General features: G+C 38.5%; 1 protein-coding gene across 1 annotated transcript; it reads left to right on the top strand.

Annotated features, from left to right (window-relative positions):
- The first annotated feature begins 23895 nt into the window (after positions 1-23895).
- On the top strand, positions 23896-25168 carry POM121L12 (POM121 transmembrane nucleoporin like 12). The gene has a single exon (XM_043585844.1). It carries the CDS (start codon positions 23995-23997, stop codon positions 24748-24750), a length of 756 nt encoding a protein of 251 aa, XP_043441779.1. The 5' UTR covers positions 23896-23994; the 3' UTR covers positions 24751-25168.
- The last annotated feature ends 46921 nt before the right edge of the window (positions 25169-72089 follow it).

Raw genomic sequence — 72089 nt, forward strand, 5'->3', positions numbered from 1 at the left:
AAACTAACTGCAATTGGCTTAGAGACCCAAATTTAAAACATAAAACTATAAACTTCTAGTAGATAACACAGGAGAGCATCGAAGTGACCTTGGGCATGGTGATATAAGTACAACACAAAAAGTGTGATTTATGAAAGAAACACTGTTAAGCTGGACACTATTAAAATTAAACACTTCTGCTTCTAAAAGACACTGTTAAGGGAATGAAAAGACAAGTCACAGGCTTGGACAAAATAGGTATACAACATGCATATGTGATAAAAGATTTGAATACAAAATGTAGAAAGGACTCCTAAAATTCAAAGAACTTAATTTCAAAATGAGCAAAATATTTGAACAGATACCTCACCAAAGAAGATATACAGATGATAAGTAAGCATATGAAATGTTCAACATTGTACAACACTAGGGAATTGCAAATTAAACAAACAAACAAAATACCGCCACATGTCTATAAGAATGGACAAAATCCAAAACACTAACAAATACCAAATACACAAAGTTCCGGAATGTAGAGCAAGAGGAATGCTCAGCCATTGCTGGTATCTGTACAAAATAGAACAGCTACTTTGAACGATAGGTTGGCAATTTCTCACAAAGTTAAACATTTTCTTACATTCCAGCAATTGTGTTCTTTGGCATTCACACAAATGAGTTGAAATTGACGTTCACACAAAACTTGTACATGAATGTTTATAGTGACTTAATTCATCATTGCCAAAAATTGAAGGAAACAAAGATAATCTTTAATAGGTAATTGAATAAGCAAACTATGGCATATCTGTACCAAGGGATATTATTCAGTGTTAAAAAGAAATTATTAAGTCATGAAAAGATGTTGAGAAACCTTAATTGCATATTGCTAAACAGCCTTAAAAGGTTATATATTATATGAATCCAGCTATGTAACACTCTAGATGAATAAAAAATACTGTAAAACAGTAGAAAGGTAAACTTTGTCCGGTTTGGAAATGAGGGAGGAATAAACAGGTGGAGCTCAAGGAGATTTTAGGGAGTGGAACTATTCTGTATGATATGGAAATGGTGGATACATGTCATTTGAAAAAACCCATTGAATGTACAACAGACACTATGAATTATAATATATTCTAGGGCCTTTGGTTAATAATTATGTATCAATATGGGTTCATCAACTGTCACAAATGTAAGATATTAATAATAAGAGAAACTGTGTGCAGATGGAGAGAGGGCATATGGAAACTCGTTGTCGTTCCTGCACAGCATTTATATAAATCTAAAATTGTACTGGGCGAGGCAATTCAAAATAGTGGGGTCGAAAGATCCTGAACTCACTTCCTCCCACAGACACGATAAATCTACAGCTACATATGGAACAATTTTCTCTGAAAAAGACCATGAAAACTAGCTGGACAGTTCCACACAACAAAGGATAAAAGGGTCACTTTATGATGGGGAGAAGAGGAAGATATATGTTTTTTCTAGACTCTTCCTGGCATGGCAACCCACAATTAGGAGAGATCTCACAAAAAAGGAGCTTCTCCCTGAGGAGAGGGATTTGTGCATCGCATCAGGCATTCCGATCCTTGGGACCTATACCAAAGTGACAAGCCCCCAAATTGTCTGACTTTGAAAAACAATGGGATTTACATCCAGGAGAACCACAGAGCAGTGGAGACTTGAGATTCTGTTCTTAAAAGGCTCACACATAGACTCACCTGCCCAGAACCCAGAGCAAAAGCATCACTTTGAAAAGCACCTAGGCCATATGTGAAAGATTCATTACTAATATTCAAGTGTCTGCTGGAGGGCAGGAACGTGGTGGGCATCTCTCTGAGGGTGGAGGGGTTGGTGGGCATCATCTTTGCATTCTCTTTCTACTTGGTTAGTTTCAGTATTGGTTGGTGGGCATGAGTTTTGCAAGTTTTCTCTAACCGGCTCCACCCCAGCTCTACTCATGCAGCCCCACTGAGGCTGGCAGGCAAACACCCTGCCCCTGCACCTCCAGCCCCCCTGAAGCTGGAGGGTGAGTGCCTACCCCCTCGTTCCTCCCGCAGCCTGCCCAAGGCTGGTGGATAAGTGCCCTGCTCCTGTGTCTGTCCTGTCATCGCATCAAAGCCCGTGGGTAGCTGCAGCCCGCATAGGGTGCTCCCACTGAGTGTCTGGCTCTGGCTAACGGGGGAAGGAGGTTCTGAACCCTACAGGTCTGAGACAATCGGAGAGACGGTTTGGGGCTGGTTATCACACCACCCGTTCCCTAGGGAATTTCACAGACAGCAGACAGAAACGCTCCTCCAGCTTTTCTGGGAAAAAGTTCTGTTTACTTTTTGTCCTGGAAATTCAGCCTGAGGAGAGTACTACAGAGGTACTCTCAGGGAACGTAGGCTTCTTTGTGCTCTACCTTGGCCTCACCTCTGAAAGAAGCTTATACACTTGTCTGACCACAGTGGTGTGAAATTAGAAATCGATGGCAAGAAAAATAACACCAGAAAAAAATCAAAATATGTGAGGATTACACAGCATGCCACTGAACAAACAAAGGATTGATGGAGGAAAAGAAAAACACAACAACCTTGAGACAAATGAAAATGGAAATGTGGCACCCCAAGAATGATGGAATGTAGCAAAAGCATTTTGAAGAAGGAATTTTATAGTGATAAAGGCTGACCTCAAGAAACTAGTAAAATCTCAAAGACGTTACTAACTTTACTCTTAAAAGAACTAGAAAAAGAACAGAAGAAAACCCAAAGTTAGTAGGAAGAAAAAAGTAATAAGGAATAAAGATCATACCAGAAATAAATATATTAGATATTAAAAAGATAACAGAAAAGATCAATAAAACTAAGGACTGGTTCTTTGCAATTATGTTGACATATCTTTGCTAGACTTACCAAGAGAAAAAGGAGAGAAAGCCTAAAAAAAACAAAAATGGAAGAGGAGAAATTAGGACTAATACATACACACACACACACGCACACACACACACACAGGATCATAAGAGACTATTATGAACATTTTTTTTCACCAATTACCGAGACACATTACCGAGACACACCAAAAAACATAGAAGAAATAGATATATTCCCACAAACATACATTCTTCCAAGACTGAATCACGAAGAAAATACAAAAGTGATAGACCGATTACTAGTAGAGAGATTGAATCAATAATCAAAAACCTCCCAGCAAACAAAAGTCCAGGACCAGGCAGCATTGTTTGTGAATTCTACCAAAAATTCATAGATTTAATGCATGTGCTTCTCATACTCTTCCAAAAACTACAGAGGAGGAAAGTCGTCCAAATTCATTTTACAAGGCCAGCATTACCCTGATAGCAAAACCAGATAAGAACACCAAAAACAAATAAATAAATAAAAATTTTTAAAAAAGAAAAGAAAATTATAGGCCAACACCGTATCTCTGATGAAAATAGAAGCAAATATCTTCAGGAAAATATTAACAAACCAAATTCAACAATACATGTAAAGAATCATTAGAGCATGATCAAATGAGATGTATAACAGAGTTGCAAAGTTAGCTCAGAAATTCTAAAGATAAAAATCATATGATTATGTCAAAAGACAGAGAAAGCATTTGACAAATTTCAACAATGCTGTATGATAAAAACATGCAACAAACTGAATACAGCAGAAACATACCTCAGCATAATAAATGTCAAATGGGACAAGCCCATGGCTTACTTCATACTCCATGGGGAAGAACTGAAAGATTTTCTTTTAATATCAGAAGCAAGACAAGGATACTCATTCTTACCACTCTTATTCAGCATTGTATTGGAAGTTCTAGTCCCAGCAATTAGGCAGGAAAAGTAAATAAAAGCATCTATCCAAATTGGGAATGAAGATGTAAAACTCTCACTGTATGTGAACAAGATAATTTTATATAGAGAAAACCCTATAGAAGCCAAAAAAAGAAAAAACCAAAACAAAAACCTATTAAATCTAATGAACAAACTCAATAAAGTTGTAGATTATAAAATCAGCATACAAAAATCTGTTGTATTTTTATATATTAACATTGAGCTATCAGAAAGCAAAATTAGCAAAGTAATTATATTTATAACTGTATCAACAACAATAAAATACCTTTGGATAAATTTACCAAGGATGTGAAAGAGTTATGCACTGAAAACTATCAGACATTGGTTAAGAAATTGAAGACACAAATGAAAACATTCTGAACATCAGACAACACTAAAATATTTATGAAACCTCAAAAGACACAGAGGAGCAAAAACATTATTGAGAAAAAAAAACAAAGCTACAACATCACACCCTGATTTCAAATTATATTACAAAGCAGTAGTAATCAAAACAGTATGATTTTGGTACAAAAACAGATACATGGAGTGGGGCACCTGGGTGGCTCAGTTGGTTAAGGGTCTGATTCTTGATTTCTGCTCAGGTATTGGTCTCAGTGCTCATGAGACTGAGTCCCAAGTTGGCTCCACACTGGGTTTGAAGCCTGCCTGGGATTCTCTCCCTCCCTCTCTCCCTGCCCCTCCCCTGCTCTCTATCTCTCTTTGTAAAACAAAACAAAACAAAAAAACCAAAACAAAACAGATACATAGATCAATGGAACAAAATAGAGATCACATAAATAAACCCACACGTATATGGTGAATTAGTTTATGACAAAGAAGGCAAGGATATGTAATGAAGAAAGAACCATCTTTTCAATAAGAGGTACTGGGAATACTGGACTGTCACCTGAAAAATAATGAAGCTGGACCACTTTCTTATACCATACACAAAATTAACTCCAAATGGATTAAAGACTTAAATGTAAGACCTGAAAAGCCATAAAGCCCTTAGAAGAAAACTAGGTGGTAAGTTTCTTGACATCAGTCCTGCATTGATCTTTTGGATCTGACACCAAAAGCAAGTACAACAATATCAAAAATTAAAAAAAAAAAAAATGGGACTACATTAAACTAAAAATCTTCTGCATAGCAAAGGAAACTGTCAACAAAATTAAAAGGTGACCTAGTGAATGTAAAAAAACAAACAAAAAATATTTGCAAATCATACATCCAATAAACGGTTAACATCCAAAACATATAAAAGATTTATGCAACTAAATAACAACGACAAAACAACAACAAAGAAACAAAAATAATACAATTTAAAAATGGGCATAAGTGGGGTGCCTGGGTAGCTCAGTTGGTTAAACATCTGACTTTGGCTCAGGTCATGATCTCATGGTCTGTGAGTTTGAGCCCCAAATTGGGCTCTGTTCTGACAACTCAAAGCCTGAGCCTGCTTAGGATTCTGTGTCCCCACTGTCTCTCTGCCCCTTCCCTCCTCATGCTCTGTCTTCCTCTTTCTCCCAAAAATAAATAAAAACTAAAAAACAAAAAACAAAAAACAAAACTGCTATGACCCAGCAATTCCACTTCTGGGTATTTATCTGCAGAATAAAAACACTAATCACTAATTTAAAAAGATATATGCATGATATGCAGATATCCATGTTTATTAAAGCATTATTTTAAAGTAGCTATGAGAGTAGATCTTGAAAATTATCATCATAAGAAAAAAGAATATGTAACTACGTGTGATGATGGATGGTAACTAGACTTATTTGCGTACAAATATTTGTGCAATATATACAAATATCAAATTATTATGTTGCATTTTTCAAACGAATGCAAGGTCATAGATCAAAAATACAATAAATAAGTAAATAAATAAACAAATAAGTAAATACATGTAAAGAGATCAATTTGTGCCTTTGAAAGAAAGTCTCAGGTTGAGGAAGAAAATGCAGCTAAACTCTAAGAGACATAGAGAAAACAAAAGGAAATTGTGTGCCAAAGTATAGAAAAGTAAATTACATTAGGCATACGCTGGCAAGAAGAAAATTTTTAGGCGAAATAGATGTAAAGTTAAGAACTGTGTTAAGGATAAATACAGCCATTAAAAATTATAAAAAAGGAAATTTATCAGCAGTACATAAGTATCTCATTTAAGTATATACTATTTAAAATTAATAAATCAGCACTGAAGGAAATACAAGGAGACAGACAAGTTGTCCATCATTGTGGAGATTCTAAACCAGAATTAGCAATTTTAATATAATGGGGAATATATATACATAAAAATGTTTACCAAAAAATTACCAACTGAAAAGCTGCAAATTAAGTCTCTGAAGTACAAAAAAAAAAAATGAAATTGCAGAACATGTTTCCAAAAATGCAGTAAATTTAGAAATCAATAAAATGGGACAACGAACTAAAGTTTAACGAACTTTTAAAGTTTGTTAGTCATTTTTGAGAAAACAAAAATTTTGAGTAGTAACCTTGAGAAATAAAATTATATTAAGTTGTGGGTGTTTAGATAAAATTTTATATAAGGAAATATATACATTAAAATGCATATATTAAAGCACTGAGCAATGTATATTAATTACACTTCAATAAAAAAAGAAAAAAATACATATGTTAGAACAGTAGAAATAAATTGGTTGTCAATTCAACTATAAAAGTTAAGAATGTAATTAAGCCAACACAGTGTTGAATCTAAGAATTAAAAAATTATGAAATGGGTGAAATAGATGATGGGGTTAAACCTTTAAAAAGGGAAAAATGACAAAATTAATAAAATAGAAAATAAAAGATTAAAACCAAATGCTAAACTTTGGATAACACCATAAAAATTATTTTAAAAAATTTTTAATGTTCATTAATTTTTGAAAGAGAGACAGAGCGTGAGCACCGGAGGGCAGAGGGAGAGGGAGACAGAATCTGAAGCAGGCTCCAGGCTCTGAGCTGTCAGCACAGAGCCTGATGGGGGGGAGGGGGGGGGCTTGATCTCACAAACTGTGAGATCATTACCTGAGCCAAAGTTAGATGCTTAACCAACTGAGCCACTCAGGAGTCCCCAAAATTAATTTAATCTTAGTCAAGACCACAGAAGAAAAATAAAGCATAAAATAACAATACAGAGAATGAAAAACATATTTAATGCAATTTTTAGATACTACAGATGAGTAGATAATGTTCTACAAAGGTATAAATGCATAAAGTGATTCATACAGAAATAAAAGGCAGGAATGGGACTATCTATACTTATTTTTTTGAATTTGATTCACGTTTCCATAGCTTTCATAAAAGATGTTTCAGACAATAGAAAAAAGAATGAAAGTTCTATGATTATTATGCTAGTATAACTTTGACACCAAAACTTTCAAGAATGATACAAAAAAAAAACACCCCTAAGTCAACTTTTACTTATAAATTTATATACAAATATTTTATTTATTATGTTTTAAAATTTTTTCAAGTTTTATTTATTTATTTTGAGAGAGACAGAGACAGTGTGAATGCGGAAGGGGCAGAGAGAGAAGGAGAGAGAGAATTCCCAAGCAGGATCCATGCTGACTGCACAGAGCCCAATGCAGGGCTTGAACTCAAAAAACCATGAGATCATGACCTGAACCCAATCACAAGTCCTATGCTTAACCGACTAGGCCCGGATTTACAAATATTTTAGATGAAATATCTTTATGATAATGAATTAATAAATAAATAAAATCCATTGATGAAATTGTTTTTAACACCAGAATGTAAAGATGATTTAACATAGCAGATCAACATAATTACTACTCAGTGTTGAAGAAATACATAAATGTATTATGAGGTATGCAAACAATATTTATAAAATTCAGTGCACATTCACACAAATACTCCTAGAAAACTAGGAACATTATTAATGTGATACGAGTATTCCAAGCTACAACAAATATCACTTAACAATAAATCTTTAGAATTTATTTTTTGTTAGAAACAATAAAATTATGCTTGTTTTCAATGCAGTAGTCAGTTCTCTCCTAGAAGTAAGAGAGAACAAATACTATAAGAAAATAGAAATATGTGGAATATAGACTGAATAGAAATAAAAACAATTTTCATTAGTGGGAGGTCGTTTGTGAATGTAGAAAACAGATTCCACAGGCTAATGATTAGAGCTCGGGTGTTCATTAACATTGCTGAATACAAGGTCTTAATATAAAAGTCAATAGTATAGACGATCCATGACTTAAGTGGGTTCCACCTACAATTTTTTATCTGTAGGATGGTGTGAAAGCAATACTCATTCAGTAAAAACAGTACTTCAGATTTTGAATTTGGTTCTTTGTGAAGCTATCAATGTACAATATAATCCTCTCCAGTGATAATTGGGCGGGGGCAGGGAGCCATGGTTCCCAGTCAGCCATGTCTTCATGGCTGTCAATACCAACACACTGACAGCCATCCTGTTTTTTTCACTTTCAGTGCGGTATTTAAAAAATTACATGAACTAGTCAACACTTTATTATTAAATAGGATTTCTGTTAGAAGATTTTGCCCAACTCGACTAACATTAAGTGTCGTGAACATATTTTTTTTTCAAATGTTTTTTATTTATTTCTGAGACAGAGAGAGACAGACAGAGCATGAGCAGGGGAGGGGCAGGGAGAGAGAGGGAGACACAGAATCCGAAGCAGGCTCCAGGCTCCGAGCCGTCAGCACAGAGCCCGACGCGGGGCTCAAACTCACGGACTGTGAGATCATGACCTGAGCTGAAGTCAGATGGTTAACCGACTGAGCCACCCAGGCACCCCTCGTGAACATATTTAAAGTAGGCTAGGGGCGCCTGGGTGGCACAGTCGGTTAAGCGTTGGACTTCAGCTCAGGTCACGATCTCGCGGTCCGTGAGTTCGAGCCCCGCGTCGGGCTCTGGGCTGACGGCTCGGAGCCTGGAGCCTGCTTCGGATTCTGTGTCTCCCTCTCTCTCTGCCCCTCCCCCGTTCATGCTCTGTCTCTCTCTGTCCCAAAAATAAATAAAAACGTTGAAAAAAAAATTTTTTTAAGTAGGCTGGGCTGACCTATGATGTTGGAAGGTGATACACTTTGTACATAGAGTGTTTCCAATTTACAGTGGCTTTATCAGGAGGTAAATCATAAAACATAAATCAAGGCAGACCTGCACTCCTGTATACCAGGACATTCTGGCAAAAATACTTTTTATTTTTAATAATGCCATTCACAATAGAAGCCAATTACAAGGCATGGAAATAAATCTAACACAAGGTATGAAAGACTTTCATAAATTGAACATTGAAGGGCTATAAGGAAGAATCACATTACGTGGACTGCTCTGACTGTCGCCCTTAGAAAAGGCAGTATCACAAGTATCAATATTCCATTGACTTTTCTAATTTTTTTAATGTTTATTTTATTTTGAGAGAGAGAGAGACAAAGACAAAGCATGAGCAAGGGAGGGGCCGAGAGAGAGAGAGAGAGAGAGGAAGACACAGAATCCCAAGCAGGCTTCAGGCTCTGAGCTGTCAGCACAGAGCCCGACTCAGGGCTCAAACTTATGAACCGTGAGATCATGACCTGAGCCAAAGTCGGACACCTGACCCACAGAGTCACCCAGGGGCCCCTCCCACTATTTTTTTAATTTTAATCCTTATTTTGGCAAAATGACGTGGCAGTAATTACCGATGAACAAATGGTCAAGAATATCCAAGACAGAGTTGAGGGAGAATAATGATGATGAACTCACATTGGGAAAAATACAAACAAGGGTATAAGGTAATGGCAATTGAAAGAGCAAGTCCATGCTAGGGTCAACATAAGACAACTCAAGACAATAGCTTGCCTAGAAACACACACAGGGATAAATGTATTTGAAACTACAGTGGCATTAAAACCAGTGGAAGAAAAGACAGATTTAATAAATGAGGCTGCACTTGGCTTTTTGCATGGATAAATAAGTATGAGATTAGAATCCTATAACACAATCTATTCTTACCAAAATTGCAGATGAATTAAAACCTACAAAATAGGGAAACATCGTTTTGACTCCAGAAACAGAAAAAAAAAACATAAAGGAAATATGGATCAATTTCACTTCATTACAGAGGAAGATCATCGATTTAGAATGAGAAAAACACCATAAAATAAAAAGAAGATATCTGCAACAAAACACTGTCTTCATTGAAGCACTGGTAGATTTTAATATAAAACCTGTAATATTGAGCTTCTCTTGCAATTCAGATGCCTTGTATCACTTTGACCCCATTTTATATGTCAACCTTGGATGGGATCAGATGACAATTATCATTTTAGGTGGGGTGTATAATCTCGATGCTGAGGAATTGTCAGGTGCAATTTTCCTTCTAATTGCATTGTCATGTTTCGTAATTGTAGAGAACAAAGTGAAACATTTTTGTACATGTGATTTACACACACACACACACACACACACACACACACACACACCACTTTTTATCTCCATCTTTCTGGTCTTTGGAGATACTGGTGTTATGTCCCCTGCATAAAAGTTCCTGTGTGGAATATAATTTATCTTATTATGATACTTTGCTTAAACTCTACTAAAGACACATTAAAATATATGCACCCTCCCCTCTAGAGGTGGAATACTTTTATGAGGTAAAGTAAGCAGACTGGGCAGCATAGGTGTGTAGGTTTGAAGAAGCAGGGCCATTGCAGGCACGAAACCTGGATACTCATCAAGATAATTTGGCTAGGACCTACAACTTATCCTGCAGAGTTCATCATGACTATCCTGATTCTCCATCTGTAAAACACCAGTCTGCCTTATTTCCATGTAACAGACTTTAGCTCAGCATTTATCTATGACAATTTTTGTTGGGTATGCAAATGTTATAAATTTCCACTAGTCTTCTGCAAACTTTCTGTGTCATTGTTGTCTCTTTCAATATGGCCTGTACTATTGCCTTTTGTTCTCATGAATTACAAGTGTTCTGCTTCACCAATATCAATAAAGATCAAGTAAGGCCTTGGAGCCCATCAGTTTCTGCCATATATTAGGATTCTCGATTCCTTCTTTTTTTTTTTTTTGAAAGAATTTTTTATTTATTTTGAGAGAGAGAGAGATCAGAGGAGGGGCAGAGAAAGAGGGAGAGATAATTTGGTTATGAACACAGAGTCCGATGTGGGGCTTTATGTCACAAATCCTGAGACCATGACCTGAGCTGAAATCAAGAGTTGGACGCTTAACCACCTGAGCTACCCAAGTGCCCCAGGATTCTTGGCTCCTTCTTACATCACCATAGCCATTTGAGAAAAATTATTAACTGCATGGCCTGAACTGCTTTTGTTTGATTGTTTTGTTTGTCTTCAATATTTAGATTTGTGTCTAACGCATAGACTTAATTTCATTAAAATACAAATTTTTTAAAGTTATGTTGCCTTTGAGGTATAAAGAACTTGTTTCAAGTTTCTTGTCAGATGCCCTTCTCAATTCCAGACATAAATGTCTACTGCTTCTCTTTTAGCTATTATGCTATGACTTCTGTGAAATTTACATTGGCATGTCTTCTGTCAGTAAACCAAAGTTGTTTTCTGCTAATATTTATTTTTACTTACTTATTCATAAAATCAACAAAAATAAACCCACCATCTTTTATAGCAGTGAACATTTTTGCTATCTTGAATATTGGATCTATTTTTTTTTTCTCAGACTACATCATCCACCATCACTCCTATTTTGCAGAATTCCTGAAATCTCATTCAAGGTGCTCAATAATCTAATTAGTCACGTAATATCTTTAGGAGAAAAGAAATAAGCTTTTTCAAGGTTTGATTTTAAAATGTAATGAATCAAAGTATTAATGAAGTTATGCATAATTAACATAATATGAAATATATTAATTCCAATAATCATACCATTAAGATAGAAATAATTTGATAATAATTCATTAGTTAATAATTAATAAGAATTAATCCTTGTGATATGTTAATTTATACTTCTTGGTAGATTTTCTTAAAATGTGTATATTGTAAGGCTGATTTTAATTCATGCAAACCATATGGTCATAATTTGGTTGAAATTCATTATCTTAACTAAAAAAAACAAGTTCATGTATGTTTGAGTAATAATGTAGAACCAAATGGGTTCATGGAAATCATAATTTTAGGTTATGGCTATAATTTCATAATTTTTATATTGGATCAGGAATCAGGGACCTTAACTACATAGCTTCCAAAACTTACCAAATGTCTCTCTACGACCTTGAAAATGAATTCAAGCTAAACATACTGCTGTGTTGAGATAGTAGAAAAAAAAAAATTAATTCACAAAAATAATTTAAGTAATTGATCCACAGATCAGACTAGTGAGGTGGTGGGCACAATAATGAGTTTGAAAGAAACACTGGTCACATGGATTTGAATGCTGAGTGAAACTCCTTTTCCAAGTGAATCTGATTTGGTGAACAAAGCTTGATCAATCAGCTTCCCCACAAATGAAGTAATCCTGAGATTGCTGAATGAGTTGTGTTCAGCCAAGAATACAATATTCAGTATTTTGGCATTCACAATAACCTGTGGCAAAGTAAATCAATATAACCAGTGCCTGAACATCAATCATTTAGTTGATAACTTTTATAGGGTTTATAACCATAAATCCCTAAACTTGGGCATATATTCATTCTGCTTTTGTTTTTGCCGTCCTTACCCTGAAGATAACAACACACCGTATGCCAGGAATTATTGAACCTTTACCTTTTGGACATCATTTAATGTATTAGCTTGTACTATTTTTTTCACGAGTGTGACTCTGTTGATATAACAGTTAAGTGTGATCAAGGCAAAGCCCGTGGTGGCTGCTCAGTGGGACGGTTTCTCTCATTCATTCATTTTCTTTTATTTATTTTATAGCAAATGAGCCACTCATGAGGATGCTTATGGGTAGTCAAGTCAACAAGAAACATGCATGCTTTTCTGATGCTTAATCTTTCTTGACTTCCATTATTTTTAATACATGTTAGGATTATTTTTCAATTTCAGGTGAGCCCAAGACTATCAGAAATGTTCCTAAGAAAAGAGGATTTGACTGCCAAAGAGCATGCACTATAATGCCTACACCTGTGGTGTTCATCTTTCTTAAAAGCTACAAAAATACGCTTCCTACTGTGACATCTGATATTCCAAAGAGCCGGCTCTAGAAATCACCCCTTCATTATGTCTCCGTAATTATTGTTTTCTGTCTGATGAATCTTATGCAAGCTGTGATACTTTGAATTATGGATCTGGGAGAGTTACGAGGACAAAACTAGCTGCAATTCATGCTGCTGTGGGCACCAATCCTGGCTTCCCAAGCAGACCCTGTCATTGCTATCCGCTCTGTCATCTGGGCTCATTTTTGGTGAGTGGATCAAAATTCTAACTTATAGGACCTTGGGGTGAATTTTTCATCTAACAAGTGTTGGGAATACATGGCAGGTGAGATATTGTATACAGCAGCACTCAAGAGACATAATTTGGGGCCTTAAAACTTTCATTTTCAGGAAGAAATTGCTCAGCATAAAATGCCACCTCTATTTTCATTTTATGGCCTGAAAGTTTTGATTATAGAATCATATCCGAACGGGACATTAAAAGGCACACATTTTATTCCATATGTATTTAACAAACTATTGGATACATAACAGGAGATCATTCCAAAAAGAATGCAATGTCATGACATGATGTTCTGAAACCTTCCCAAAGTGTACATCTTAAAAGGAATCCTTTTTTTATATATACAAAGCAAATACATGAATGGAAGGTAAAAGTTGAACCTTTCCAAATGCAGGAAATAATCTTTCTTTTTTTAAATGTTTATTTATTTTTGAGAGAGAGAGACAGACTGTGAGCAGGGGAAAGGCAGAGAGAGAGGGAGACACAGAATCTGAAGCAGGCTCCAGGCTCTGAGCTGCCAACACAGAGCCCCACGCTGGGCTCAAACCCACGAACCATGAAATCATGACCTAAGTCGAGGTTGGACACTTAACCGATTGAGCCACCCAGGCACTCCATAAATGCAGGAAATAATCTTTCAACGTGCATTTATTAAGTGCCAATGCAAGTGCCAGCTACTAAGCTTAGTGATGGCTTTATAGTTCTGGTAATATGGACTCAGTGCACGAACTATCTTACCTTCTGAGATTTACTCATATACATAGTAAGGGAGCAGACATGTTATTTTCTTTATCAACGGTTACACCTGTATATGAATGAATGCGACTTTCTAATAGAGGAAAAACTTGGGCAGGTGTACATGCAGCAAAATGGAAGGAAGAAGTTGCACCATCAGGAACGTCAACTAAATCAATGTGGACAAACAAGTGGGATGTCAGAGTCCACAGCGGGCCATGGTCCCCACCCCAAGACCAGCCATTCTGGACCATAGCTGACAACCGGATTCAATGGGAGGACTTTGAAAATAGGCCTTATATATTCACAGATCTTCTCTAGACCATTTGAAACAAAGTAGCAGAGCAAGGGGTTTTGCACATCAGTCTAATGTGCAACTGGGGGTTGAGAACTTTGCATCTAGACACGGGTGTCCCAAAGTTTAAAATGAACATGTCCAAATGCTGAAATTATTTAACCATTGAGGACGGTGCCTGGGGCCCTACTGTCTAACAAACACCCAGGGTATGACCAAGATTACCAGTGCTTGGACAGCTTGTGACCTGCTAGAAATGTAGAAGTTGAGACCACACCTTATTGAATCAAAACCTACGTTTTAACATCACCCAATGATTTTAACAAACATTAAATTTTGAGAAACGCTCCTAAAAAACAGACACTTTTTCCCAGTGAGGAAAACAATACTTAGTATAATTTAGATATCACATGATAGTCTCCTTTCTCTTTAGTAACTAACTTAAATTAGTATAATGAAATAAATTCTAGATCCTGAAACCACATACGTACACAGTTAAGTCTATAGCAGCCATTCTCAAAGTGTGACCCCAGGGTAGTTGTCCTTTCATCAGCTGGAAAGATGTTAGAAATGTGTCTATCCAGGTAGGAGCCAAGATGGTGGAACAGCATGGAAGCTCTTTGTGTGTCTCACGTCCGTGAAATACAGCCAGACCAACACTAAACCATCCTACACATCTAGAAAACTGACTGGAGGCTTAACACAACAATCTGCACAAGCTGAACCACAGAATTCAGCAGGTACACGGCGCAGAGAAGTGATCTCGGGGAGCGAGAGGCGCAGGAAGGGAGGTGCTTTTGCGAGCGGAGAGAGGACAGAGACTGGGAGGGGGAGAGAATACGGGAAAAGCACCCCGTCCCCAAAAGCAGCTGGAGAAAAAGTGGAAAACTGGAAACAGCTGCAGGGACTAAACTAAAAAGGGAAAAAGGAGAGGTTTTCAATTCCATTAAGACTGTAAACAAGGGGACCGCAAAGGCTGCAACCCCGCAGCTCCATACCTGGTGGTGCTCTGGTAGGAAGGGCGAATCCCCAGGAACAGAGTGGGGTCCGGGAGGTTCTCGGGCCACACGGGGAAAAGCGGTTCCACTGCTGGAAGCCCATTTGGTGACTGTTGAGGCCACCTGGTCCTGGCAGACCCCAGAGGGTGGCCACACTCGCTGGTGCTGGAACAAGGTCATTAAGGGTGAAGCCTGGTGCCAGATGTGTGTTGTCATTTTCCATAATCCCTGAAACGCTGCTGCTACACCATGTCGCGAACGTTTTCTGGGACGGGCTGGCACCTGGCCACAGTCTCATGGCACCGGGGGCAGCAGCAGGGTTCAGCAAACGTTCCTGGGTGTAGCCAGCATTTGGCCATTGCTCATTTGGCCAGTGCTTGGTGAGACCCTCCCGCAGAGGGGCGGAACGGGTCAAAGCAACAGTCCTTCAGAAGTAAGGGGCCGGGGAAAAAGCCGCATCTGAGACAAAACTCAGGAGAGAGGTACTTCCCGGGGCCTGGTCATGGAGAGCAAAAGAGCGGGGAATGGACGAAAGCCGAAGACAGAGGACAGGTGCGCGATTGCTGATCCTCCGGAGAAGAGACCGGACAGCTGGGTGGTGCCATTTTAACCGCTCCTGCGCATGTGCATACGCACCTACAAGCGGGCAACCATCCACCCCAGTAGGCTAGCAGCGCCATCTAGTGGAGAACAGAGCCGTTACACTGAGCCCCACACAACAGGGCCAACTTCGCTCTTCAAAAACACAAGTCTCACCGCCGGCTTAGTTTATGGACTAGAAAGCGCTACATAGACTGACTTCTAGGGAAATACGAAGTAATTTCAGTCCTACTTCAGTCTGTTAGCGGGTCCATCTATTCAATTTTCTTGCATTTTTTTCTCTCTTTTACACTTCTTTTTCTTGAATACAGAAAGAGAAAAAATTCATTTTTATTTTCAATTTTTATTAAAAATATTTTTCTTTAATTTTTATTACTATATTTTTTACTTTTGTGTAATTTTTTTCAAATTCTATTTTATTTCCATCGTTTTATTTTAGCCTATTTCAGTGTATTCACCTTTTCAAGTTTTCAAACAATTGCCTTTTTTCTTTTTCTTTTTTTCCTCCTTTTCGTTTCTTTCCTTTTTCTTGAATGCAGAAAGAGAAAAACTTGATTTTTACCTTCAATTTCTATTAAAATATTTTTCTTTAATTTTTTTACTATATTTTTTGCTTTTATGTAAAGTTTTTCAAATTCTATTTTACTTACATCATTTTATTTCAGTCTACCACAATGTATTCACTTTTTCAAAGTTTCAAATGATTTCCTTTTTTCCTCTTTTTTTCTATTTTCTATTTTCTGTTTTCTCTTTTTTCTCCTTTTCATTTCTTTTCTTTTACTTGAATATAGAAAAAGAAAAAATTCATTTTGATCTTTGATTTTTAATAAAAATATTTTTATGTTTTTCTACTATATTCTTTATCTGTGTATATTTTTTTCAAATCCTATTTTACCTCCATCATCTCATTTTAGTCTACTTCAGTGTATTCATTTTTTCAAAGTCTCAAACAATTTCCTTTCCCCTCCCCCATTTTTTTTCTCTAATCTGCCAAACCACTTTCAACACCCAGACCAAAACACACCTAGGATCTAGCATCGTTTATTCGATTTGTGTGTGTGTGTGTGTTTTAATTTTTTAATTTTAATATTTTTTTAAATTTTATTTTTTTTAATTTTAATTTTTCTACCTCATTAATTCCTTTTCTTCCTTCAAAATGACAAAACGAAGGAATTCACCCCAAAAGAAAGAGCATGAAGAAACGACAGCCAGGGATTTAACCAACACAGATAAAAGCAAGATGTCTGAACATTTAGAATCACAATAATAAGAACACAAGCTGGAGTCGAAAATAGATTAGAATCCCTTTCTGCAGAGATAAAAGAAATAAAAAAATAACCAGAATGAAATTAAAAATGCTATAACTGAGCTGCAGTCACGGATGGATGCTGTGGCGGCAAGGATGGATGAGGCAGAACAGAGAATCAGCAATATAGAGGACAAACTTATAGAGAATAATGAAGCAGAAAAAAAGAGGGAGATTAAGGAAAAAGAGCACGATTTAAGAATTAGAGAAATCAGTGACTCATTAAAAAGGAACAACATCAGAATCATAGGGGTCCCAGAAGAGGAAGAGAGAGAAATAGGGGTAGAAGGGTGATGTGAGCAAATCATAGCAGAAAACTTTCCTAACCTGGGGAGAGACACAGAAAAATCCAGGAAGCACAGAGGACCCCATTAGATTCAACAAAAATCGACCATCAACAAGGCATATCATAGTCAAATTCACAAAATACTCAAGGCAAAGAGAGAATCATGAAAGCAGCAAGGGGAAAAAAGTCCTTAACCTACAAGGGAAGACAGATCAGGTCTATCTAGGATCAGACCTATCTACAGAAACTTGGCAGGCTAGAAAGGAGTGGCAGGATATATTCAAAATGCTGAATCAGAAAAATATGCAGCCAAGAATTCTTTATCCAGCAAGGCTGTCATTCAAAATAGGAGAGATCAAAAGTTTCCTAGACAAACAAAAATTGAAGGAGTTTGTGACCACTAAACCAGCCCTGCAAGAAATTTTAAGGACTCTCAGAGGGGAGAAAAGATGAAAGAATATGTGTATATATATATATATATATATATATATATATATATATATAAAGTAACAAAGATTAGAAAGGACCAGAGAACATCACCAGAAACTCCAACTCTACAAGCATCATAATGGCAATAAATTCATATCTTTCCGTACTTGCTCTAAACATCAATGGATTCAATGCTCCAATCAAAAGACATAGGATAACAGAATGGATAAGAAAACAAGATCCATCTATACACTCCTTACAAGAGACCCACTTTAGACCTAAATACACCTTCAGATTGAAAATAAGGGGATGGAGAACCATCTATCATGATAATGGTCAACAAAAGAAAGCCGGAGTAGCCATACTTATATCAGACAATCTAGACTTTAAAATAAAGACTGTATCAAGAGATGCAGAAGGGCATTATATCACAATCAAGGGGTCTACCCACCAAGAAGAGCTAACAATTGTAAATATTTATGTGCCAAATGTGATAGCACCCAAATATATAAATTAATTAATCACATACATAAAGAAACTCATTGATAGTAATACCATAATAGTAGGAGACTTCAACACCCCACTCACAGCAATGGACAGATCATCTAACCAAAAAAATCAACAAGGAAACAATGGCTTTGAATGACACACTAGACCAGATGGACTTAAGAGATATATCCAGAACAATTCATCCTAAGGCAGCAGAATATACATTTTTCTCCAGTGCGCATGGAACATTCTCCAGAATAGACCATATACCGGGACACAAATCAGCACTAAGTGAGTACAAAAAGGTCAAGATCATACCGTGCATATTTTCAGACCACAACACTATGAAACTTGAAATCAACCACAAGAAAAAATTTGGAAAGGTAACAATATTTGGAGGCTAAAGAACATCCTACTAAAGAATGAATGGGCTAACAAAGCAGTTAAAGAGGAATTTAAAAAGTATATGGAAGTCAATGAAAATGATACCACCACAACCCAAAACCCCTGGGACACAGCAAAGGTGGTCATACGAGGAAAGTATATAGCAATCCAGGACTTCCTAAAGAAGGAAGAAAGATCTCAGGTACACAATCTAACCTCATGCCTTAAGGAGCTGGAAAAAGAATAGCAAATAAAACCCAAAACCAGCAGAAGACAGGAAATAATAAAGATTAGAGCAGAAATTAATGCTATCAAAACCAAAAAACCAAAAAACAAAAAACGAAAAAACAGCAGAACAGACCAATGAAACCAGAAGCTGGTTCTTCGAAAGAATTAACAAAATTGATAAACCACTAGCCAATTTGATCAAAAAGAAAAAGGAAAGGACCCAAATAAATAAAATCAAGAATGAAAGAGGAGAGATCACAACTAACACAGCAGAAATAAAAGCAATAATAAGAGAATATTATGAGCAATTATATGCCAATAAAATGGGCAATATGGAAGAAATGGAAAAATTCCTAGAAACATATACACTACCAAAACTGAAACAGGAAGAAATAGAAAATTTGAACTGACCCATAACCAGTAAGGAAATCGAATTAGTAATCGAAAATCTGCCAAAAAACAAGAGTCCAGGGCCAGAAGGCTTTCCAGAGGAATTGTACCAAACGTTTAAGGAAGAGTTACCACCTATTCTCTTGAAGCTGTTCCAAAAAATAGAAACAGAAGGAAAACTTCCAAACTATTTCTATGAAGATAGCATTACCTTGATTCCAAAACCAGAGACCCCACTAAAAAAGGAAAACTATAGACCAATTTCCCTGATGAACATGGATGCAAAAATCCTCAACAAGATATTAGCCAACCGACTCCAACAATACATTAAAAAAATTATTCACCATGATCAAGTGGGATTTATACCTGGGATGCAGGGCTGGTTCAATATCCACAAAACAATTGACGTGGTTCATGACATCAATAAAAGAAAGGACAAGAACCATATGATCCTCTCAATAGATGCAGAGAAAGGATTTGACAAAATACAGCATCCTTTCTTGATAAAAACCCTCAAGAAAGTAGAGATAGAAGGAGCATACCTCAAGATCATAAGAGCCATATATGAACGACCCAACACTAATATACTCAACAAGCAAAAACTGAGAGCTTTCCCCCTAATGTCAGGAACAAGACAGGGATGTCCATTCTCACCACTGTTATTCAATATAGTATTGGAAATCTTAGCCTCTGCAATCAGACAACACAAAGAAATAAAAGGCATCCAAATCAGCCAGGAGCAGGTCAAACTTTCACTCTTCGCAGATGACATGATACTCTATATGGAAAACCCAAAAGATTCCACCAAAAATCTGCTAGAATTGGTTCATGAATTCAGCAAAGTTGCAGGATATAAAATCAATGCACAGAAATTGGTTGCATTCCTATACACCAACAATGAAGCAACAGAAAGAGAAATCAAGGAATTGATCCCATTTACAGTTGCACCAAAAACCATAAAATACCTAGGAATAAATCTAATCAAAGAGGTGAAAAATCTATACACTGAAAACTATAGAAAGCTTATGAAAGAAACTGAAGAAGACACCAAAACATGGAAAAAGATTCCATGCTCCTGGATAGAAAGAACAAATATTGTTAAAATGTCGATACTACCCAAAGCAATCTACATATTCAATGCAATCCTTATTAAAATAAACCAGCCTTCTTCACAGAACTAGGACAAAAAATACTAAAATTTGTATGGAACCAGAAAAGACCCCAAATAGCCAAAGCAATCTTGAACAAGAAAACCAAAGCAGGAGGCATCACAATCCCGGACTTCAAGCTGTACTACAAAGCTGTAATCATCAAGACAGTATGGTACTGGCACAAGAACAGACACTCATATCAATGGAACAGAATAGAGAACCCAGAAATGGACCCACAAACGTATGGCCAACTAATCTTTGACAAAGCAGGAAAGAATATCCAATGGAATAAAGACAGTCTTTTCAGCAAGTGGTGCTGGGAAACTGGACAGCGACATGCAGAAGAATGACCCTGGACCACTTTCTTACACTATACACAAAAATACACTCAAAATGGATGAAAGACCTAAATGTAAGACAGGGAGCCATCAAAATCCTTGAGGAGAAAGCAGGCAAAAACCTCTTTGATCTTGGCTGCAGCAACTTCTTACTCAACACGTCTCTGGAGGCAAGGGAAACAAAAGCAAAAATGAACTATTGAGACCTCATCAAAATAAAAACCTTCTGCACAGTGAAGGAAATAATCAGCAAAACTAAAAGGCAACCAATGAATGGGAGAAGATATTTGCAAATGACATATCAGATAAAGGGTTAGTATCCAAAATCTATAAAGAACTTATCAAATTCAATACCTAAAAAACAAGTAATCCAGTGAAGAAATGGGCAAAAGACACGAATAGACACTTCTCCAAAGAAGTGTATTATATATCTATAGGTATCCATAGAGCTATATATTTCTATCTACCTGTCAATCGATGGGTCTACATTCATGACCTTGGATTTGACTGAAAAAAAATCGTTCCTGAAAAAGAAAAGGAACAATTGGTAAAATTCAAATAGAAAATGGAGTTTGTTTTGTAGCATTGAACTGAAGTTAATTTCATAGTTTGTGAAACTTACCATAGTTACATAACTTAATAACATTAAGATAAGGAAGATAAGGGAACTATATACACGGCAGAGTTTATCAGTCCCTGCAGTACTGACTTCTATGGTGAGATCACTCTTTGCTGTCTTGTGCACCGTAAGATGTTTGACGACATTCCTGGCCTTTACTCCTTAGATGTAAGTAACATCCCCAGCCTACTTTTTCTAATGTCCCTGGGATAGGAGTGGGAAGCAGGAGAGTTGCTTCTAATTGGCAACCAATGACTCACATTAATTTCTAATGTCAACTAACCAAAATAAATCTGTTATCTCTTCATGTGTGAGAAAGAGAAGAAGCAGACATATTCATTGTCAATGGAAATAACTTGTAACTAATCAACATGTTGATTTGCAGGTGAAGATCTATTTACAAGGGATTAACTTATGTGCCTCACCAGTAGAGAGATCGTGGTTTTTCAAAGAGTATTTAACCACAAACCAAAATGGCGCTCATAGGACTGTACTGCAAATAGGATGTGGGAAACCCTGTAGATACTGGGCATTGAAATACATTTTAAGAAATCTATATTAAATTGCATTGACAGTCCACTCTGGTGACAATGATATTACTGTCTTAAGAGGCTTCTTAGCTATAGAGTCATTGCTATCATTATCAGGAAATGTCTTGTTAAGAAGAAAATTATAGCATAGGAATTTCTTGTTTTCAAAATCATATCCTGAGGGATTGTCACCAAATAAGGAATGTGGAAGAAATGAACAGGAATTGGTGAGTGGAAAGTGTTACAGATCTCATCCTCCAGTACCCCTTGGCTGATAGCACACCTACCTCTCCAACAAGCGGATTCCTTCCCAACTGCAGAAGCCTCATGGAGCCTTCTCAGTAGGCTCCTTCTAATGTCCTCAACATTTACCTGTTTGCCTCTCAGATCCAAAATGCACCTGCGGCTTGCTCTTGGATTTGGTACTTACTTCATCAGCTTCCACTTTTCTGTACCTTTACTGGCTCGTTCTGCAGGCACGTGCTTTTGAGGAAAACGTTCTGGGGAACAGTTAGTTTCACACCACCCTCAGCCTCCCTCACAATATATGTATTCTAGTCTTCAAACGCTGGTTTTGTTGTCAGATGCTTTTCACTGTTCATCGGAAATGCGAACCACTGCTGTTGTAGACGTGGATTACCAGTAACGATGGAAAAAAGAGAAATGGCATTAACGTTCAAAGAGAATAAAATCCACCCGCGAATGTATGAATGTAGGAAAGCTTAAATTACAGGGGAGTCTTCATAAAACCCACATTGTTGGGGCTAAAACGTAAATCGTGGTCTGCTGTCACCATTTCCTTAAGAAGCAAATTGCAGAAAGTAACACTAACAACCATTCTAGAAGAATAAAACATGTATCATGTTTACTGAAACAAAAACCGGTTATTTATTTTTCCTTAAAAGGGCATTCAAATGAATTATGTTTAGCTTTTACGATAATGAAAGAGAGTGGCCGTCTGTCAATACTGGATCTGTAATTTTTATGAACTGCAGGAATTATTATACCTTCTTCCTCTAAAGTCGAGTACCAAAATAGAGACAATCCTTCTGGGGGAGATGTAAACCAGCACAGACCCTATGCAGAACAGTTTGGTAATTTCTCAAGAGCTTAAACAGTTACCATAGGACCTAGCAATTCTGCCCTAGCTACACACCAAGAGAAATGAAAACACTTGTCCATGTAAAATTTTATACATGAATGTTCATGACAACATTATTCATAATATCAGATGACTGGAAACAACCCAAATGCCCATTTACTGGCCACAGATAAACAAAATGTGGTCTCTCCATACAATGGAATGATGCTGGACCATAACAACAGTGAAATGCTGCTGCATGGAAGGACCTGGAAAAGCATAGGCTAAGCAAAAGAGGCCAGTCACAAACCACTACATATTACGTGACCCCATTTATATGAAAACTCACAAATAGGAAAATCTGTATCTAGAGAGAAAATGAATTAGTGAATGTTTTGTGGCTCCGAAAAGGTAGGGGGTGGATGGGATAGCTATTGAGTACAGGATTTGCTTTTGAAGCAATGAAAATGTTTTCAGGTTGACCATGGTGATGAGTGCACATATCTGTGAAAGTACCACAAGTCATAGAAATGTAACCTTTGGGTGAATTGTATGATATGTGGATGATATCACAATAAAAATGCTGGGAGGTGGGGGTGGGAGTGGAGATCGTGAGCGCTTAGGCCTCCATCCACAGCCAAACTCCTGCTACCAGCAGCGAGGGGAACGGAGGCTGGAGGCTGTGAGCCCCGCGGGCTGCCGCTGCGCCAGCAATCAGCTCCCGCGTCCCCGCTGCGGGCCCCACGCGCCTGCCAGGTTGAGGACGGTTACGACGCCCAGGCTCGTGCGCTTTCCCGGCGCCCAGACGCCAACGGTCATCTGAGCCCCGGACACTTCGCCGGCAGCCGGGTCCTGCGACTTTGGGAACTTCTGGAAGCCGAATCCCCACCGGAAGGCCCCCGCCCCGCCGTGGGTTCCCATGGGCAGCAACGTGAGCCCGCCCAGGCCCGCGCAGCCACCCCTCGGCGCAGGGCACCCGAAACCCCGGCCCCCGCCTGCCTCGACCCAGGACGGCGGGCGCCGAGTCCGCACCGGCCCCCTCCCCCGGACGCCGCCCAACTGGGACCCCTCCAGCCCGCGGAGGGTGGTCACCGAGGCCTGGAGGCGCTTTCCTGCCAAGGCGCCCCCGGAGACCGTCCTGGGGCCGGACCTGTCCAGCGCCTGGGAGAGTTACATGAAGCGGTGGGTTTGGAGTGCCCGCCACCCGAGACGGACCTGGAGCCCCGTGACCGTCAAGATCGCGCCGCCTGAGCGCAGGGGGAGCCCCTGGGCGTCTGCGGCGCAAGGGCGCGGCGCCTGCTCTGCTGGGCTTCCGCTCTCCCAGGAGCGCCCGGACCCGTGTGCCAAGGAGACCGTGCTGAGGGCCCTCAGCCAGTGCCCTAAGGGCAACCGTAGGTTTGACGGGCCCCTGTGGTTTGAGATCCCGGAGGGCGCGAGCCGGAGGCCCAACCCAGAGCCCAGGCCTTCCGCCTTTAAGCCCCTGATCAGAAATGGAGAGGTCCCTTCCTTCGTGCCCAGGCCAGGGCCGCTGGTCAGAAGCCTTCACTGCTGGAGCTGCAGTGTGTCGAAGGAGGACGCGGACCTCGGGCCCGATGCCCAGCCCCCACCGTCTGCTGACCACCCTGCAGCAGGGACACTGTCAGCCCAGGACACAGATCCTCAGCTGCAGAGCTGAGAAAAGAGGCCGCACTCCTGGGGCCTCACACCTACCTCCAGTACCTAAGAGCAGCGCCTGGGGCTCTCCTCCACCCCGAGGTTACCCAGCCCTCAGGCTCCTTTGATTCCTGAGTCAGAGCCCCCTTACCTGCCTCCTGAGACTCACCATTGTGTATTTATTCTCAGCCCGCTGACCCCTTGCTTATCTCTGCGTGGGACCCTGACACAGGACTGCGGCGGCCCCCAGACCCGCCTGTCCTTCCTGCGTAGATCCCGCGCTGAAAATTGTTGATAAGCCCCCTGCCTCCCCCGGCCTCCCCCTGCGTGCCTTTTTCGCTTCATTTTCTGGAAAATAGTTTTTCTTCCCCACCTTCCCTCTTTGCCCGGCTTGTATAAATATTTGATCGCATTAAAAAATAATATTAATACTTTAAAAAGGTCTTGTTAATGTCACGCTAAAGGGCACGTGGGTTCCCGATTGCAAACGCAAAGGCGAAGCGCCTGCACGGGTAATAATAACTTGTGTTTATTTGAGGCCCTAATTGAAGTCCAGCCCAGCTAGAAAGCGGCGAGAGACCGGATAGGCTGAGGAGGCGTGGCATGAGGCCGTATACAGTACGGAAGTGTGTGAGTTTTATTCTGGGAACCACCGTTTTAGGCAGAGGAGAGGATAACCAAGTTGATAGGTTGGCAGCTTGATCGCTCTGGCTGTCGTGTGGAGAGTGTGTTATCCAAAGGCAGGGATTGAAACAGAAACGAGGGGTGCCCGCTGCTGAGAGGGAAGCAATGCAGGTGAAAAGTGCACATGAATTTGGAGTGTGTCTCGAGGGTGGATGTTTTGGGGCTCGCGAATGCGACGGATGATAGCATTAGGCGAGTGGAAGAATCCAGGTCTCGGCTTATTGGTTCCGGAAACCGCCTGTGACAGTGCCCTTTGTTGAGGTGGGAAATGGCAGTGGGGACCATACCTGTTGAGGGTTCTGAGCTGGGCATGGTTGCTCGATACACACATTTGTTACTCCGGTGAAACGGTCATCTGTGCCTTTGAACACATCAGCCTGGAACTCAGCGGAGGGTTTGAAGGCAGGGAAATAAATGCAGAAGTCGTGAGCACATAAACCCACTTATATACATGGTGTTTAAGGCCAGGGACTGCATGGGATCGCCTCTGCAGAAAATGCATGGTGATGAACCCTGTCCTGCTTCCATGTTTAAAAGGTGAAAGAAAGGAGAGAGAAACCTAAGAAAACCACGGAGGTGGGAGAAAAGTCAGAAGCAGCAGGGACACCAAAAGAACTCTAGAAAGTGGGATTTGTCATCCATGTTGGCTGTGGAGGCGAAGTTAAGAGATATTCCGTCACTGACTTTGAAAGAGGAATTGTTTCAGAGTGTAGGAGGTCAAGGCTGAATTAATTTGGAAGACGTTGGGAGGGACGGATGTGGAGGCAGGGTCTGGAGGAGCCATTTGGTAGATATTGAGTCGTGAGGTATAGCAGGCAAGTGGGAATGTTGGGGGCAGTTTTAGCTTATTTGGAAATTGTATTTTAAGAAAGAATAGGGAGGGGTGCCTGGTAGCTCAGTCGGTTAAGTCTTGGACTCTTCATTTCAGCTCAGGTCATGATCTCACGGTTCATGGGTTCAAGGCCCATGATGGGCTCTGTCTGCACTGACAACATGGAACCTGCTTGGGATTCTCTCTCTCTCTCTCTCTTCTCTCTCTTTTCCCCTTCCCCTGCTTGCATGTGCACTTTCTGTTTCTCTCTCTCTCAAAAATACTCTTAAAAAAAGGATTGGGAATATAATATGTAATATGTTCAGCCCATAAGTGATCATTGGCAAGATATGGAAGGATGACCAGTTAGGTGCCGGTGGAGGGTGGGCTGGTACTTGATCCTCAATCACAGCAGGGGCTGGGGGCTGTAGTGTGGAGCCACAGAGGTGGATCTGGGCCCCAGGGTGACTTACTTCTCTGTCTCCTGCTCTACCAGGAAATCACAAAGCAAGATGAGGTGAGAGAGAGCAGGAGGGACATATTTGAGGCTTGACAAAAGAGCTGAGCATGTGAAACAGAATTCTCTGAGTGGGACAGAAAAAAGAGTGGGAGAACGTAGCGGAATTACGAGAAAAAAAATGTTGAGTGTTCATTGTGGGGTTGGGTTCTTCAAATCAAGTGGGAAACCCGGAAAAATGATTCATTAGTCTTCTTTAGATTTTATTGTAGCTGAACTAGTATAAATGAGGATTGAGTCCATCATGGGTTTTAACCGTTATATTTTAACCAGTCTCACATTAACTGTTATAGTCCAAAATAATTTAATAAGGAGGAAGTAAGCAAAGGAAGTAAGATGTGTACTAGACAGGGTTCTCCTGAGAATCAGAACCAGTGTGAGAGTGTGTGTGTTCTTGGGTTCACCCGTGGGGGGTGGGGAGAGAGAGAGAGAGAGAGAGAGAGAGAGAGAGAGAGAGAGAGAATCTCAGAGGCTCTATACTCAACATAGAGTCTTATGTGGGGCTCAATCTCAGGTTGGCAAGATCATGACCTGAGCTGAGATTAAGAGTCAGACTCAACCCACTGTGCCAACTAGGCACCTCTAACAGGGTGTTTTTAAAGAAGTAATTTTAATTTGGATTATGGATTCAAACTGGTTAAGAAAGAAACTGATAAGGGAGGGAGACTGAATCCTATGGGAAAAACTATCAGAAGTCTTAATGACAGACCTCGGAGGTGTGAGAATGAGGAGAGGGGACAGAAATCTGTCAGTGTCATAGACATGGTCAAGAAACTCGGTGGATGGGGGTACGATGAATAGTGACCAGAGGAGGACTAAGGGTGAAGATGAGGGGGGAGGAATTCAAAGGTTTATGACTGCAGGGAAGGCAGCACATGGTTGCCAGCATGATTTCAAAGTAGTGGGAAGTTTTGAAAGAGTAAAGAGACATAATAGTCTGGAAGGAGCCAACGTGAGCCAGAAGTGCGCCTGCTGTCTGGTCCACACCACGAGCATCTTGAAATGTGGGGGGAAGAGCATCTCTGCTTCCAGCTGACGCTGACGGGCAGTGTGTACATGATAAATAAGGGCAGGAGGTTGAAAAGAACCATGAGGGCTTTCAGCTGTGTGGGGATTTTCTAATCATGAGTCTCATGATGAGTTTCCAAGGGCTTGCAAGGCTTGGGCACACAGGATGGGAGTGACCTGGGAGCTTGTGAGCTTGGGAAGAGATTCCCGATGGGGTTATTCACAGCAGTGCCTCGGAACAATGTGATCCACCAGTCACGTTATAGGACAGAATATTAACCTGGAATATACAAAAGAATTGACCAAGAGCACAGGGAATCTTATTCTGGCGAACCAGCCTTACAGGGACCTAGGAGAGTGTGCCTGCACGGCCAGACAACACCAAGTGAGGCCTCCGCCCTTGTGTCACAGAGGTCCAGCAATATGGGACATGCAGAGACAAATGAGTCCCTGGGGCAGACCAGAGATTCCTAAAGTAGAATTTAATATATGATAATGCTAACATTTAAAATCTGTGTGAAAGGGGCACCTGGGTGGCTCAGTCGGTTGGGCGTCCGACTTCGGCTCAGGTCATGATCTCGCTGTCCATGAGTTTGAGCCCCGCGTTGGGCTCTGTGCTGACAGCTTGGAACCTGGAGCCTGCTTCAGATTCTGGGTCTCCCTCTCTCTCTGCCCCTCCCCTGCTCTTTCTCTTTCTCAAAAATAAGTGAACATTAAAAAAAATTAAAAATAAAATCTGTGTAAAATAACTAACTACTAAAAACCTTGAATTGAAATTATTAGCTTCTTCATTAGGAAATAGAACACAGCCTTCTATCTCTTATATGAAACACACATGTAAACATCAAAACTACAAAACAGTTGAAAATTCAAAGAAAATATTTTATTTCCTAGGAGTAAATTACTTAAAGTTTAATTACACACATGATACATTTTGAAAATTTAAGCTTTACAGATAATGTTAAAAACCCTCCACCAATCTCCTCCTTTGGCATTCTTAAGGAGACTAAAACCCCAAAACCATACAAGCAAAGTTTGTAACAGCTAATATTTTGAAAACCTAACCTGGAATAGAACAAAGACTTCAAAAGCAAGTGACAAGGTTGGATGCGACACTTGTAACCCAGATAGCAGATCATAGATTGCTATGCCACAAATACAAGGAACCACCACATATCAATAGAAAGACAGAAAGAAAAGAAAAGAAAGGAAAAGAAAAGAAGAGAAAAGAAAAGAAAAGAAAAGAAAAGAAAGAGGAATTCATAAAAATGTAGCTATACGTATAAGAAAGAAATTGAATTGTTAATAAATATATATAAAATATTCAATGTGTCTTAATTATTCAGAGAAATTTATTTATTTCTATCTATATGTATATCTGTGTCTATTCACGCATGGATTTTACAGCCATCATTGCCAAAAAACAAGGTATCCATCCTTGGCAAGATTCTAAGAGAAATAATCTTGTGTTAATTTAGTAAATTAACAAGAATGAATGTCTGGAACTTTGTGTGTAACGTTGTAGTTTTTCTTTTATTTTGGCATTGTTATTTAATTTTAACAAATGACGAAATCTGCAGTAAAGACATGAACCATGTAATAGGTAATAGCATAGCATTGAAATACATTCACAAGAACAAACAAGGAAGAAAAAGGAGCAAAGAAGTAAAGCTTTTATTAGAGTAGGCACTTTTATAACTTAAGCATTGGCACAAAAATGTATAAAATGGAACATAAATGCTCAAAGTCGATAGGAAGATTGTAATTTTAAAGAACTTGATTCAGTAACCCATATGCGAATCCCAAGGACTTGTTTTCTCCCACTGTCGATTTCCGGGTCCTCTGTTTTTTCCAAAGATCACATCCTAACTTTAGCGTTAATCTGTGATGGTCCAGGCAAAGAAAAGGACCAAATAAAGGCACAGAAGGAAAAAGGCAGAGCCAGGAGACCTTCCTTGACCTAAATATCTAATTCTATTATTACTAAACTTCCCTCCCTCAGTGATGGGAATATTCCTATCTGGACATCAAAGATTAAGGGGTTTCCTTTCAAATGAGAAGAGGAACAGCATATTGTACTGTAGTCTAGCTAAAATTTCATAAAGTATTATTCAAAACAATGCATCTTGGTATGTGTGTATGTATACCTATACATCATCTATAACATACACACATGTAGGTCTGTGTACATGTGTATCTATGTTATGTAAAGCACACATATGTGCCTCTGTATGTGTATGTTTGTGTTTATACACATATACGTATCAAATTCTGAATATACATAAAGGCACGCAATTTTGCTATGTGTTGCTCTAAGTGTTTTGGTCAGACTGGAAAGCGCTTAGAGGAATCACAAAAGTAACATATTGTTTAAACTTCTAATGTATATACCTATTTTTAATTTTTTTTTTAATGTTTTAAAGAGAGGAAGCACAAGCAGGGGAGGGGCAGGAGGGAGAAAGAGAGAATCCTAAGCAGGCTCCCCACTATGAGCACAGAGCAGGACTCAGGGCTTGATCCCACGACGTTGGGGATTATGACCTAAGCGGGAAATCAAGAATTGGAAGCTCACCACACTGAGCCACCCAGGCGCCCCTATTTTTATTGAGCAATGTAGGTTCTTTCTTTACGCAACAATATGCTAATAGGACTTCTGCATAAATCATGCCTACATGTCAACATTGTTCTTTTCTATTCCAATTTATTTAAAGTGAAGCCAGAATTTAGGTATCTGCAAACAGTATGAGTGACAATATGAGTGCACATTATTTGTAGATTTCGCCGGGTGTGTTGCAGATAACTTGCTCATGCCTTATTCATAAGAATTGTTTTGGACAACTCTACTAAGTCTTTCCAAATTATTAGTTAGACTTAAAGAAACAGCTCTCCTTCTGCACTTATACTTCATTCTTTTATGAAATGGTGAATTATGTAAGTGTAAAGTTAGTTATAGGCTGATTTAGTAACATTCAGATGAATTCACGGTAAAAGTGTAATTAAACTGGCAGAAATATAAATGTACTGGAGAAATATATAAAGTGAGTATATAGCAAAGGAGAATTGAGCACTAGTAATGTTCCTATATTCTTATGTACACGTGTAAATACATTGTGATATTTATATGTGTATACAGTATATGTGCATTCAGGTAGATAGCATGCTTTTGAAATGCATCTATACTCAAATATATGTAAATTCAGTGTGTTCTTGATATAGGTATGTACAAGCCTATTATACATAGCAATATGTATTATAAACATACATACATATACATGTCTTCTAGATATAAATATAGACTGCAAGTTAGTTAACATGTTAGAGTAATAACAATTTCAGTTCATCAGGAAACGAATGGGAAGTCCAAGTACAGAATGAAATTACCTCATGAAGAAAGGAAGGAAGGAAGGAAGGAAGGAAGGAAGGAAAGAAGGAAGGAAGGAAGGAAGGAAGGGAGGAGGCTTATACAGAGGAGTAAGGTATGATGTGATCAGGAAAAAAAAATAATAAAAAAAAAAGTCAATATAGACAAAATAAGGTTCCAGTGATTATTTATAGTTCTGGCAAAGAATGAATAACAACATTTCATAAAGAAAATTTAACATGCAAACCTTAAAATTTATTTTGAATTTTCTTTGCATTTCCTGTGTTTGCTAGGACCAAATAGTGCTCAAATATTTAGTATTATAGAGACAATTACATTGAAATCAATGAAAACAGCAAAACAGTTTCTCCTCATAATGTTTTATTATGGTGTTAACTCTGAATTAGCTTAATTGTCAGTTTTTGAGTATATCTATCTCAAATGATAAGATGATGGTATCCTTTATGTTTTTATTAGCATACTCAAACATTCCATCAGTGACCATAGAGCAAACGTCAATATTACTTACATCCTAAATAGGCACACTTTTATGCTGGTATTTTGTTCCAGAAAAGCACCAGTCTTTCTTTTTTGGGGGGAGAATTTTCCAGTTTTATCCTTCTCTAGAAAAACACTAAAAAAATCTCATTAATATACTTTAGAAAAATGTAAACATGGTTCATATCAGGGATGATGTTTTTCACATGTACTTAAAATGTGATGCTCCTACTGAAACATATGACCTTTTGTAAGAGATTGTGAAAGTATTATGTTGAATAAAGCAAAAGTAGTAAAAATCACGTAAGCAATTATAACCTTCAACATTTCCTGATTTGGGAAAATAATGATTATGATAATAGCTCACATGTCAGGCTTACCATCTTCTGCTATAATCAATTAAATATCTTTTCTTAAACTTTCAAAAGAGGGATATTTTAAAGTAATATGGTAAAATGTTTGGAATGTGTTATTTTTGAAGACATAATTTCATTGAACTCAATAGTCTTTTTATAGAATAGTACCTTGCTTTCCTGGAGTTTCTGTCTTTTTTTATCCCTTTCTTCAAAACAGCAGTCCTGCACTACTGTTAATTGATAAACACAAGTAAAAGTGGACAGGGGTCCAGCCTAACATCGTCAACCCGAGAGAGCTCAACAGTAAAGTCTGTTTCTCTTTGCATGCTGTCATCTCAAGATTCACACAGGATCAACGTGAAACGTCCTTGAAATAGAGACATCTATCAGATGATCAACTTATAAAACCTACATAAAAGGAATCAGGGAAGAGTAGGGAAAAGCAGAAATCTTCCCTTTTAAGGGGATGCATTTGTCCTCCAGAATAGCAGGTTAAGTCCTCCCCAGAGGGACATTGATATAAGCAAATCTTACCCAGGAAACGGCTTCAAATTTTGCTTCTTGGGGCAGGTCTGATTACTTGTTCTTGAGGTTTGGGGTCCATATTCTCCCATACATTCTCCTGGTTGGGCTATTGAGTGTCCCTCGTTTTGCCTCTTGGTGAGTGCTCTCTTGTTACACTAACTCTGCTTCCCTGGTGCACATCAGTGCTCATCTCCCCCCTCTTCTGACCTAGGTCACTAGGAAGGTTTCCACTCTGTCTTTCTTTATCTAGTGCAGCTCACCTCGTGTCCAGCCCTGTAATTTGGCCTGTGGTGGCAGTCCATAACTTGGAAGCAAAAATGGTAACCCAAACTTTTTTAACTTTTCATTTTGAAATAATTTGAGACCTAGAGGAGAATTCCCACCTACCCCTAACTCAGCACCCCCTAATGTTAATACCTTTCGGAACCATGGGATGTTTATAACAACTGATAAAGTAACATGGAATAATGTCTTCAGCTCAGCTCCTGACTTTGTTTGGATTCTGCCATTGTTTCCATCAGCATCTTTTCTGCTTCAGGATCCAATCCAAGGTACTCTGTTTCATTAAATCATCTTCCCTCCTTAGAGGCCTCCAACCTAGGACAGTCTCAGCATTTCCATACCTCTCACGCCTTTGGCAGTTTTGAAATATGTGTCTTTAGGTGAGACAACATTTCCAAAAGCTACAGTGAGTTCAAAATATCTTAGAGGAGGAAGATGTTATAAAAAGACTTTCATGGTTTGTGATTTGGGGTTAAGGTGCAGTTTCAAAAATTACGATCACATTTGTGTTAAGTGTTTTTGTCATGCATATTAAGCACATGTTTCATTTTGCTTCAGTTTGAATGCAACCTTCTGTAGAAGGGGTACTTCTAAATGTGAGGGACACAAGGAAGAGTAAGAGAACAATGTATTACCATTGATGGGGGTGGTGGGGGACACCACCCACCCCAACCAGCCTGGGACAAGACTGTATTAAGTCCAGCAGAGAACTAAAATTCAGAAAGTAAAGGAGTTTAAGTATCTGGACAATTGTATCATCCTGCCTGCAGTCAGTACCACATTTGTTTAATGTTCTTAAACTATTTATTGAGAGTCCATGGTGATCCAAGTATTTTGCTAGGCAGTAGGGACATGAAGGCAACTGAGGCACCAAGGAAATTAAAGATCAGTGACAAGATAGGTAGAAGAAAGAAAATTAAATACAGTTTAACAAATTTGATTATAAAGGCAAGTAAAAATTTCTATGTGGATATATAATAGACATGAGAACATGTTTGCCATAGGTAATTTGGAAAACTGAAATTTTTAGGATAAATAGAAGTTAACTGGGGAAAATGATGTGGAGAGGAAAAGGGTGAAATCATAAAAGAACCTAATTTGGGACCTTGTAAAGCTTAAAGAGCTACTGGGGTAAGGGTGAGCAGTGTTAGTGTTACAAAGAAGTCTGTATATCTGAGTTGTACCAGTTTAATACACAAGAGTTTGTTAGGGACAGTCTCAGTTGACCTTGCTTAAGCCTGACCAGTTTGTGTCCCCTTTCAATCAAAAGTGTCTTGGATTGAATGATAAATTACATGCATGTAGTTTTTTTAAATGTTTATTTATTTTGAGACAGAGAGAAAGAGAGAAAATGTGAGCAGAGGAAAGGCAGAGAGAAAAAGATAGATAGATAGATAGATAGATAGATAGATAGATAGATAACAGATAGATAGATAGATAGATAGAGAATCCCAAGCAGGCTCCAAAGTATCAGCAAAGGGCCCAACATGAGACTCGATCTCATGAACCCTGAGATCATGACCAAGTCAAGAGTCAGATGCTTAAATGACTAAGCCACCCAGGGGCCCTTATATGCACGCTTTTAAGAGCGCATAAGTTCTTGTGCTCTGTGTGTGCATGCTACAGGGGATGTGGGTCTGATCGGATAGGTTCAACCACAAGTGGAAAGAGTAAATAGGAATCCTCATACTTTCATTTCTGGTAGGTGAGCATGAGGTTTTTAAGAGGCATTCATGGAGAGATTCTCCTTGGATAATACTGTGTATGCAAATGCAGAGTGATATGTGAGTTGTGTCATGAGTGTGTGTGTGTGTGTGTGTGTGTGTGTGTGTGTAGTGAGCAATAAAAGAGATGGAGAGAGAAAATCAAAGGATAGATGCATCCCAGAGAACATTCACTGATATATCATGATTAAGCAAACAGATTTGGACTTGGTTAATTATGTCTCCTCTCCCTCATCCAAACAACAACAACAAAAATGCCTAATATTATTCAATTCATAGTATTCTAAAGATGAAATGCAATAGCATGTAAGTGCTTGCAGCCAGTAATCAGTCACTGCCCATATAGTTAGAGATGCATGTGGCTTTTGAGATTTGTCCACATTTACATAGTTATCAGCAAACATATGTGGCTATCACTCCTGTTCCTGTGTTGTTGTGGTGGAAGGAAACGGACAGCTCCTACAAAAGCATCTTTATTTGACAGTTATATTATGCCATTAAGTAGCAAGGAATTTAAAGGGATAGACTTATCTGTTTATTTAGGCACAGAGGGGGGTTTTAGGACAGGCCAGTTTGCCTGAAGGCAGAATGAGAAAAGAGGAATGGATCCCTAGAATCGTGCTATCCTTTTTGTGCCTGAAAAGTTGCCATTCAACCTTTGATTATGTTATGTGTGCTTGCCTGGCCTGCAGGGATCTTGAAAAGACTGGTCTTACAGCAATCTTAAGGCCTCCTCGAGCCAGCTAACCCTGTAAGAGCATACTTCGTATGATTTAAAAAGAATTGCCTGAGTTCCTAAAACAAACTCCAGTCAGAGGTGGCATATGGATTTTTCTTTTAAGACACAAGCTAAGAAAAAGTACATGAGTAAAGGCAAAATAAATCCACAGGTCACTAATATTGTACAGACACAGAGAATACAAAAAGAAAGAACGAGTGGTTTATATCTAAAAGAAAGACAACAGGAACACATAACCACACACAGGAGAAGCTAAAGAGTTCACAACATCCCCCTCCCTTTTTTTTTTAACTAATAAGAAGCTCTACGTTGGGCAAATAATGAGTTATAATTGAGCATATGGAAAAACTAGGTTGGATTTTTCTTTGCCAGCAGCTCTGAAGACCCTATAAAAATTCAACTTTCAAAAAGTCAAGTTAAAATCCAAACAATTGTGTAAGTGAGATGGAGTGTTCTGGCAGTCATTTGCTAAGAGGTTTAATGTTATTTTGGGGCCCAACTTAGTTTGTCGGTAAGTCCACTGTGGGAGCGCTCTCTCCTGTGCCTATCTACCTACAGAATCAAGTCTGAGAGCTATAAGACATGAGAAGTTATGCCAAAATGGGGAGTGCTTTCCTGAAAAAATGGTCGAGGTAAATCCCTACCTCCACTCTTCTGTTCATGACCTGGTTGCATAAAAATGTAAGGTTCTCACTATTTTCCCCTGGACCAAAGTCAGATGTGAACTGGAATGGGAATGTTTATATCCTAGGCACCCAGGACACTTGTTTCCTGAAGTATCATAAATGGCTCAGAAGGATTCTAAGGCATATAAAACATCCAATAGTTAAAATTCAATCCCTCAATAAAAAAATGAAAAAACCCTCAACTCTGCCAATTTCAATATCAGTACCCTTGATATATTCAACCAAAATTTTCACCTCTCATTTTGTGTTTGTGTCTGATAAGCATTTGAATGCATACAAGTATGTTTATGTTTCTTCTGTAACTAGAATGGTTTCTGATTCTAACTTCTCCCAACCTTTCCTTGACTATGCTTTCCTGTTGCTTTATATTTCTGCACTTCTTTCCACATTATTCATTAGTAAGAGAAATACACTGAAATATTGAGGTAACGTGAATAGAGACAACACTCCAAGTCACCTACAACCCGGTTCAAAAGAAAGTGTCGTAAGTTAGCCTTATCTTACTGCATATAAGGTCAGAAGTCTATAAAAGATCATTACTACCACTACCAATCCTGGCAATAATTTTGTATATAGACTTTGGGAAAGAATCAAGTACCTGGGATCAGTGCCAGAACTAGTGCATAGAACCTGACCCATAAATAGTTGAAGTATATAGAATCAAAGTCAATTGAGAAATTAAGACTTGGCAAAAAATCGAAGGCCATTATTAATGGATGTCCTGAAAGGATACAACTGAGTACATCAACTGTCAAGAAAGAAGTAGCTGATTCTAGAAGTTCATCTTGAAAAATACTAGCTTTTATCATTAAATTCTATAATCTCGCAAAAAGAAAACTATACTGCATTGTTAGTTACAACTCCTGTTTATTATAGAAAATATTTTTTTAATTAAAGAAATTAAAAATATAAATCACTCATGCTTTTATTATCCAGGGAAATCCACTGCTATGTCCTCCATGTTTTTTTTTTAATGTTTTATTTTATTTTTGAGAGACAGAGAGAGACAGAGCATGAGTGGGGGAGGAGCAGAGAGAAAGAGGGAGACACAGAATCCGAAGCAGGCTCCAGGCTCCAAGCTGTGAGTACAGAGCCTGACGTGGGGCTCGAACCCACAAACCAATGCAATCATGCCCTGAGCCGAAGTCAGATGCCCAACCGACTGAGCCACCCAGGCACCCCTCCAGTTTTTTTTTTTAACATACCTTCAGATACATATAACTATAACTATCTCCAAACAGGTAGCAAAATAAATTACACATCACCAGTCATTAAGTAGAGAAAATTCAAATCACAAGAAGATACCATTTCACACCCCCAATAGAGTGAATATAAATAATAAGAAGACTATAACAAGTGTTGCTGAGAAGGTGGAGAATCTGGAAACTTTATACATTGTCGCTGGAGATATAATCTGGCAAAGCCATCTTGGAAAACAGTGTCACAGTTTTGGAACAGTTAAATTTAAATTGACCATATCACCTAATAATTTGACCCTTAGATTTTCACTCAAGAAATGAAACACAGATCTACACAATGAGTTGTACATGAATGGCTACAGTAATATCATTCATCATGGCCAAAAGGTGGAAACAATCCAATGTCCACCCACTGAATAATGGATAAAGTCAATATGGTATATCCATTCAATGAAATCTTATTCAGAAATAAAAACAAAGTGCTGATATATATATGCAAAACATGGATGGACCTCACAAACGTTGTACCAAGTGAAAGAAGACAGATGACAAACACTACGTATTGAATGATCCATTATATACAATGATGTCACAGAAGTCAAAACCATAGACACACAAGGAGATTAGTGGTTGCCTGGAGTAGATGTGGCAATAGGAAGTGACTATCAATGGGCACCAAGGCTTTTCTGAGGTGATGAGAATATTCTAAAATTGATTGTATATAAATTTAGTAAGTGTAATTGATTACACGCTTAAAATGAGTGGGTTTTATGGTATCCAAATTATACCTTAACAAATCGGTTAAGTAAAAAAGAGTACAATCTAAAATGGACAATTGAGCTATTCTGTTTGCTTTCTCACATTGATTTCCCTTTGTTTGGCCAGAGGCATCCATTTCCTTTGGGAAAGTTTAGAATTATTGACGTATAAATTCAAATGCGAAGAGTTAATCTTTAGCTTTTAACATTCAAATTTTAAATTTATACAAGATAATAATACTAAAAACTAGGCTGTTGATATAAGGACCTTTTTAAATTCCTTTCTCTACCCCTTTCACATATTAACAATTTGGAAGGATAACGAAAGGACATGGTTGGTAACCCTGTGGGCAAATTTGCCTGCTACTGGGACACAGTTCCACCCATTCGTCACACAGTGCCTCTTGCTTTTATGCTGCTCCTGATCTGGACCAGTCAGCTTCATGGAAGACAGGTGCTAGCCAAGGAGGACATTCCAGTGTCTGACAGCTTAAAAGATTATTCAAGGAAAGAGATGACACAAGGACATGGGAGTTAAGAATCAGTTTTCTTCCTCTCCTTCTCCTTCTCTTTCTCCTCATTCTCTTCCTTCTCCTTCTCTTCCCTCTCCTTCTCCCCCTCTCCCTCCACTTCCTCTTTCTCCTCCTCTTTTTTCTCCTCCTCCTCCTCCACTTGATCTTCTTCCTCTGCCTTCTTTCTTCTTCTTCTTTTTCTTCTTCTTCTTCTTCTTCTTCATCTTCTTTCTTCTTCTCCTTCTCCTTCTCCTCCTCCTCTTCCTCCTCCTTACCACACTACCCTTCAATAAGAAAAACACTGGGGAGAAATTTATTTTTAACGGTACAAATTTTTAATAATTTAGTTCATTTTAAGTAGGGAACTAATTTTTTGTAATTCAAAATTAAAAGGAAAGAAAGGCCTTAATTAAATCCCCTTCTCTAGGAAATGTGGGGAGGATGGTGGAATAAGAGGACCCTAAGCCCACTTTGTACTACGGATACAATTAGATAACCCTCAGAGCAGCTTAAATAACACAGAAGTAACCCGGATACTGGCAGAATGAACTCCACAACCAAAGGAAGAGAAGAGGCCAGAGACTTGATCTGAGACCTAAACAGACTACGAGTGGGAAGAAGCTGGGATCATGGTGAAGAGCAAGAGTCACTCCCTGAATGCCAGTTTCTGGGGAACAGGGGTCACTACATTAAGGGCACTATAGGACCTCTTCTTTTTATGGCTATTACCTTTAAGAGCAGGAGATGGGGGCGCCTGGGTGGCGCAGTCGGTTAAGCGTCCGACTTCAGCCAGGTCACGATCTCGCGGTCCATGAGTTCGAGCCCCGCGTCGGGCTCTGGGCTGATGGCTCGGAGCCTGAAGCCTATTTCCGATTCTGTGTCTCCCTCTCTCTCTGCCCCTCCCCCGTTCATGCTCTGTCTCGCTCTGTCCCAAAAATAAATAAAAACGTTAAAAAAAAAAAATTAAAAAAAAAAAAAGAGCAGGAGATGTATCTGACTTTCCTAACACACAGAAATAGACACAAAGAGTTATGTAAAATGAGACAGAGGAATATGTCCCACATGAAAGAACAGAACAAAATCACAGCAAGAGAGCTAAGGGAACCAGATATAAGTAACATGCCTGACAAAGAATGTAAAGTAATGATCAGAGGGATACTCACTGGACTTCAAAAAAAGAGTGGAGGACATCAGTAAAATTCTCAACAAAAAGACAGAAAACTTAAAAGAGAGCCAATCAGAGATGCAGAATTCAATAACTGAAATTAAAAATACACTGAATGGAATGAATAGGCTAGAGGAAACAGAAGAACAAATTAATGACCTTGAAGACAGAGTAATAGATAATAGTCAAGCTGAGCAAATGAGAGGAAAAAATTGAATCCATAATCAAAACACATTCCCAACAAACAAAACTCCAGGACCAGATGGCTTCACAGGCAAATTATACCAAACATTTAAAGATGTGTTAATACTTATTCTTCTCAAACTATTCCAAATATTAGAAAAAGGAAAGCTTCCAAATTCTCTCTAGGAGGCTACTATCACCCTGATACTAAAACTGGATAAAGGCACCGCAAAAAGAGAACTACAGTCCAATATCTTTAATGAATACAAATGCAAAAATCCTCAACACAATGGTAGCAAACAGAATTTAACAATACACTAAAAAAAATCACTCACCATAATTAACTAGGACTCATTTCTGGGATGCAAGGGTGGTTCAATATTCGCAAATCAATCAATGTGATACATCATATCAATAAGATAAAGGATAAAAACAAGGATAGAAACCATATGATCATTTAACAGTTGCAGAAAAAAAAATTTGACAAAATCCAACATGCCCTCACAATAAAAAAAAAAATCAATGAAGTAGGATTAGAGGGAACATACCTTAACATAATAAAGGCCATATATGAAAAACCCACAGTAAACATCAACCTCAATGGGAAAAAAAAAATGATAGCTTTCCCCTTAAGGTCAGAATAAGACAAGGATGTGCCCCTCATCACTTTTGTTCAACATAGTACTGGAGGTCCTAACTACCACAATCAGACAACAAAAAGAAACAAAAGGTGGGGCACCTGGGTCACTCAGTCGGTTAAGCATCTGACTTTGGCTCAGATCATGATCTTGCAGTTCATGGGTTCGAGTCCCATGTCGAGCTCTGTGCTGACAGCTTGGAGCCTGGAGCCTGCAGCCTGCTTTGGATTCTGTGTCTTCCTCTCTCTCTGCCCCCCCCTTGCTTGCCCTTGTCTCTCTCTCTCTCTCTCTCTCTCTTAAAAATAAATAAACTTATTTTTAAAAAAAGATGTAGAAGACATCCAAATTGGTAAGGAAGAAGTAAAACTTAAAGTATTTGCAGATGACATGATACTATGTTTAAAAATCCCAAAGACTCCACAAGTAAACTACTGAGTACAGTAGTGTTGCAGGAAACAAAATAATTGTACTAGCTCTGTTGCATTTTTATACACCAATAATGAAGCAGCAAAAAGAGAAATTAATAAAACAATCCCAATTACAATTGCACCAAAAATAATAAAATACCTAAAAATAAACATAACCAAGGAGATGAAAGACCTGTACTCTGAAAACTATAAAACATTGGTGAAAGAAATTGAAGACAACACATGGAAATGGAAAGACATTCCATGTTCATGGATTGGAAAAACAAATACTGTTAAATCATCTATACTACCCAAAGTAATCCACATATTCAGTGCAATCCCTAGCAAAATGCCACCAACATTTTTCACAGAACTAGAAGAAGCAATCCTAAAATTTGCATGGAAACACAAAGAACTCAGGTAGCCAAAACAATCTTGAAAAAGAAAAACAAAACTGGAGGTATAATAGTCCCAGACTTCAAGTTACATTACAAAGCTGTAGTAAGCAAAACAGTATGGAACTAGCATAAAAATAGACACGTAGATCAATAGAATAGGATAGAAAACCCAAGAAATTACCCCACAATTACATGGCCAATTAGTCTCGATAAAGCAGGAAAGGACAGTCTCTTCAACAAATGGTGTTTGGAAAACTAGACAGCAGCATGCAAAACAATGGAAATGGACTACCTTCTAATACCATCCACAAAAATAAACTCAAAATGAATTAAAGGCCTAAATGTGAGACCTGAAACCTTAAAATTCCTAGAAGAAAGCATAGGCAGTAATTTCTCTTACATTGGCTGTAGCAACAGTTTTCTAGATGGGTCTTCTGAGGCAAAGGAAACTAAAGTAAAATAAACTATTTGGACTATATAAAAATAAAAAGTTTTTGCATATCAAAAGAAATAATCAGAGATATTAAAAGACAACCTACTAAATGAGGGAAGATATTTGCAAATGGCATATCCAATAAAGGGTTACTATCCAATATATGTATAAAGAAGTCATACAACTCAACATGCAAAAAACAAATAATCCAAATTAACGGGTAGAAGACAGACATTTCTCCAAAGAAGACATACAGATGGCCAATAGACACAGGAAAAAATGCTTAACATCACTCATCAAAAGGGACATGCAAATCAAAACCACAAGGAAATATCACCTCACACCTGACAGAATGGCTAAAATTAACATATATATATATATATATATATATATATATATAAAACAACAAAAAACAAACAAACAAACCAAGAAACAGCAGGTATTGGAGAAGATGTGGAGAAAAAGGAACCCTCTTATACTATTGGTGGGAGTGCAAACTTTTCTCAAAACATTAAAAATAGAACAACCCTATGATCTAGTTATTGTGCCACTGGGTATATATAACTCTAACTCAAAGGGATACATACACCCCTATGTTTTTTTAATTAAAAAATGTTTTATTTATATTTGAGAGGGAGACAGAGCATAAGCGGGGAAGAGGCAGACAGAGAGACGGAGATGGAATCTGAAGCAGGCTCCAGGCTCCGAGCTGCCAGCACAGAGCCCGACGCAGGGCTCGAACCCATGAATCGTGAAATCATGACCTGAGCCGAAGTCGGACACTCAACCGACTGAGCTTCCCAGGCGTCCCTGCACCCCTATGTTTATAGCAGTATTATTTACAATAGCCAGATTATGGAAGCAGCCCAAGTGTCCATCAATGGATGAATGGCTAAAGAGGTGGTATATACACCCAATAAAACATTATTTGTCCAGTAAAAGTAATGTAATCTTGCCACTTGCAACAGCAAGGATGGAACTAGAAGTATAATGCTAAGTGAAATAAGCCAGAGGAAAAAATAAGTCAGAGAAAGACAAATACCATATGATTACATTCATATGTGGAATTTAAGAAACAAAACAAATGAGCAAGGGAAAAGTACAGAGATCAAGACAAACCAAGAAACAGGCTCTTAACTGTAGAGAACCAAGTGATAGTTACCAGAGAAATGGCGGAGGGCAAGGGGGCTGGTGGAGGCGGTGGGGGGGGGGGAGGCGTGGGTGGGTGAAATAGATGATGTGGATGAAAGAGTACACTTACCTTGCTGAACACTGAGTAATGTACAGAACTGTTGAATCACTTTCTTGTACAACCTGCAAATAATAGAACACTATATGTTAACTATAGCAAAAAAATTAAATTAAAATAAAATTCCCCTCCTGATTCTGTACCCTGTCTCCTAATACCCCCCCTAGGGACAAGCAGAGTTGTATGTTACTCATGTTATCTCCCACAACTACTTTAGGCATGTACTTTTATTTTCCTCTAATTACTTTTAGTTTGTTTCTAATACATCTCTACAAAACAAAACAAAACAAAACAAAACAAAATGATGGATAGGATATTTTCATTCATGTGATATTTTGCCCATACTGTTGAACTGTAGGATAAATTTCTGGAAGTAGAATTGGTAAGGCAAAGGACACGGGTCTTTCAAACATAATGATATTAACAAATTACCAGCAAGAAGTTTTCTATGAACCATCAACAGCAATGGAAGAAAGTGGATTTTCCCCACACATTCACCAACATAGGATCTCGCTAAGATTGTTTTTGTTTTTGTTTTTAAGTTTACTTATTTGTTTTGAGACAGATGGGGAGGGAGAGCGAGAGGGGGAGAATGAAAATCCCAAGCAGGCTCCATGCTGTCAGCACAGAGCCCGGTGCAGCTCAATCTCCTGACAGAGGAGATCATGACCTGGGCTGAAATCAAGAGTCAGATGCTTAACTGACTGAGCCACCCAGGAACAGTTTGCCAAGATCGTTAATAGATGTTCATATGAAATCAAAGCCTAGAGATCCGTCTTCTGCTGTCATAGGGCAAATTGTGTCTCAACCCTGCACATATTTTTCTATCATGGGGAAAAAATCAAAGGAATAAAATACGAAGGATAAAAGAATTTACTTCAATGGGCAAAATCATCTAAAACAGACCCAGTTTAGGAGGTTATTGAAATTAAAATGGGCAGAATGTTTGAATGAAAAGAAATTCTGAATTAAATTCAGAAAGCCCTGGAGAATTCCACAAATGTCTAATCACGCCCTGAAACTCATCAGTGTTATGTATAATAAATGATAGAACACCTGGAGAATGTGGGAGGTGCGTTTTACTCGAATGTTCACCTTTAGATAAGATTACCTTCATAATCCTGATATTTTTGAACAGTTAAATAGAGACCACTCTATGTTTACTGGGAAACAAGTATTTTAATAAAGGAGTTACAGATTTGTATAACCACAGGAAGGGTTACAGAATTGCACGTCAAGAGGACATTGTCAACCTCCTAAGTCTGTGTATACAAAGCAGATGTCTCTTCATAGCTGGCCTTCAAACCACTATGGACCTCAGAAACAGGGCAGCTCAGCTTTCCTGGAGGGTCCAACCTTAGTCCATATGGGGACTGGGATTCAGGAATTATAGTCCTTAATTTCTCCTCGAGAAAGTATTTTTGGAATCATAGTGTGAAGCTGATTTTTTTTAATACTGTCTTATGAACATTTCCCATTAGTTTTAATATACTTTTAAACACAAGATTTTTTATTGGCTTTTTCATCCAGTAAAATATTTTTGGGCATGCTATTGCTTCTGTTTTGTAACTGTTATGCATAATTTTGCAATGGGTATTTTCATATATTCATATCTTTATAGCACTGATTATATCCTTCTTAGATATTCCTGAAAGTGAAACAAATTGACAAAAGGTAAGACACGTATTCTTAAGAAGAAAATAATTTACAAGAGTGGATCAGAATAATTTATAATTCCCTAATTGTAGCTGAAAACTATTCTCTTAGAAATACTATATATTTTCCTTAAAATAATCTAAAATATGGGGCACCTGTGTGACTCAGTCGGTTGAGCAGACGACTTGGGCTCAGGTCATGATCTCGTGGTTCGTGGGTTCAAGCCCCACGTCGGGCTCTGTGCTGACAGCTCCGAGCCTGGAGCCTGCTTCAGATTCTGTGTCTCCCTCTCTCTCTGCCCCTCCCCCACTTGCACTCTGTCTCTCCCTAAAATAAATAAACATTAAAAAATTTTTTTAAATAATATAAAATACATACATATAAACAATCAAGAAACTGCTAACTTAGTAGACAAACACTGGCATCACATTTCAATTCAAATGTTTGGTTTATTAATGAGGTTGGACAAATTTCTCATGCTTACTAATTGCATTACTTTAACATCTTAAAAGCGTTGCCGGATGATCGACAATGATAATGGATATTTTTATGTCTGGTTCTGGTTTTAATGAAGTGTTTTTATTTTGCATCATGATTCTCAAACTTGGCTCATTCTACTACAAATAATAGTAACAGGATGATGGTGCTGTTCCAGACTCTTGCTAGTGAACTCTGGCAGAGATTCTCAGCATGGGGTGGGGTCCCCAGTGAGTCTGGAAAGCCTTCCCAGGGAATATTCCCCTCAGGGCTGCAAATCACAGTCCCAAGCTTTATGTGTAACAGCAGGCAAGCCTTAGAGCCTTTTCATTTAGGACTATGAGCATGTGTTCCCATTTCTCAAAACAAGAATAAAGTAAAAATATGTTTAATATGCTTCCATCTTGTTTTTGAGGCATAATAACTCCATGCATTTACTTACATGTTTTCACTGAGTTGTATTTAAAACCTCGTCATCAACTGTTTGCTGCGATTTCTTTAAGGGGAGAAAAAAATTTCCAGCACTTCTTTCCTGAACGGCTTTTGTTCAAATTTGGGGAAGCTGAAGCTAGTTCCAATATACTCGGTGAGTTAGTTGTTAAGTAATTAGTGGGGACATCTTTCAGTGTGGTTCCATTAGAGCTGGAAAATTCCTTGATCTCTGAAATGTGTTATTAAATTGTGACATTTTAATTTCTGTAAGGAAGTTTGGGATAAGCCAAAAAGATCACTAGATATCTCCTGTGGGAAATTATGCATTGTTTGTGGCATACATTTTCAGGTTGCCTTTCATTACCTTTCGGCTCTTTTATAATTTTGTGTAAAGAACTGATACTCGTGCAATATAATTCTTGCCTATGGACTCATAAATTAATTCTGTTCCCGGGAGAGTAAATAACTCTCCCATCCAGAAGCCTCCTCCAAACCCTCTTTCTACCCCCCCCCCAAAAGTCAGCTTTGATTCTACAGAAAAATGCATATCCTTTTCTTTCTCTGTTTATAGATATAGACGATCTATGAAGCTAAAAAGAGAGAGATGGAGGGATGCTTTCAGAGGACAGCATTATTTACCCCCCCCCCCATAAAGATATGTTTCTCAGTTGTCTAAGAGTCATAAAACTGCCATGAGGGAGGGGCACCTGGGTGTCTCAGACTGTTGAGTGTCCAACTCTTGATTTCGGCTCAGGTCATGATTCCGGGATTGTGGGGTTGAGCTCTCCAACCCCATAGGGCATCACATCAGGGCTCCATGCTAAGTGCGAAGTCTGCTTAAGATTCTGTCTCTCTCTCTCCGCCCCCTCCCCTGCTTGTTCTCTCTCTCTCTCAAATTAATAATAAATAAGTAAATAAATAAATAATCACATGGAGAGTTCAGCAATGGAGACTCTATATGGCTCTGCTGTGTTGGATGACATGAACTTCAGTGGGACAACCTGAGGTTCTGTACTGATATCTATATACATCTATATGGATACATCTATATGGATGTATCTATATATCTTTATATATCTATATGGATATACAGATAGTTAGATATAAGATATAGGTACCTGTATTTCCTTGACTTCTCCTTCAACTCTGTTATAATGCTTGACTGGTTTCTTCAATATAGAGTTAAAATCCTTAACATGTGCTTAATACACACACACACACACACACACACACACACACATATATTTCAGCTGTATTTGCTTCTGATTAGAAACTGCTGTAGCCAGGCACTTCCGTATGCATCCTTGAAAAATGGCCTAAAGATTCACCATTTTGTATGTCTTACTATAATTAGACTCCTGCCAGGGACATTGCCAATTGTTTCCAAAATTAATTAAAGTCATGGGTGTAAAGAATGTTGTTATTTGAAGATGTTCAAGTGCAACCAAACAGCAGATCTTAGTACAGATACTCTTAGAGAGAGAGTGCACATAGACAGTGAGCTACATAAGTAGGGATCATTTGGGAAGCTCTCCATTCCAAAGGGGTAGGTGGTCCCGGAGGCATCCAGAGGGGAGATGGCATGTGATGTGGGACATGAATCATGCTGGGTGATACGTGGTTTAAGTACAGATCTCCTGGGAGGACTAAGATCTGGCCCCTCATTAAAAAAACCTGGAACAGCTACATAAAATATAGCCTGTTACGAACAGAAGGATTGGAAAAATGATTGAGGAATCAAGACCAGGGCATAAAAATCAGTCTGGAGACTTTGTAGAAGAATGGACACACCAACTGGAAAGATTATTGGGTGAAAATGCCATTCGAATGGAGAAAAGTGACATTTAAAATGAAATATGAAATTAGTCCATTGTATTTCAGAGGGGGAAAGTGCAGAGTCTTGGCAGAGGCTGATTCCTTTAGGCAACAGGTGAAATAAAAATTAATCAATCAATTACCAACAGATCAATCTGCAAATGCCAACCGAAGTCACCTCAGGTCAACCCACCGCAGGTCACATCCTCCAACACTTCAGAGCCCCCCAGATTCTCTATTGCCTCATAACACTTCTACATTTCTTGTTTAAGTGAGAGACCTGTCTTTCCTCTGAAGGCAGAAAATACTGTCCTCTGAAAGAGTCCCCTTCTGTTTCTCTCTTCTATTTTTAGATAAGGCGGAAACTCAGAGTTCATTCAAATCCTTGTGCACATGTGTTCAAAACTTAACTCCGTTCCTGCTTATTGTTAATAACCTCATCTTTTTCATTTTCTTTCTCTCTTTTTTCTTTTTCAACTTCAAGGACATGTTTTCAAGTGATCTTTACAATCATGCTAACTGATGAGGCAACATTTAGGCACATTCAGGTCTAGAAATAAGATCTCTGTATTCCATATCTCCATGAATCGAAAGAATAAGTATATTTTGGAGATTGCTTCTGTTTGTCTATTTGTGGGCACATCAATCAAAAGAAACTGGAAATATGCCTTTGAAGATGCAATTGTTTTTATATGTATCTATTCACCCATATATTGTCATTCAGCACGTACATTGTAGTAGATAAAACAACACACTGAAGAAAATAAACAAAATACATGTGTGTCTCATAAAACTCACATTTTTTTAAAGTTTATTTATTTTTTTTGACAGAAAGAGAGAGAGGGAGGGAGAGAGAGCACAAGTGGGGAAGGGGAAGAGAGAGGGGCAGAGAGAGAGAATCCCAAGCTGGCTCTGCACTAACAGTACAGAGCATGATGCAGGGCTCGAACTGACGAACTGTGAAATCATGACCTGAGCTGAGATCAAGAGTTGGACACTTAATCGACTGGGTCACCCAGGAGCCCCTAAACCTTAGATCCTTAATGGGATAAAACAATAAAAAAAACATTGACATAAATTCAGAAAAAAAAAAAAAACTTATAATGTCCTATAAAAGTCAATAAGCATTCGAAGTGGAAGGTAATGATAGCTATAATTTAATACAGTCTCTACATTATGTAACACATTTCTTGGGGTACAGCCAAGTAGGATAAGAACTCCACTTCTAATGTAAGCCAAGTTCTACATCTTGATTGCTATGTATGGGAAACACGCTTGCAAAGATCATCTGTGAAAAACCAGCTCATTACCGAAGCGATTTGTAAACATTTCCAGAGGGTTAGATTGGCTGATAAAGATACGAGTGCATTTAGATGGGCTTCACTTGAGCATTATTTAAAATTATGTGCAGCAGCAGGGGAAGAGGTCAGGTATTAATTCTCCCAGGCAATGTCAGATTGAGACTTTTTTTTTAATGTCAGCATCACCTTCCAGTTCATAGCTTTGTACGCTTCTATTGACGGCACGACAGTTATCTTCTTGATGGATTCCTTTCTTTAGGAAATTTCAGCTGTAAGAGTGAAGGCTGTTGAGGACGTCGCTCATACTTCCTCTTATATACTAGGAAGGTTTCTCCTCTGTCTTCCTCAGGGAGCTGATGCAGTGAGTCGTGGAGAGAATGCAAACAGATGTGAACCCTCTGGCCCTTTGACTCCCGGCGATGCCCAGACAGGCAGCAAAGCCAGAGAGAATGTGTATCCTGGATTCCGGGAAGCATTTTAGATGTAATGGACACAGCCATCTGTGAAATATTACAGGTCATTTCTATCCACATATTGTATTTTACATCTGGCTTAGGTAAACATCTTATCCTTCATTTTACATTACTGACTAAAGCAACTGGACCATAGCTTACAATTGCCTTAAAAATTTATTGGTGAGTAGGAAGTAAATCTGTGGTTTTGTGTGTGTGTGTGTGTGTGTGTGTGTGTGTGTGTATGTGTGTGTGTTTGCTAAGAAAATACATGTCTGAATTCTTCCTCAATTACAAGATATGCCTCCTAAAAGGAAAGCATTAAAATTTAGTTCATTCTTTTAATGTGAAGGAGAAAATGTTGGGAAAACACTGTAATATTGTTTCTACAAATTTTGCTCCTCTTCAACCAATATGAAAATTATATCCAGAAGCACTACGTTAATATAATGGATAAGTCGGATGTGATGAAAAATAGATTAGGGATGATTAATTTTTTAAGGTTTATTTATTTTTGTGTGTGTGTGTGAGAGAGAGATGCAGTGTGAGGAGGGGAGGAACAGAGAGAGAGGGAGACACAGAATCTGAAGCAGGCTCGAGGCTCTGAGCTGTCAGCACAGAATCTTGAACTCATGAACCATGAGATCATGACCTGAGCCAAAGTCAGATGCTCAACCAACTGAACCACCCAGATGCCCCTGATGAGGGATGATTAAAAATAACATAAATATGTAGCTGTTGGAAGGGTATATATCCCTTTTGTTATAAAATTCTCCTGACTCATTTCAGCTCTAACATTCTGGCTCCTCCCTTACTCTGGGGGGCACATCCTAGCTCAGTTCTGAAAACATAAATGCATTTTTTATTCCACAGGTATTCACCAACCCCATTATGTTCCAGGCACTGTGTTAAGTACTGTAGCTAGTGAAGTTGACCAGAGGGACCCAGATCTTCTATAACTCCATCTACAGTCTAGAGGGAAACGGAACAAAATAAGCAATTTACATGATGAGATAATGTAATGAGCCTCTTATATGGAAAATGAAGTCTATGACGGAAGTCCGTAGCCAGGGATGCTAACTCACTCTGTGCAGGAAAGTACAGGCAGGCTTCTAATTTGGGGCTTGAAATAATTCTAAAGATGATTGAAAAAAGCATTTTCTAGGCATACGTGAGGTCCTGAACGGTCTAGGAAATAAAATATGTCCATATATAATATTCTTGTGACTAAATCCTAGAATTCAAGGATGGCCTGGTGAGATAAGGCTGTAGAGGTAACCAAAAGGCATGTTAAGAAGTTGGGAACTTTTTCTAAACTAGGGGGATACTATTTTCAGGCACCCTGTGCTTATGTCAGAATTGCTTAGGAAGCATGGCCTTAGGAATGAATAAAGCAGCAGAAACCTGCAAAGGAAGCTAAGAACTATAGGTTAGAGAGGTCCCCAGAACAGGATAACATGAAAATGTTCTGAAGGGGGCCCTAAGGAAAGAACTTATTTCAAAACCAGACAGGCTGATGGTTCTTTGGGAAGGTCTAGCAAAACAAGGATCCAATGTGTTCGTTGGAATAATTAATTCCAAAGTATGGACAATCTCAGGAAGACAGTTTGAATGGAGCTGTGGGATTTTATTGTTAAGTCAAAGGAAAACAGTAGACAAGAACGAGACAGAATGAACCAGGACAGGGGGGGAATGTAGGATGTCACTCAAATACAGAAGGCACAGAGGGGCCAGGCAGAGACAATTCCAGGGGAGCAAGGCGGGGAGGGCGGAGGGAGGAGGGTCAGTCCCAGATTGAAGAAGGGATATTGTGAAGGTTTTATGTGTCAACCTGACTGGACTAAGGATGTTCACTCCTTAGTTGTTTATAGCTGTTAAACTATTATTTCTGGGGGCACCTGGGTCCAACTCTTGATTTGGGCTCAAGTCATGACTTCACAGTTCGCGAGACTGAGCCCTGCGTCAGCTCTACCCTAACAGCAGAGAGTCTCCTTGGGATTCTCTCTCTCCCTCTCTCTGCACCTCCCCCACTCACACTCTGTCTATCTTTCTCAAAATAAATAAACTTAAAAAAAAAGTGATTAACGGGTGTGTCTGTGAGGATGTCTCCAAAGAGATTAGCACCTGTATCTGTAGACTGAGAAAAGAAGATCTTTTTCACGGGTGTGAGTGAGTATCATCCAATCTATTCAGGGCTTAAATGGAACAAAAATGTTAAGGAAAGGCAAATTTCCTTTCTTCTTCAGCGGGCGGGTACATCTATCTTTTCCTGCCCTCTGACATTGGCTCCCTGGGTTCTCGGACCTTCAAATTTGGGCTGAACTCTATACCCCCAGCTTCTTTCCTTGTTCTCCAGCTTGCAGACAGCAGATAGATATTTTGCGGTCTCCCTAATAAATTCCTATAATAGGAGTGCCTGGGTGGCTCTGTTGGTGAAGCATCTCACTCTTGGTTTTGGCTCAGGTCCTGATCTCAACGTTTCATGAGTTTGAGCCCCTGTGTTGGGCTTCATGCTGAGAGTGTGGCACCTGCTTGGGATTCTCTCTGTCTCTCTCTGCCCTTCCCCAACTGACACTGTCTTTGTCTGTCTCAAAATATGTTAAATATCTATATCTATCTATCTATCTATCCATCCATCTATATCTGACACAGATATCTAAAATGACATTGTTTCCAAAGGAGTTCTATTTCTGTGACTGATCATATAAAGTGAAAAGGATTCCATGTAGATGGCTCCTCTTACTTCTGTTAGTAGAAAATCAGGTAACGTCCTAAGGGTGAGCATGAATATCAGTAGGAACGGAAAAATTAAGGAGGTTAAATAATTGAAGTATTTTTGTGGAGAAAAGGATGGAGATCAAAGTGAGGAGACTGTTTTTGCTAAGATGCATATCCACTTGGATACTATAGAGATGTGAAATTAGAGTGATTTACCTTATATAGAAGTGTCTTTCTCTTTTATGTAACAGTTGATAATGCTTCTTAAGCTACTATGGTAAGTAATTTTTTTTTCAGTTCATCATGGGAAGATTATTTGGAAAACACAATAAAATAATATCTCAGGGAATTCAAGTGTCTATAGACATTTCTCAATGTTATACTTACTTGTTTTACCTTTCCCATCATAGGCTGGGAACACTGTGCAGAAACCACTCATCTGTAGACTGCACTTAGCTAAAATGAAGCCGTTTATAAAGGACACTGTAATCAGTTTATTGTGGGACCAAGGGTTCTTCTGTCTTGGGGCTGTTCATCTCAAAGACGAACTCACTTACAAGGAAGATAATGAATGGTGACCCCCCTAAAATTAAAAGAAACTCTTCCTCTCTGAGGGAAGATGCTAAAGGACAAACATAATCTATGACAAAGAAGCGTAAAAAAATGTCCACCAGACATTATGTGTATCACAATGTTCGGTGACCATGAGTATAGAGCGGCTCTATTTTTCATGAGTATGAAATTTTTGTCCACTTAACTGGCCACAAGTATGGAGTCAATTGGATGGAGACTGTATTCCTCCAGTTCATGACTGTTGACAGATACATCAGAGGGAGAAAGAGGGAGGAGAGGTTATTGGGTGTCTAAGTAGTCACTTTCGAGGACTGCTATTGGAGACTAAATTGGAAAGACAAGGGGCGCCTGGGTGGCGCAGTCGGTTGAGCATCCGACTTCAGCCAGGTCACGATCTCGCGGTCCGTGAGTTCGAGCCCCGCGTCAGGCTCTGGGCTAATGGCTTGGAGCCTGGAGCCTGTTTCCGATTCTGTGTCTCCCTCTCTCTGTGCCCCTACCCCGTTCATGCTCTGTCTCTCTCTGTCCCAAAAATAAATAAAAACGTTAAAAAAAAAATTAAAAAAAAAAGAAAGACTGGTAGACTGGTGCTCACACAGAGCTTGAAACACCAGTCCATGTTGGAAATAATCGGTCAAGCAGTCTGGAATAGAGGCCATGATGACAGAGTGAAATGTATGGGTTTATTGTTTCAGGTGGTGACAAGGACAAAGTAGTGGGAGGCTGATAGCATGAACATGTAGAGGTACAGAGATTGGGTGAAATGGGTGACCAGGGATAAGGAGGGGAAAAGCTAATGTGCCTGAAGTTGTCGAATGGATGGTGCATGTACGTCTTCGAGTCATTCAGGATGATGGAAGGACTGTAAGTATAGTATAAAGTCCACAAGACATGTGCTCATGTACTAGTGACTGAAACATAGCCAGGTAGGCAACAGATGACAAAGAGGAACAAAACAGGAGCAAAGGAGGGCACAGAGTACCAACATAAATTAAATTTACTTATGTATTTGTTTGTTTCAGAGAATGGTGGAAAAGGGATTGTCTGGAATTGACCACAACAAGCCAAAAGGACATCCTTTTGAATGTGGCATAGAAAAACCCTAGGAGAGTTTCAGCAATGTATTATCCACAGGGAAAGAGAGATTTCAAGGAAGAGGTTGAGTGAGCAGTAGGCTTGACGAACCATGAAACTGGGTTCTAGGAAGTTCAAGGGTGAGAAGAGCACAGAGAAACTGAGTAAGGGATGAACAAGTCCCATGGGGTTGGGGCCACAGCTTGGTGAGGGGACTGTCTTATATTTGATATGGTAATTAAGCCCAATCAGGATGTGATGTGTGGTGGTTTTAGCTGATTGCCTAGAAAGTTTGCCTCAACAACCCCTTAAAAGTAGATTCGACAAGGGGGAACAGACAAGGCTCTTATACCTTGGAAGGGTTAAACTGTATCTTGATATTCTGACGTATGGAAATAAAAAGATGTGTATAGAGAGAGCTGGGCAAGAGGCTCTCTTTCTCAAGACAAAGGCAAAAGTCAGAACAGGATTCTTAGCATGATTGTTAAAGTTGATGTAATTGGGCTATGGGAAAACGTCTGACATAACCTGTTTTCCCTCCTTTCTTTGCCTGACGTAATGATTCCTTAATTTCTTTGACAACATTGAGACAGGTTTTTTTTTTTTATTTTTCTTTTAAAAATTTGGTCTCTATTAAATGGGAAGGCTAAGCAACATGTAGCTATACCTGGGCTGGTAATATGCGTTAGCTGGTATATCGCTGAAGTCTGGAGCTGACACTGTTCAGTTAATGAAGTTGGAAAGTGAGTTTTTGGCAATCTACATCAATGACAGTGTAAGTAGTTCTGGGTGTCTGTTACAGTGAATAAAGACTTTTTTCCTGATCTTCTTCTTCTTCTTAGCAGGGCAGAGTTAGTGAAATTCAATTACAACTTATTTTTGCCTTATTTGTGGTACAAATGGACAAGCTACATACACACTGAATCTAATTAAATGAGAAATCTCTCTTTACAGGCAATATGAGGTAGATACTCAATACTGTGCTAGCAAATGTTTAAATGGCTCTCCAGGGGGAAAAATGTATCTGTGTTATTATGAATGAGTTTAGTATAAATTTTATTATAAACTTTAACAAGTTTATTATAAATTGTACTGATACTAAGAATGTGTAACATTCACTTTACAAAACATTATAAAAATATGGAATACTTTTTATTGTAAATTCCTGCAGCCAATGGATTCTCACTGATGGCTATCATTGATTTTGGATGAACACTTGTATATGTAACTAAGCATGGTGAAATTTAACCATTGTTTAATGAAATCAGACTACATGACTACTACCTGATTCAGCACTTAGGTCATCAATGGGTGAACCCAGGCTTAACATGAATATTTTGTTGAACAGGTCTGACGAAAGTGAAACAAGGTGGGATATGTTGGACATTTAGTCACTTCTCAATGACATGAGCAACATCTTTATCGAGTAATACCAGTTTCCAAATATCGATATCATTTCCTCATTTTTTCTGAACTGTATTCACAAGGTAATAGCTACAGACACAACACAATTTTAAGCTTAATACGAATTATTAATATTTTTTCTTTCATGTCTTTAAGTCCATACAATTAACAAAATGGTAACTTAACCCGTGATTTTTGCCATTTGAAAAATCTGTGATAATATACTCCCATTAGGACTGATTTCAAGTGACCAACGCGGCTTCACTAATTATACAGATGAGAAAAGATTCCCCATGACACACAGTTCTATGCTATTTCCACTGTACAGAAACAATAGACATAAGTCTATTGTCAGGAACATGTATGTAGTAAAATGCCGCACAGCAATCAGGACGTAATAAATCTTGATTACTCATTACCTTTGATTTCGGTATAATTTATTTAATTGTATATGTACGTAACCTCTACTTGATAATGACTGTGTTTAAAATCTGGCTTGTGAGGGGCACCTGGGTAGCTCAGTCGGTTGAGTGTTCGACTTTGGCTCAGGTTGTGATCTCATGGTTCATGACTTTGAGCCCCGCTTCAGGTTCTCTGCCGATAGCTTGGAACTTGGAGCCTGCTTCTGAGTTTGTGCCTACCTCTCTCTCTGCCCCTCCTCTGCTCGCACTCTGTCTCCTTCTCTCTCTCAAAAATAAATCAAACATAAAAAAAAGAAAACTGGCTTGTGAAAATTCTTGAAAATGTATCGGGTGTCTCTTGTGAGGTGCTGTGTAGGAGCCCGATCACACCATGGGCCTGATCTCTTTAAAAGCAATGTCTAGGGGCGCCTGGGTGGCTCAGTCGGTTAAGCGTCTCACTTCTGCTCAGGTCACGATCTCACGGTCTGTGGGTTCGAGCCCTGCATCGGGCTCTGTGCTGACGGCTCAGAGCCTGGAGCCTGCTTCCGATTCTGTGCCTCCCTCTCTCTCTGCCCCTCCCCCATTGATGCTCTGTCTCTCTCTTGTCTAAAAGCAATGGCCAAAACCTAATCATTGTTCCATTTTGCTAAAAGGAAAGTAGTTCTAAGATGGTGTGAGGGTTCCAGACCTGTATGGTCTCAGGAGCTTCCCCGACATAAGCGTGTGGCTCACTGAAAGGTGACTGGGAAAAGGTCTGCATGAAAACGTGGAAGATCTCCTTAAGGACCAGTCTGCATATTGTGCCTCGTGGAGAAGTCCTTAGACCTTGAGAATGCAATCTTGACCTTTGGTTCTGCCATTTGCCACTTCTGTGATTCTGGGTAAGCTCTTCAACCTGTGTTTCTGTTTTCTGACCTATTGCATATGAGTATTGTAGTAAACCCTAACAGGGTCCTTCTAAAGTTCTGATAACTTAATAGGTAAAATTTTAGAATAGTGCCTGGCATGTTCTGTGTGGTAGGCAAGACCAGGAAATCTTCAGATCAATAACACCCCTGCCCTTTCCCCAAATCCCGCGTCTATCTTTCTCTTTACTTTCTGATTCTGGAATGTGCCAGTTACTTTTATAGGGAGTAACGTTTGAATATACAGTCATTTCATGTAATCCACACTAATGATGAACTTAACTGCACAAAGACCATTGGCTTTAGGGAAAATCTGGAAGACAAGAAAATTGTAAATAACTCTCTCAGAGCAATTGTCTCAGGCAGTGCAAATACCTCAACGTAAGGATTTTGATACAATCATTTAAAATCATGGCGTTGATATTTAGTCATTCAATCTCGGAAGTGTTGATGTCTCTGAACATTAGTTTCTTCACTTAGAGAAAGATTTCGTTTTATTTGTAATTATGCCAGTATTTACTTGTAAAGGGTAATATAGGTTTTTTATTAAGAAATAAAACCAAGATATTGTTATCACTATGAAAATAAAATTAGCAATGATTTCTTATTTGTAATAAGTATTTCACAGGTTTATTTTAGGAATGGGAAGTAATGCATGCCAAATTACTACACATTATGACCTCTGAGAACAGTTATTAATATAATTGTCATTGTTAGTAGATGTAAATATTTTACCTCCACTTAAAATATAATGACAAGTATGTTTACACCTACACCTTCAGGTAGTTAACAGGATTAATATTCCTGAAAATTTCTCTCCTAATGAATTATTTTTCTCTAGAAATATTGCATTGTTACTGGAATTTTAGGTAAATGAGGTTTCAGACGGCATCTAATAGTTTCCAAAATCATAAAATTCTGTCACCTGTTACAGCCTATTTAACTCAGTTTGCTTTCCTCTAGAATACTGTCAGCAAAGTGTAGGGGATTATTCAATTACATTTTCACATAAAATTAAGACAACTGAAGAGAACATTCCCGAATTCTTTTACTTTCAGCGTTAATAGGTATAGTTTCATTGTTTTCTTACCTATTAGAAGCAAATCACTGTTTTTTCTATCAGTAACTAAATTGCACGAAATTTATAATGCTTTGAGCTTGTCCCAAATTTGGCTTCCTATGTCCCTTTTGGATTGTCTTCCACTCTTGACAGTGGTGTTCCACAGCCTGATAATTCAACCTGACTCATATTAGCAAGTCTAGGATTAGCAAGTCTAGGATAGCATTTGCATATTTAATTACAATCTATGGGTATTGTGACAATTAGCTCAATTGTTTCTTGATAAAATTCATGTTGCACATAGAATATGTACTGTGGTCATGACTGTTGATGTAGGCCAATGCTTGTGCTCGTAGGAACAGCAGAAATGATAACATTACTGTTCATAATCGTAGCTCACGTGGGCCTCTGTGGTACCTAAAATTAGAGCTCACTGGCTTTCACCAATGAGGGCTAAATATTTGTTGGTCTCATGGGCTTGCTCTGAATATGGAGACTCTTAGAGCCACGAATACTATGCATAAAATAGCTTAGGTACAGATAGAGGACACAAATGCTTCTTTGTTTTTCTTTGGTTTGTTTTTGGCTTCCTTATGAGCAGATGGGGCAAGTGAGAGAGACTTTGGTTTGTTTCTGTTATCTTTTCCTTCTCAACTTAAATTACCTGGTAAATTTCCAAGGCATTTTCAGGCTACTCGGGCAGTAGTTCAAACAGTTTCCAAACAAGTTCTGAAAACTTGAATTGTTAAAATGTATTTTGGAATATATTTTTGTAATGATTGCTTTTTTGTTTGTTTGTTTTAAATGCTTGTTCATTTATTTTGAGGGAGAAAGAGAGAGAGAGAGCAAGTCAGGGAGGGGTAGAGAGAGGAGGAGAGAGAGAATCCCAAGCAGGCTCCTCACTGTCAGTGCAGAACCCGATGCAGGGCTCAAACTCACGAACAGTGAGATCACGACCTCAGCCAAAATCAAGAGGTCAGAAGCTGAGCCAACTGAGCCACCCAGGTGCCCCATGATTGCTATTTCTTTAATGTGCTTATCTCCAAAAATAAATACTATTACCATTCATAATTAAATATTTCTGTCTCCTCACCAGCTATCAAGAAATTACAATTAATTTCATGATGAACTCAGCCATTTATTCCAAAAATTGGGTCAACAACTCACCCACCCTTTATGTACCACTTAGAGTGGAGCACACTGGATGCCACTGAAAATTAAATTCATGATATACAATCTTATTATTAAAGATAGGTTACTCCTACCATGGATATGTGCTATTAACTTCAAATACCTGTGGATCAAAAAGAAATCAGGGCTATTATAGTCAACATTCAACAACCACTATTTGCTGCTCAACTGAAATCCTTGGAGAAGAAGATATAGAAAAAAGAAAAAAGCAACCCTCATCCATGTAGGACATGAAAATCCAGCATCATTCCTCTGAGACTGAAGCACTCACTGAAATTTGGGACAAATTCAGACACTTAAGTCAGCTAAAACATTTCGGAAGTAGAACTCCTGACTCGTTGAACATAAATGGCTGGTTTCATTCAACCTGAGTGGTTGTCTTTCTCAGCCTCTCTCCGTCACTGAGTTCTGTCTTCTTTCCCATAACCATGCAATCACCTGGCTGGCTGCTTGCTCTGGGCCTTTCCAGCCAGCCCCTTACCACCCCAGCCAGCGGCTGGCATCCTCAGTTTCTCTTTCCCCCATTTCTCGCAAAGCTGCCATGCACAAAAACTAATAACCTGCAAAACCTTGGACACATAAGCAGTACAGTGAAAGTAAAAAAAAAAAAATCACCCTTGAGAGTTTGGTGTCTGTACAAAATTCTTCTTGTAACACCTGTTTATGTGTAGCATCTGCTGGAGGGCATCTCGTGTTTACATTGCAGGGAAAGAACAGAGAAAAAGAAGGTAAAAATTTATACCATATCCCTAATAGAAAACGATCAAATATTGAAAGGAGAAATGAAAGTAATGTTCGTTGCTTCCGAGTGAGAAAGATGGCCCAGGTTATTTGTGTTTATATTACCGTGCAAATCAACGGAGTCTTAGTACATATTTTAAGACAGTAATTATTTATATTGATTGGCAAGATTTCTTTGCCTTTCCCGTTGCTTTATATGTGAATAAATTTCTCTTCTGTAGGCGACTCTTATTTATGAGGTTAATTACTTTTTTATTCAGAGTCACCTGGGATGAAAAATCCAATAATTTTTTCTAGGACAAGTGTGACCTTTGGAAGAGCTTGTGGGTACAGAAACAGAACAGGGAAACCTCTTAGCAATAGCACTTTTAGATTGCTCACTGTACCTTCTTACGATGGCTCACTAGGAATGCCCCATAGAGAGTTTCCAAAGAAATGTCTACAATTTAGTTTCAGCTCCCACATCCATTATTTGCTCTTAAAAGTGGTATTATTGGGGCGCCTGGGTGGCTCAGTCAGTTGGGCTTCAGACTTGGGCTTGGATCATGGTCTCACAGTTTGTGAGTTCGAGCCCCGCATCAGGCTCTGTGCTGACAGCTCAGAGCCTGGAGCCTGCTTCGGATTCTGTGTCTCATTCTCTCTCTGTGTGCTCTGTTTCTCTCTGTCTTTCAAAAATAAATAAAAATGTAAGAAAAAAATTAAAAAATAAAGAGTGGTATTATTAGCTCCATCTTGGTAATGCTTGTTAAAGTCATTTATCAATAATGTGTTTACCCCTGGGGTATCTCAAAACATTATAGCACACATAATTTCGAATTACTTGGCATTCAGTCCTCGGAGTCCCAATGTATTAATTAAATGTTGGCTACTAATAGTTTATAAATTTGTAAGTAAAGATGTAAGGACCAGTCCCTGATCAAAAGGTCAAAGTTGTAAGTATACTGTTTATTTTATATTTATAGTTTTTTTTTGAAATTATAAAATTAATGTGATTCTTTCCTGATCCTAAACGTCTCCCTGAAAATATCATTTGTTAAACCAATTATGAGTAACAACATGTATTAAATACTTTGGGCTAGAAATTATATATTTTGGGGGGACTTCTTGAATTATCTGGGGGTCAACATAAATTAAGAAAATACATTTTCATGACATCTTCCATTTTTCTTTTCATGCTAGGGTTACATAAGATTTCTCTTGAAGAAGTTCTTAACTTTAATATAATTATGTAAAAATATTATAAACTGTATGGCTAATAATTGATGGTGCTAGGTATAATTTTAGCTTATACTGAGGAAACTTCCTTTGTCCTCCAAATACTGAAAACAATAGTAACCATTTAAGTAATATTTAAGAACAGCAAAATTACTGCTTTTTAAATTATAGTTAGACATGACTTCTCTACAGTCCTCTCCACCGAAGGGATAATTTTTGTTTGGAGAATTTGCTGCAGTCCTAATCATAGATGTTCTTGGATAGCTGTGTGCTCTTGTTAGAGTATTTGGGTCTTATTATCAAGGCTGGTTTTCCTCTCGTTACTCAGTCAGCCACTGTAATAGGCTGAATAATTACCACCCAAAGATGTTAAGTTCTAATCACTCCAACCTGTAAATGTTAGCTTATAAGGAAATAGTCTTTGCAGATGCAATTAAGTTAAGGTTCTCGAGACAGGGAGGTTATTGTGGATGAGCTGGGTGGGCTTTAAACCAAATCGCAGTTGTTCTTATGGGCAAGACACAAGGAGATTTGTCACATGACGGAGAGGAGAAGGCAATGTATCCACTGAGGCAGAGTTTGGAGTGAGGCAGGCTTGAACCAAAAAATGTCATCAGCTGCCAGAAACTGGAACAAAGAAGGGAAGGATTTTCCTCTAAGAGCCTCCAGAGCAAGCCCAGCCCTGCCCAGACCTTGATCCCCACCCAGTAGAACAAAAGTCAGATCTCTAGCATCCGGAACTTTAAGAAACAAATTCTAATTATTTTAAGCCACTAAATTTGAGGTAACTTGTTACGGTAGCCTCAGGAAACTAATACAATCACCATCTGGCACTCAATCATAAATGGATATTCAAAAAAACTGTTGAGTACTACCTTGTGAACAACCAAAAAAGGAAACATCACATGATTATACCATGTTATTACACTGAACCAAGTATTGAAACAACTAAATAAAACTGAACAAGGATTGGAACAACTAAACAATCAGTAATAATAGCTTATGAATCATTTTATATTAATCATTCATAAGAAAATATTGTTTAAATACAAAGACATATATACTTTGAAGATTATATTATCTGAAATGTATAGATGTCACCATTCTTTTTTTAATGTTTATTTATTTTTGAAAGAAAGGGGGGGAGGGTGGACAAAGAGAGAGGGCGGGGGTGGGAGGGGGCAGAAGATCTGAAGCAGGTTCCCTGTTGACAGCAGAGAGCCGGACCCAGCGTTCGAACTCACGACTGGTGAGATCATGACCTGAGGCAAAGTTGGACGCTTAACCAACTGAGCCACCCAGGTGCCCCAAAATGTCACTAGTTCTTAATGATACAAACAAAACAGGGGCACCTGGGTGGCTCCGACTTCGGCTCAGGTCATGGTCTTGCCTTGTGAGTTCGATCCCTGTGTCGGGTTCTGTGCCTGGAACCTGCTTCAGATTCTGTGTCTCTCTCACTCTCTGCCCCTTCCCCACTCACGCCCTTTCTCTCCTAAATGGATAAACGTTAAAAAAAAAACACATTAAAACAAATAAAAAAAGACGTGCAATGTGTGAAAGAAAAATACAACACATCATTAAAAGTAGAATGTCTTCATCCATATTAGTATCCCCCATTCTGAGCGCCCAGTCTGTCATCATAGATACTAATAGTCAACTTATGTATGTGTGTGTGTGTGCATGTGAGTGTGTGTGTGTGTGTGTGTGTGTGTATTCTAGATATGTAGATGCACATACTTATGTGTGCTAGAGAGAGAGTTCTTTTCTTTAAGGGATCACATCAGAACTTTACCTAACCTAAATTAGGATATGTTACCTATGGGTTTCATGGGTGGATAACCATGCCTCATTCTTAAGTCTCCACTTCTGGGTTAGCATGCTTGTTTAGACAAACCCGTTTTAATAATTTAGCATAACTGTAAGTCTCTTCAGAGAAAATCCAAAGAAAAAAGAAAAAAGAAACAAAAACATTCACAGTCTCTCTTACTTATTATGCCTCCCATGTCTCCCCTATAATGGCACCTGGTTATAGGGTGAAACAAGATATGTGCTTTCCTTGACTTTGTCTTAAAGGAAATGACCAACTTCGTCTGGCACACCTGATCACTGAATGTCCTGTTTGACTTCTGAGAAAAAAACAAGCAGTCCTGATACCAACCTGCATATTTCTCAGAACCAAGCATGAACAGAAGCGCTCTGCAGAGGCACCTGGGTGGCTCAGTAGGTTAAGTGCCCGACTCTTGATTTTGGTTCAAGTCATTATCTCAAGCCACACGTTGGGCTCCATGCTGAGCACCGAGCCTGCTTGGGATGCTTTATCTCTCCCTCTCTCTCTGTCTCTCCCTGAATCACTCACTCCCTCTCTCTCTCTTTCTCTCTCTCTCTCTCTCTCTCTCTCTCTCTCAAAAAAAAAAAAAAACACAATGCTCTGAACACAGCAAAAATGACAAGCCATCCTCTTCTACCTTGTCTCTCATCTACCTTCCTCTGAGTAATGACTGCTGTTTACCAATGACAACTCCAGTCCCTACTTAAACCCTCTCGTCGCCTAGATAAAAAACGTTAAGATGCTCAGCCACAGAGTCCCCCTGCATCTTGACACTGTACAATCCAGACCCGACTTCAATGTCTGAATCCTTCCTCCAGCCATCGAACACAAGCCTAAACTGTGTAAAAAGCACCCCTTACTTCCCTTTACTGATTCTCCCCTAGTTACTTCTCAGACTGTTACTGGTAGTCTTTAATGAGTTTTGTCACCCTACGGAGGTGAAGGGTGCAGCCGGTACATTTTCACCGCCACCTGTCTTCTCTCACGTCCGTATCTTTATTACATAGCCCATTGCTGTTAAGGTTTTCTCCTCTCTATCTTTGTTTCTTCTTTACATTAAGGCACTGTCTTAAGGGTGTGATGAGTCTTTCTCTACACAGCAGAACTCTGGAGTTGGGTGCTATAGATACAATCACACACTCCCAAGCAGAATCTGTTTGATATCTCTGGAACATCTTCCCTTATCAACTATGGTCAAATACACTGGAAGTTCATTCTGTGACTCCTACAGCAAAAGCTAGCTGAGATTGGCACACTATTCCTCCATTAGGAGCAGTGTGCCCAAATTCAGCCTCTCACAGAATCTGTGGCTTTCTCTACCACAGAGGGGAAGGAATGTCACACTCCATGGACCTCAGGGTTTGCAGGTGCTGGATTATGCTCTAAGGAATAGCTTTCACACAAACTTGGACGGCATGTCATTAAAGAAGTCTGATCATTCTTCCACTGGGAAGGACATTTTCTGACCACCAGTGTATGTCCTTAGAAAGGGACGATGTTCAATATTGCCCCTACAGAACCAAGGTTCTTCAGACAAACCCCTTGCTTCTCTGGAGCTATGGGAGGATGCAGAATCTCTGCTTTCTCTTCTTTTGCTGATCTTGGCCTAGTTACAGTCCCCCTTCCTCCTAAACCCAAGTCTTAAATCTCTGGTGGAATTTATACCAGCTCTCTTACATAGCAGGTGGTGACCGAAGAAGGCCTACCCTCATGGTATCAGCACCTGTAACCTCCAATATAACTCTACAGACCATGGAGTATGCTACTTTGTAAAGCATACTTTAATTATTTAATCATTTTATTTCATATCATATCCCAATCTCACTTTTATGTGTGTGTGTGTATGTTTAATTTCCAGATGTGGAAACAAGATAATCAATTTTTCTCTTCAAGAGAGCTAGATGCATTAATCTGTCTATGTCTCCAAGCAGGATTTGTCAGGGATATACAATTCTCTTCCTTTCTAGAGATTTATTTTATTTTTCATTCTAGTCATTTTAAATAATCCTTTAAAATATTTTTTTTAAGAGAGAGAGAAAACTGTGAGTGGAGAAGGGGCAGAGGAGAGAGAGAGAGAGAGAGAGAGAGAGAGAGAGAGAGAGAGAAAGGAGAATCTCAAGCAGGCTCCACACTCAGTGTGGAGTCCCCCATAGGGCTCACTCCCACGACCATGAGATCATGACCTGAGCCAAAATCAAGAGTCGGCCACTCAACTGACTGACCCACTCAGGCACCCCTAAAAATAGTTTTGAACATGAAAAAGACAAAGAAGAAATACAACTATAAAATCAAAATACCTATACACAGTTATTTCATCACGTTTGTGCCAAGAATTTTAAGCTTCATCTTTCACATAGCTGAAATGCTGTATATTTAATTTTGTAAGCAGCTTTTTTTTAGTTTAATTTTTAGTATAATCCTTTTCCATTTTGTTGGGAACTCTCACGTAATTATTATTTTCATTTGTTTTATAATACAGTGTTTTAAATGGGCATCAAAATTTACTTGGCCATGCTTATATCTTTAGATATTTTTATACTTTCAATATTTTCCTTATAAATAAGATAGCATAAAGAATACATTAGTACGTGAAGTATTTTCTATGTTTTAGATACCTTTTAAAATATATTTTTTATTTTATATTGTCAAAATAGTTGGCAGATATTTGTACAATCTATACTCTCATTTCAATTTTATGTTCTTATTTCACTGCCCCTTGCTATCAATGCACATGGGCACACATATGCACACACACACACGATGCAGACAAAAACACACCCAGACAAATTTTAAGTGTGTACTAAGGTGGAAAGCGAAAATGTAACTCATTTTAATTTTTATCACTTTGATTGCTACTGGGTGTGAACAAATATAAATGTGTATCTATTCATCAGTTGATGGACATTTAGGCTCTTTCCATAATTTGGCTATTGTTTAAAGTTCTGCTATAAACATTGGGGTACAAGTGTCCCTATGCATCAGCACTCCTGCATCCCTTGGGTCAATTCCTAGCAGTGCTACTGCTGGGTCATAGGGTAGTTCTATTTTAATTTTTTGAGGAACCTCCACACTGTTTTCCAGAGCAGCCGCACCAGTTTGCATTCCCACCAACAGTGCAAGAGGGTTCCCGTTTCTCCACCTCCTTGCCAGCATCTGTAGTCTCCCGATTGGTTCATTTTAGCCACTCTGACTGGCATGAGGTGTGGTTTATATACACAATGGAGTACTAACTGGCAATGAGAAAGAATTAAATATGGCCTTTTGTAGCAGCATGGATGGAACTGGAGAGTGTTATGCTAAGTGAAATAAGTCACACAGAGAAAGACAGATACCATATGTTTAAACTCTTATGTGGATCCTGAGAAACTTAACAGAAGACCATGGAGGAGGGGCAGGAAAAAAAAAGAGAGCGAGAGAGCCAAACCCATAAGAGACTCTTCAAAATTGAGAGCAAACTGAGGGTTGATGAGGGGTAGGAGGGAGGGGAGGGTGGGTGATGGGTATGGAGGAGGGCACCTGTTGGGATGAGCACTGGGTGTTGTATGGAATCCAATGTGACAATAAATTTCATATTAAAAAAATAAAATAAAGTATTTTTCTTTCTTCTGAAAAAAATATCAAAATGTGTGTTAGAAGGAAGAGGGTAAATACTACAAACAAGAAAATGAAGAGAAGCAATTTGCAGTAAAGCTGGGATTAGAAATTAATTTATTAGTAATAATTAAGCACTTCACAGGTATCCTGTGGGGAATAACTGGAATGAGGTCTGCGAAGTATTCATCAAGACAGGTATGTTAAAACTTGATAAATTATACGTCTTGTACTTATCTTCTAAGACCTTGTCTGAATATGTCTTTTGAAACAAGACAAAATACACTCATATACTTCTCTATATGAGTGTTATTCAAATATCTTAAAGTAGATATCATACTTCTCTTCAGTCATTTATATAGTCCTTGAAATCTTTTTTATGAAATTAATTTCCTGGTGATACATTTGATCAACCTTTTATGATCATGCTCCGTATTGAGTATGCTCATGTCTGTATTATCCGGTATTTAAGTCATCTAAAACTGTATGTTTGTTTATAGGAATATTAACACACCCTAGTCATCAAGATGCACTGGTGAAAGTTTAAAACCACCGCCATTTGTTTCTATGCATCAGGGTGTAGGCCAATTTATCTTCTCAAGTTTTAATTTGTAAAAACCTTAACTGTGTTAAATATGATTGCTTCGAGCTGAATTGTGTCCCCACAAATCCATATGGTGAAACCCTAGCTTCCACTTCCTCCTGATATCATTTTAATATGTATCTAAAAATATAAAGACGCTTTAGGGGCACCTGGGTGGCTCAGTGGGTGGAGCCTCCGGCTTTGGCTGAGATCATGGTCTCACAGTTCGTGAGTTTGAGCCCCACATCGGGCTCTGTGCTAACAAACAGCTCAGAGCCTGGAGCCTGCTTCGGATCCTGTATCTCTCTCTCTCTCCCCTGCTCATGCTCTGCCTCTCTCTGTCTCTTAAAAATAAATGTTAATACATACACACACACACACACACACACACATATATATACATAAAGACGCTTTGGAAGTGGGTAATAGGAGGAGGCTGGAGGAGTTCTGAGGTGTGATTACGAGAAGTCTAGACTGCCTTGAAAGGATTGTTGGTGAAAAAATTGGGGCATGAAGGCGATTTTGATGACAGTTCACAAAGCAAAAGGAAGAGCTAGAGGACAAGTCTCTATCTTATTTTAGATTAAATAAGTAATCTTCATTAGAATATTGGTTAAAAATATGAACATTAAAGGTGTTTTCTTGGTGAGGTCTGGCATAGAAATCTGGAACATGTTGTTGGACAATGGAGAAAGGGTGATCCTTTTACAAAGTGGTAAAGAGCTTGGCTGAACTGCGTTCTAGTGTTTTTGTAGAAAGCAGATCTTAAGAGTGATGAGACTGGGTATTTAACGTGGGAGATTTCTGAGCAAACTGTGAATGATTGACTTGGTTTCTTCTTACTGCTTATAGTAAAATGCAAGAGACACAGAAAGAGAAGGATAGCAGGCTTGTAATCCTCAGAAGTCTCAAAGTTATTATGTCAGACATATACCCTGAGGAGACTCCCAGGGAGCCAGCCACACTTCAATGTAATCCTCTTCTCTTGAATGCGAACAGGACCTGTGGTTTGTGTCTAGCAAAGAGAATATGGCATAGGTAAAGGGATTTTACAGATGTAGTTAAGGCCCCTAATCAGCTGTCTTTGAGTTAATCAAAAGAGAGAGAATCCTGGGTGGGTCAGACTTCATTAAATGAAAGACTCTAAAAATATATATTCTCCTGCCAACTTTAAAGACATAAGCTGTCATGGTAATAGAGGGCCATGTGGCTAGGACCTGAGGTGAATTCTAGGATTCAGCTAGAATAGGTGAATTGTGGATTCAGCTCATGGGGTCCTGAGCAGAGAACCTAGCCTCTCCAGACCAGACATTGGACCAACCAAAACTGTGAGTTAACGAATGAGTAAGGATTTAAGCTGCCATATTGTAATTTGGTATATGGCAATAGCACTAATAAAGTTATAAAAATTATGGAAACATCATGGAAATATTTCAGCCTAGAGGAGAATAACTTTTCAAGATAATTAAAAAAAAAACATGTGATACTAGAGTAGATGTTTTCTTATAAAGAATATTATTTGGAACACTAGTAAAACTTCACCGGTGTCTGAAGAATTCATGGATGTCAATAACAGTTTCAGAGGGAAAAGCCACTGTGAGTGATTTGGATTTAGGGATTTCTTATAAGGATTAGAACATTAGCAATTGTGGAGAGTGGTTATAGGATATGTAGGCTCGTTTAGACACTGCATCTGGATTTGCATTGAGAATATATGAAGCATTTTAAACTAAAAAATAAGCCAAATAACATAATTTAAAAATTAAAAAAATGCACAGAAATTAAAAAAAATGAAAATGAAAACAAAGTTCATAAGATGCCATTAAAGAAGTGAAGAGAAGGATGTTTCTACACTAAATGTTTACATTGAGAAGGGGGAAAGTCTCATGACAATAATGCAAGTTCATACCTTAAGGAACTAGAAGAAAAAGAGAAAAACCAACCTAAAGCAAACAGAAGAAATGAAATAATAAAATAAGAGTCGAAAATTGTTTAAATTGGAAACGTAATAGAGAAGATAAAAACAAACAAAAAAGTGTCTCTTTGAAATGCTCAATTATAATCGGTAAACTTTTACCAAGACTGACAAAGATTAAAAGGGAAAAGACAAGAATTTATCAATATCAGGACTGACGTAAGAATGTTCAGTCATTTAAAAACTGCTGGAAAACAATAAATAGCTCTCCATATATATGTGGCAGGTAAGATGATACACACCAATTACTATTACATATACTAAATTTCACCAAATATGAAATAGAAAATTCAAATACTTCTATAACTGTTAAATAATGGGTTATGCCAAAAGGTTGAAAAAGAATTAATGTCAACCCTACAGTCTCTTCTAGAGAACATGAGAGAAATGAGTCACTTTCAACTCAATTTATGAGGTCCACATGACTATTCCACCATAGCTCACCAAACACTGCCTGCATACACATAGGAAGATTACAAACACATCTCAAAAATCTAGACAAAAAAATTCCCAACAAACTATTAACAAATATGATTCATCAGTTCAAAAAATAATCATATATCACAACTGGGCTGTATGTCCAGGTATGCCAGCCTTATCCGGTATTTGAAAATCAATCACCACAATCTTCTATACCTATGCTAAAGAAGAAACACACATGATCATACAAAATAGTTGCCAAAACAAGTATCGCTTCAAACCTGATTCATGATAAAAATTCATTCTAGGCAACTAGAGATAAAGAATGATTTGCTCACCTTGATCAAGAACATCTGCACAGACACACCGCAAATATCATAAATGTTTTCCTGCCTCGTGTCAGGAACAAAACAAAGGTGGACGCTTCTATTCAATGTAGTACCAGAAGCAAGAGCCAATATGTGAGGGCAAGAAAAAAGAAATAAATTGTATACATATAGGAAAGGAAGAAACAAAACTGTCCCTATTTATAGATGACATTTGTGTACAAATAAGATCCCCAAAAATCTTCCAGAAAAGAAAAGAGAAGTGAGAACTAATAAGTGAATTCAACAAGGTAGCAGATCGACACGTAAAAACAAAACAAAATCATTCTTATTTTTTTATACTAGTGATAAATGCAGGAGAAGTGAAATTAAAAATACAATGCCATTTACAATAGCTCAAGAAATGAAATACTTATGTGTAAATCTAACTAACCACATACAAGACTTATATACTATGAAACACCAATGAAAGAAATTAGGTAGGACTTATATACATGAATTACAGGATCATGGTTTGAAAGATGAACAAGGTAATATGATTAATCTCCCCAAAATGATCTATAGATCAACTTAATGTTTTTCAAAATCCCTGCGAGCTTTTTTTTTCTCCCTAGATATAGACATACTTTCTATAAATGATATGGACAAGCAAAAGAATTAAATAACTAAATAATTTGGAAAAGAAGAATAAATTGGGGTGAACGATCCCACCTGGTTTTAAGACTTACATAGTTACAGTAATTGACACTGTCTGTTACTAGTGATTGGACGGACACTTAGATAATGGAAAAGACCCCCCAAAATAGATCTACTCAAAAATGCCCAACTGATTTTTGTCACAAATACAAGTGCCATTCAATAGAGAAAGACAGTCTTTTTAATTATAAATAACAGCAAATCAAGTCATATACAAAAAGTGACTTGGGGTGCCTGGGTGGCTCAGTCGGTCAAGCGTCCGACTTTGGCTCAGGTCATGATCTCGCGGTTCGTGAGTTCGAGCCCCATGTCAGCTCTGTGCTGACAGCTTGGAGCCTGAAGCTTGCTTCAGATTCTGTGTCTCCCTCTCTCTCTGCCTTCCTCTGCTCATGGGTCTCTCTCTCTCTCTCTCTTAAAAATGTATAATAAACATTTAAATTTTTTTTAAAAAAAGGTAACTTAGGGGCGCCTGGGTGGCTCAGTCGGTTAAGCGTCTGACTTCAGCTCAGGTCATGATCTCACGGTCCGTGAGTTCAAGCCCCGCATCGGGCTCTGTGCTGACCCCTCAGAGCCTGTAGCCTGTTTCAGATTCTGTGTCTCCTTCTCTCTCTGACCCTCCCCCGTTCATGCTCTGTCTCTCTCTGTCTCAAAAATAAATAAATGTTAAAAAGAAAAAGTAACTTAAGTTCATGGGTCATGAACGTAACATGGATCTTAAAACTCTATACAACTTTTAGAAGCAACATAGAAAAAAAATATTTTACTAGCTAAAGGAAGGTGAAAAAATCTTGGGCATGTCACCCAAAAGCACAATCATTAAAATAAAAGTTGATTAAATTTTCTGAAAATTAAATTACACTCACCAAAATTCAAAATGTTTGGCCTGAGAAAAGAATACTGTTAATTGGATAAAAACACTGGCAGAAAATGTGTTCAAACCACTTACCTGACAAAAAACAAATCTTAGACTTCATAAAGAACTCTCAATACTCAAAAGTTAAAATAATTTAAATTACCCAATCAGAAAATGAGCAACACATAAGAACGGGCACTTCACTTAAGAATATATAGAGGTGGCAAAAATGTCGCTATTAGAAGAAGCCACATTAAGACCACAATGAGATATCACTATATTTAAATGTCTTTAAACAATAATTATAAGTGCTGGCAAGCATATGGAGAAACTGAATGTTCTATATACATTGTTAGTGGGAATTAACAGTGACATTGGAAAATAGGTTTAGGAGGTTTATTTAAAACACACACACACACACACACACACACGCGCGCGCGCGCACAATAATTATGCACTTACTCTATGACCAGTAATCACATTCTTTGGTACTTATCCTGGAGAAATGAAAATGTATGGTCACAGAAAAACCAGGACACAAATGTTCAAAGCATCTTTTGCTATAATCTGCCCAAACTTGTCTGTCAACAAGCATCGGGATAAAAAATACAAAGAAGCCTTGGCAGGATGGAACAATACTTAGTTATAGAGCAAACTATCAATTCAGGCTGTCACAGGGATGGGCATTATTGTTAATGAAAAACAGCCAATCGCAAAAGGTTCCTTATAGTATGATTCCATTCATAGGACATTTTTTAAAAAGCGACAAAACTACAGAGATGGTGGACATGCTATTCCTCGCTAGGGTACACAGACTGGGGTGGAAACAATTTTAAAGAGGTAACATAAGAGAATTCCATCATGGTGATGGCACAGTGCTGTGATGTGATTTTTGTAGTGTTTACATAAATTTATACATTTATAAATGGATCCATTTATAAATGCATAGAACTACATGCCTGTGCAGACATGTTTGCACATAAAACCTGCAAAAAGTGAACAAGGACTGTAGTCTCATTACTAGTATTATACAGGTCTTGTCAATTTCTTGGTAACAGTATTGTACCAGTGTTGTCAATTTCCTAGTTTTGATACACTAGTGCATTATGTAAGAGGTTACCTGGGAAGAAGTTGAATGAAGAATTCATGGAAATGTAGGTTTTTCTATTCCCTTGAGTTTAATATGGTTATTCAGAAGACCATACTTACTCTTAGAATGCACATGCTAACGTACACAGAAACTGTTATATTTAAGAGGAAGAGAGAAAATATGTAGCAAATGTTATCGAAGGATAAATATATGCTCATTGCATATAATATTTTTGTCAATTTTTCTGAGTATTTAAGCTTACAGAAATTAAGTAAAAAATTGAGGCAAGTAAATTTGGTGGACTACAATGACAAAGTATGAACTAAGATACGATAAAGTAACTCACAAATTCGTCACCTGTTTTTTCTATTCAAATTTCATTATTTGATATTAAACATTTTTAAAGTAATGTATATAAAAGACCTTTCTATAAATATAGCCACAATTACTTTCT

This window comes from Prionailurus bengalensis, chromosome A2 (genome assembly GCF_016509475.1).
Source record: "Prionailurus bengalensis isolate Pbe53 chromosome A2, Fcat_Pben_1.1_paternal_pri, whole genome shotgun sequence".
NCBI lineage: Eukaryota > Metazoa > Chordata > Mammalia > Carnivora > Felidae > Prionailurus > Prionailurus bengalensis.

Excerpts from the sequence above, each read along its gene's own strand:
- POM121L12 (XM_043585844.1), top strand. The coding sequence starts at position 23,995 with ATGGGCAGCAACGTGAGCCCGCCCAGGCCCGCGCAGCCACCCCTCGGC.